Source organism: Larus michahellis, chromosome 4 (genome assembly GCF_964199755.1).
Source record: "Larus michahellis chromosome 4, bLarMic1.1, whole genome shotgun sequence".
In the NCBI taxonomy this organism is placed as follows: Eukaryota; Metazoa; Chordata; class Aves; order Charadriiformes; family Laridae; genus Larus; species Larus michahellis.
The window spans coordinates 87,495,910-87,567,998 of NC_133899.1; the positions used below are offsets into that span (position 1 = coordinate 87,495,910).

At 41.0% G+C, this 72,089-nt stretch overlaps 1 protein-coding gene across 3 annotated transcripts; it reads left to right on the top strand.

The window, feature by feature from the left end:
* Positions 1-294: 294 nt before the first annotated feature.
* CCDC34 (coiled-coil domain containing 34) lies at positions 295-21,064 on the top strand. Of its 3 annotated transcripts, none has more exons than XM_074582468.1 (6): positions 295-338; positions 4,367-4,499; positions 6,926-7,033; positions 17,313-17,471; positions 18,837-18,978; positions 20,590-21,064. In XM_074582468.1, exons 3-6 carry the CDS (start codon positions 6,929-6,931, stop codon positions 20,796-20,798), a joined length of 615 nt encoding a protein of 204 aa, XP_074438569.1. In that variant the 5' UTR covers positions 295-338; positions 4,367-4,499; positions 6,926-6,928; the 3' UTR covers positions 20,799-21,064. The 3 variants fall into 3 exon arrangements, with proteins under 3 accessions (XP_074438569.1, XP_074438568.1, XP_074438570.1); XM_074582467.1 differs by having other exon boundaries at positions 297-583; XM_074582469.1 differs by lacking the exon at positions 295-338 and adding an exon at positions 369-579.
* Positions 21,065-72,089: the final 51,025 nt, after the last annotated feature.

Below are 72,089 nucleotides of genomic sequence, written 5' to 3' on the forward strand. Positions count from 1 at the left end.
ATAAATTAGGACTCAAGCGTTTGTGGTGTCGGTGGAGATGACGAGGGCCAGGCAGGCGGCTGCAGGGCCTGCTGCCGTCCCTCCCCTCCTTCCCCCTCACGGGAGGCCTTCACCGCTCACCACAAAACCGGGACCCACCGGGTCCGACGCAATACGTTCCCGGAGCCTCCTCCCGATGTTCGCCTCAGGAAGGCGGCGGGGCATATGCCCGGCGAGGCCCCGCTCCTCCCTCAGCGGGACGCAGGCGCGGTGTCCCGGTTGCCATGGCGGCGGCGGCGGCGGGGGGAAGCCGCAGGGGCCGCCGGGAGCGCGGGCCGGGCCGCGCCGCCTGCGCTGTGGTGAGTGAGGGGCGGGCGGCGGCCGTTAACCGCCGGTAACCGCCGCACTCTCCCTCAGGTGCCATGAGCAGCGGCGCCCGCACCCGCCGCAGGAGGAGGAGGGTCGCTCGCCTCAGCTCGCCGTCCTCCGCCAGCTCGGAGGGCGAGGAGCCCCTCAGCCCCTCCGGCAGCTCCCCGCTCTCCCCGAGCGAGGAGGAGCAGGAGCAGGAGCGGGCGGCGGGCTCCCGGAGCCGGCGAGGCCGTAGGTAACCCCTGGGTCTGGGCCCGGGTTGGAGCAGGGAGCTCGGGGCCGCCCCTTGCGTGAGGAGCCGGGCGCCTCTACTCGCCTCCCTCCGCTGGAGGCCTCTATTGGGGACGGAAGATCGTTTCACATAAATACGAACCGGTTTGCATAGATAAGCGCTTTAGGCACCTCGCTCCCTTTTTATGATCTCTTGGGAAGTGGCAGGTTACGGCAGTCTTTTCTACGGGCAGTTGAGTATTTTCATGGGTTTTGTAAAAATTCTATAAACTGTTGAGCAGGGCCTCCGTGTCTTTGCAAGCTGAAAAGGTGCAGCCATTCCTGTCATCCTTTTAAATGTTCTCAAACACTAAACGGCTGTTCTGCCTAGTGTATATAGCTGTATCCAGAGTCAGTTTTCGTGTGTGTGCATTGCTCAGTTCTTGTTTCCTTAATTTCATTCCCTTTTAATTATATGCAAACATAATAGGTCCTCTTTCCCTCGGGATCTCCTCTGCTTGACAGGAGAATAAATAATCCTTATTCCTCCCTTTAAAATAGAAAGGGGAAGAGCAGGGAGTGCCTTTCGCCTTCTGTAATACAACCTTTGCAATGGAAACTACAGATCTGTGCAGTAGCTGATGGTGGACGTAGTTAGCAAGGCTGAATGGAGATAAAAGTGCCAGTGGGGTAAGGGAAGGACAGCTGAGCTCCACGGGGCTCAAACTGCCATGGAGAGCAGGGAAGGGATATGGACCACGCTGGTCCTACAAGCATTTATTGAGAAAGGTGCTGAAAGTCCAGCAAAAGTATTCAAACGTAGTCAGAAGTGGAAGCTTCGGAGTCAAAAGGGTGTATTAGCCTGTTTAGGGTCCCTCATGTTTCAGGTCTTTCGTTACCTCTTCTTTTATTCCTTCCCAATAAGCAATTTTGTTCACATACCTTGAAGTTCTGTAGCGCTCAGTTCAAACTACTACATGTCTTTGCAGCTTGAGATGCTACTTGAAACGGCTCACAATTTTGGGTCCTGTTGCTGCAGTATTCCCTAGCAGTGGTAAGATGCAACTGAAGACGACCTCTCTTAGGGCCTGAGTTAGAACAATCTCATTAAACTCTGCAAGCATTAATTTATGCTTCACTCATGCAGACACTGCATCTGAATAAATGCTGCTGCCGTGTTGTAATAAGTGTCTGCCGAATGTTCATATAGCAGCTTCCGTGTATAACTGCCAAGATCTCAAATGTATAATAATAAAAAACACTTCTTACGCAGCCACTATCCCCGCCGCTTATGCGCACACTCTCTCAAAGAGTCTTTTTGTTGTTGTTGTCCTCTTAAAACTACACAGAAAATTAGCCGGAGGCAGACATTTAACGTGGGAAATACAATATTTACAAAAGAGAAAAGCTGAAAACAAGGCCTTGTGAAATGGTGTTAGGCATTTTCATACTTTCATTATGGATCAGTGTTATGTTTGATGGCGTGACTTAAGTGAATATATGATAAATGATAATCACAGTGTTTTCTGTTAATCAGACTTCAGTTCCAATGCCAAGTGTACCTAATTCAAGATACTTATTTAAAAACAAATGTGCTTTTGAGAATATAGTCTTTTAAGAAGCCTGTTACTGTAATTATTCCAAGGAAGGTCATAGCTGTGAACATGCTAGCATTTCAGAAAATGGTGTCATGAAATTCAAGGTCTGCGTGTCTCAAAATACATCATCAGCGTGCCAGGGAGAGTGCGACCAGTGGCTGGGATGCACGCTCAGAAGGGCTGGGTTCCTGTCTGTGCTCGGTGCAATCTGAGAGTTTTAGACACAGTACTTGCAGAAGAGGGGAAATGTTTCTCCTAACAGCTCTCCGTATTCAGCTTGTGTTTTCCTCTGTTTAAACTTCATTTTTTGTTATTTTTCACTTCTATACAGTGTTTTTAATTTATCACTGTGAATTATTTTTTTGAGAAGTTAACAGCTTGAACTTCATAATTACTGATAGAAGAAAACACACAGTAAATATTATTTTCCTTAATTCGTTCCTTCCACGAGTACTTTTTCTCAGGTTGGTCTAATATGTCAGCATTATTCTAGTATAAAGTGCCATAATGCAAATCACGCAGAAGCAAAAGAATGTATTGAGGAAGTATCCCTCCCAAAATGTCAAGTCTGGACAAAGTTGTGTTGGTTTCCTCAATTTGAACGCATAATGCTTTTATCCTTATCTTTAATAAACTTTCAGAGAGTTATTTTCTAACAAAATGTGCTATTATGCATTCTTAAGTTGCATCCCTTATTATACATACCTGTTTAAAAACTGACTCTTAAATTTTTGCTCTGTGTTAGTGCTGTAGCATAGAAGCCCTCGGGTGCAGCAGGATGTGTTCGACAATGCTGGGCTTGGGCGTGCTTGGCCTGTGCTGCTTCTGTCCACGTGTTCTCTGTGTCAGGGTGTCCTCTCGGTTCTGTTGTACTACGTCTCTCCTGCAGCATGGTATAAAGAGGGCTGGGGGCTGATTCTGTGTGGGGAAAACAACCCTTTTCCAGTTTAGTTTCAGCGTGAATCGATTCCCCTGGACATGTCATGACCTGACCAGCAAACGGTCATGTTTGCGTACACACATGTGGGTAACAACAATGGAGAAGAGTAGGACAAAACTCCTGAGCACTGACATTGTCTCCAAATGCTTTGTATCACAGAAATACATTCTAAAGATTACTGGGACATAAAATGTTTTGTAACAGTATTGCTGCTCCCTGTGAACATGTAATACTTTTATATGGATGCTTAAAAGATTATTTCTTTTAAGAATTCTTTTAAAGATTTTTTTTCTTTGTTTGGATGCCTCTTCTGTAGCTTGGTTTCAGCAAACGGAATTACTGTAGTGAAGTGTGTATTTCCAGAGCCCATACACCCATATAAAATAGTAAAGTGAAGTCTAGTTTCACTGTTGTATTGTTAAGAAAAAATTCTGTATAGGATAGAAGAAATCTTGTAAAGAAATCTATTGGCATGTTTTCAATTTTCGTTGACTTAGAGCCTAATATATTGTCTTACTTATGAGGTAGTACATGTATAGAATCTTATAAAAGATATTTCTGGCCTGGGGCTAGGATTGCTGTATTATTCATGAGTAAAGAAGTTATGAGTGAGTTATGCAAGGTATCCTATTAAAAGTTTAATACAACCTTTTATAATATCATCAAGTATTGTATGCAAGCCATATTTCTTAAGTATGTTTCCTGTGAAAGCTTTTTAGGGTGGAAAACTTTACCTATTGGCGTGAATGGGTTTAGTGTGTTGAGGTTGCTTGATATCATGAATCCAGTTCTGTAGGACTTGAAAGAAGAAAAAAAGTATTCTTGATAATCCTTTGCTCATGCTAAAGGCCACTTGATACATGGAGCCTCTCTGTGACCAAGGACAGGATGTTAACGTTAAATCTCTGATTTCCCTTGGTTTCCATATGTGAGAAAGAAGGTGACACTTTGATGTTTCTGATATTAGTTTTTGTTTAGTTCGTAGAAGGTAATGCCTGAATCTGTTCCACAGTTTGGAACCAGGGAGGAAGCGGGGGGTGGGGAATCACTAACAAGCTATTATTTAATAAGTAGAACGTAGAGGGGATGTTCAGAGGTGCACTATAAATGCCATGACATTTATCCAGAGATTACTCATCAAGTAGAAAAATAATGTCGTCATTGTCACAGCATACCCTAAATGTCATTTTTCAAGGTGGTAGCACTGCTTAATTTTTCAATCAAATATATTACAGCTAATATTCTTCTACATTTCTCATTTTTAATTCAGGAAGGCTGAAGACTCTGAAATAGCAGGGGGAAAAAAAGAGTCACCTTTGAAAGATAATCTTTCACCGTGGGAAGAATGGTTCATTGGCAAAGAGAAGGAGCTACGTGCCCGCTTACAAGCTAGAGCTGCAGAGGTGAATACATCCCATTAGCTTGACGTTAAGTCTAATAGAAGATAGCAAGCGCCAAAATACAGTATTTTTTTTTCTTTTGATTGCAGAAACACAAGCAGTTTTATCCATTATTTTTTGGTGTATTGGGCCTCCACAGTGTTTGTGTTTGACAGTGCTGAAATGATTCATGCTACATGCATCCTCTTTTGCTAAATGTTATGTTTCATTGAAATGGTGCTGTATAATATTTTGCTTATCCAACTGTCAGATAATGGTTTGAGTTGAAAGGGTTAAAACATATTTATATAATTGGTACCTTGATTTTCATCATGAGTACATAGCCTGCATGTAGGTAGTAAACACGACAGGGCGTGTGCTGGGTGCAAGTATGCCAAGCTGCCTGGTTAGATATGAGGGACAGTGTTGTTACCGTCTCAGTGTGTAATTATACAACAGTTTGGAGTCCTTTCCCAGGATAGGTTTTCCTGTCCCAGCATTTTTTTCCCTCCTTCCATCTTTTGCTCCCTTGTAAATGAACAGTTCTCGAATGCTGGGGCAGAATTAAGTGAGAGCGCTGTATCTGTCCTTGATTAATATGTTTGTAGTTGAAGTTGATTAAATGATACTGTTGTTTAAAATCAAATTGGAGGTATTGGGTAGTGGCTAGAAAAATGGCATCAAAGTTAGATCATTTCTCACTTTAGCTGCTGATTTAATATTTGACCATGAGCAATGTCCTAACCTTTCTGTGATTCACTTTATCTGTAAAGTGAATATAACATATGGCTGGTTTATGTGGGCTACCTCATGCTGTTTATAAAACATGCACCACTGGAAGGTTCTGGAACAGTCTTCTAGAGGTCAGCATAACACCAAAATAGTTTGTTAAACTTGAGGAATATGTTCTGATCCATTAATATTCACCACACATTTCATGACTTCCTCTTTAGATTCCAGTTTGGTAATTGTCTCTCCCTGTTTTGATTTTTAAGAACAAAAAATGAGCCAAAGTAATTTCTGGTGTCGTGTAGAAAATGTGGTTTGTGTCTGGACTTCTCATGTGGTTTTGATGAGGAACCAAAGCAATTTACTGTGTATCACACAATAGCATTTATACAGTACTAAATGTAATCTAGAAGATGTCTCTCAAATATATATTAGGAGCAGTCATAGGACAAGCATTACTTAAAGCTGTGTAGAAATCGGTGGAATAGGTAAATAGGTTTTGAAAACATTAGATGTTAAACTGCAACGTAGGCAACTCAAGTAGCTTATATGAGGGGAAAAAACACAATCAACCTTTTTGTAAGATGCCAGAAGAGAACAAAGTATGTGATTGTGATTTAAAAATGGATTACTACATTTGCATATAAGAAGTATTCTAAACTGGTATCCTAAGAAACAACTGTGAAGTCCCAGATCTTTTGCTGACAGCAGCACCAAGTCTGCCCTGAATGTGGGAAATGTGGATAAACATTTGGAGTGGACAGCGGATGGGGGTCTTCTAAGGTACTTACAGTGCCATCACCTTTTACAGAAACCAGGATCCTTGCAATACAGATGTCTCAGAACTCAAAGGAGGTGTTAGTTGCTGTAACTTTGCCTCAATACAGCAACAACTATATTTTCAAACTGTGTTGTGTTTTCTTTGAACTCTCTGTAGGCTCCTATTTTTTGTGATGCCTTACTAAATTCAGTGTAGGGACCAAAAAATCAGTTTGGTGGAAGTAATTCCGTCTATGTTTGAAGGTATGAGTTTTCATTGAAAAATAGCACTCTGTGCTAATATTACTGTTAGAGAAGCTAGGCATCTCAAATTGTCATCTTAGTCATGTTTTTTCTTTATCGATTAATTTGCTTGGAGAGATATAAGTGATTGCATGTATACTGTATGTCCTATAAAGGTAAAATACTTCAGAATGTCTTCTCTCATCTTCAAAAGAAAGCTCTTGTTTCAAAGTTCGCTAAAATCTGGAATAATTTTGGCTTTAAATAAACTTTCGCTTAAGCCCTAAGGTTCTTTTAGTTCTGGTACTAAACATCACAGGTGGGTAATATTTCATTTAGCTTTTGATGCCTTCCTGAATGCAGCAGAGTACACCATGTAAATTTTAAGAATTGTAGAAAAATACTGCTGCAAATTAAGATTCTACTGACTGAAAGGGCTTTTAAATAAGCTGAGGAGTGATTTGTTATGTTGAATTGTTTCCAAAGCCTAATTAAAATACATATTTCCAGTTCATATGCTAAAAATTATACATTTGCATTGATTATATTTCATAATATTTCTGTGTTCACTGTCATCTCTCTTTTTGAAAATCTTAATGAAGGAAAAATTTCAAAATGTAATGCTTACATTGCTTTAACTTCAGCACTATTTCCATTATTGAGTGTACTGATGTAGATGGTCACCACAGATTTAAGATGTATACTTTTTCTTTAATTAGGAAATGAATAAACAGCTTGAGAAGATGAAGCAGAAGCAAGAATGTGAAAGGAGGAAAAGGATAGCTGAAGAGAAGCACAAGGAATGGGTCCAAAAAAAAAGAGAAGAGGTAAATATTGCTTTGGTTGCAAATATTTAGCACATACCATGCTTAAGTAAACCTATGTAAAATTTACTTAGACTGTTTGGACAACCATGTTTTTAGTTTGTTGAATGAATGGCTTTTTTCAGTTGAAAATTATAAAACCACGCCAGCACAGTTAAATATTTTTCCAAGACTGATTTCTTTTTTTTTTTTCCATAAGATATAGAGAGATTTGCTTTCTGAGTAGCCAGACAACTGACAATTGGCCTACATCTTGTGCAGTAGCCTTCTGCTAATTATAGCTGGGGTTCTGGTCTTCAGTATACCCTACTCTTTCTGACTTCCTAGGTTCAGTGCCCAAACATTTTGGGTAGAGTGTACATCTTAACTGTCTGCAGTGTCTTGTACCCCAAGTAGAGCCAGAAGAAGGAATTAGTTAAGTACCATTGTGGACAGGCAAATAGTATGGTAGAATTTAGAGGGATAATTGAGGTGTGAGGCCAGATTCAGGAAATTCTCAGTAGACCACAGTTAGCAGTTGGGAATTCCTTCATCCAAAAAGCCATTTCTGAGAGGGATCAAAAAATTTTTGAAGTTTTTGAGAGGGTGCCTAAGTCGAGGGTCAGAAGCAGACAGAATCCTGATCTCAATGGGGCGCTGTACAGCTCTGTGTCACACGAAGCAAGCATGTGTACTGGGTGCAAAAATGGGAATGTTTAGGAGGCTTGGGCTTGTTCAGCCCCTGGTAGTTTGTGGGCATACGCGTTCATTGTTTTACAGTCTGTAGTTGCTTACCGTCCTGTACTTCTGATTCTGATTGAAATCAGATGAAAACTGATTAAAAATGTCACAATGGCACTAGCTGGGCTAGGTATCTAGACCTCATACATTTGTCTTCACCATTTCAGAATTCCTTCTTCAGATTCAGTCTAGAACCACTAGAATAACCTGTGTTTGGATCTAACCTAATTACTCTCAGTCTCAATGCTGACTGGAAGATTGGCATAAACCTGCCTCAAAACCAATCCTGCTCTAGGCATTTATTATGGTGTAGAAAGGGTCCTCCCTTATTAAAGTACACAGCAAAAAGCAGAAGATTTATTGTTCAGCACAAACAATGCCATTTTCCTCTTCTAAAATGCAAATTAAATTATAGGTGTCTGTAACTATTCATTGGCATGAAAGAGTTTGGGCTGCCTGTTAAAATTGTTCACAGTTCAAAACAGTGAAAGTTCTCATTCTCTCTCCTCCTCCCTCTGTCCTCCCTGCCCCCCCTGCCTTCAGCTTCTGTAAACTTCTGTCTGTTTGGGTCTTCCAAAGATCTTTGTCTTTGTGGATTTACTGATTAACAACTTCTTTTCTGTTGTCAATGGGAATGGGAGGTCTCTTTTATGGTAATCACAGCAGCCCAGAGGACAGGGGAAAAAACATATTTGTGTCTGGACTTTATCATATTTTGGAAGGATAAGGTCATCCTTAGGCCATGTCCCAAGCTTTTACCAAAAGTAATCTGATTTTCCTTTAAATCAGATGATTCATTGGCTAGTCTTTTCTGTAAACCACACTCAAATCAAGAACAAACTGAACTTAAAAGCCTAGCTGTCTTTAGGATATTAACATTTGTGCTGCATAGACCTTGCCACTTCAAGTTTGTACAAGATTATCTGTGGATCTGGACGCAGACTGAAGGATAAATATGTCAATTCAGTAACTAAGTAAGAAGGTGTTTAAAACTGAGTGAAGATTTCAGATGAAGTTTGGGGTTAGATTTGTGAGCACTGACATTTGCTATGACGTCTCATATTTGTGAAAACCCACTTCATTTCCTCCTAGAAGCATCAAAAGGTGCTCCTTGAGGCAAAACTCAGAGTACTCTTCACTGAAATATGTATTAAGTGCTTACCTTTTTCACATCCGGTTACTGATTCTGAGCCCCTGTGTGTAGGCTGCAGAAAATGCTTTCCTTGAGAGGAGGCAGTACTTTCAGGGATGTTACCTCTGTGATCTCCACAAGTCTGTATCCTTTCTCATTGCTCAATACTGGACTGATGAAGGGCGTTAAGGGATGGTTGAGCGTACATGAAACTTCTTCCTTCATCTTGAGCATCCAGCACCAGGAGACACTGCTGGAAAAATCTTCATACTGTGAATGTGAGGTACATGTATATCAGAAGTAGAATGGTTGTATATGTATATAGAAGAATTCTGCTGCTGTTCTGTATGCCAAGCCAGTTATCTAGCATTTTGTTGCATAGCAATGTCAGTTGTGATGCTGTGACTGTTAAATAAAGTCCTTAAGGGTCAGGTTAGGAAGAAAAGCTTGAACACTATTTTTGTTCATGGCAGTTTCATTTTTTTATTGTTTAATATATATGTAAAACTACATGCTGTGAAGTTTTTTTTTTTTATGCTTCCAATCATTTTGCATAAACTATTTTTGAAAATAAAGGAATCATAACCATTTAATATTCTTCTGTGTAAATAGCTTTTGTGATTTTAAAGGTTGTAAATGAACTAGAAGTAATATATTGAAATACAAGCTATCAAAGAACATCCTAAGCTGTGAAATATGCTTATGCAAATATGGCAAAATTTTGCAGCTCATTAGGAATTAAAAGCTTTATAAAACCAACTGTCAGGCACTATGCTGGTTCTACTAATGTCTTTACAATTTTCAGTAAGATACAAGATCCCTGCTGGACAAAATTAGTCTTACTTTCTCTCTCTCCTAATGTTGAGTCATTTGTGGGCAAACAGTAACTTGTCTATTTGATTTGTTTTGTTTTAGTTGTAACAGAGCTCTATTTTTAACAAGTCACAAGAATATCAATCAAAATATTTTAACTCTAAAATATCTCCAAACATGCTTTTGATTCCAGAAGAAAATCAATTGAACCCAATGTGATTTTTCTGTTTGTACATATAAATATTTATATTGTATATTGTTGTGGGTTAGCCCCGGTAGTCAGCTGAGCCCCGTGCAGCCACTCACCCGCTCCCCCGCAGTGGGATGGGGGAGAGAATTGGAAGGTTAAAAGTGAGAAAACTTGTGAGCTGAGATAAAGACAGTTCAATAGGTAAAGTGAAAGCTGCCTGCACAAGGAAAGCAAAATAAGGAATTAATTCACTACTTCCCACCGGCAGACAGGTGTTTAGCCTTTTCCAGGAAAGCAATTTCCCGTAACGGTTACTTGGGAAGACAGACTCCCCAACTCCTAATGTCTCCCCGCTCCCTCTTCCTTCCCCCAGCTTTTATTGCTGCGCAGTGCGTCGTATGGCAGGGGTTATCCCTTTGGTCAGTGGGGGCCAGCTCTCCCGGCTGTGTCCCCTCCCAGCTTCTTGTGCAGCCCTCACCCACTTGCTGTCAGGGCAGAGTGAGAAGCAGAAAAGGCCTTGAAGCTCTGTGAGCGCTGCTCAGCAATAACTAAACCACTGTTGTGTTATCAACGCTATTTTGGTTACAAATGCAAAGGAGAGCACCACAGGAGCTGCTATGAAGAAAATTAACTCCATCCCAAGCAAAAAGCAGTACATATATGTAATACGTATATTTGCAACAATAACTGAAATCTCAAAAACAGAATGCTTGAATGGAAGAATAACTGTAATTCTGAAACTCATGTTGTTAACATCCTTTTCTTATAAAGCATATAATACTTTATGCTATATTAATTAATATATGCTATATTAATGTGATATCTAGCAAAGCTGTAAGCATACTTTACATTGGAAAAACTATTCTAATACCAATGTTAATTTGACTGGAGCATTTCAAATACTTTCTGCATTGTTGAATAGAGAATAAGGCATTACTTTTTATTTTTTCCTAAAAGTATGAGCAAAGCATGCGTCAGTCATAGGACTTTGCTCAGCTTTTTTTTGTTGTTCGTTTTTTCTTTCAGTAAGCCCCTGTTACTTACCAAAAAATATAATTTTAATGGAAAACAGGTACAGGATGGGGAAATTCGGTTTTGATGCTTTTTCATTGAAAATTTTGTTCCTATTTACTTTGTTATTGGCTGATACCTTTTATAAGAAGCAAAAAGCAGTAAGAAATATGAAAGCCTAGAACCAACACACTGTAAGATAATGAATGACGTTGTTCTTGGAGCAGACTTCCTTTTCTTGGTGTGCCGCATGGGGCTTTCGAGAGAGATGGGGAGGGACTCTTAACGAGGGAGTGCAGCGATAGGGTGAGGGGTAATGGTTTTAAACTGAAAGAGGGGAGATTTAGATTAGATATCAGGAAGAAATTCTTTCCTGTGAGGGTGGTGAGCCCCTGGCCCAGGTTGCCCAGAGAAGCTGTGGATGCCCCATCCCTGGAGGTGTTCAAGGCCAGACTGGATGGGGCCTTGAGTGACCTGGTCTGGTGGGAGGTGTCCCTGCCCAGGGCAGGGGGGTTGGAACTGGATGATCTTCAAGGTCCCTTCCAACCCAAACCATTCTATGATTCCTCCAGAAGAAAGACTTAGACTCCAACTCTCACTCCAAAGACTTTGTTTAATGCATATTTTATCCCACCATTGCTAATATAGAACACAGATTGTTTGGCAGCGTGAGCACGACTTTCAAGTTAAAAAGTCATGCTCACTCATGCTCTCTTTCTTTCATCCAACAAATTGTTAATTATTTTGTGAGGAGTGGTACTGCTTCAGCAGAAGGGGTGGAGAATCCTGTCATCCCAGCCTGCAGTCTGGTTAGATGGAGTCTTCTCCCCACAGTGGGACATTTTAGTTTGAATCCCCTCAGGCAGAGAGGTAATGAAATCCGGATCTTCCCTGTCCTAGGTTAATGTTCTAACAGCTGAACTATTGTTCTGAGTCAAAGCTGTGGTTGCAGCTATGTTTTGTGTAGAGCCTGATGTGCTATGGTTTTTGCTGACAGTTTAGACTTGAAAGAGATGCTGAGATGTTCACCTTTTTCAAGACCAAACCCTTTCAAGAAATGTATTTATGAGGGAAGCTTAAATATCTAGCACAAATACCTTCCAACTTTGAGAACCAACATCATTTAAGAATTAAAATTTTACGTTTAGATGCCCAAGTCTGTCTTTACATATCTACAACACAGTGTTGACGTGTCTTTACGCAAAACTCTTCTGTGAGGTCATGCACGGACAGTGCCCTGTGTATAATTTTTGGTTGTACCTGAATCTCAATTGTGTCCAGAGTTACCTTTAGATTTCTGTAAGTAGAATGAACTGATTTCTCATGGTTAGTGTTAGAATGAGTTTTAGATAGACTTGTGGAGGAGGAGTTCAAGGTGGCAGATGATTTAAAATATGAGTGCTCGTGTATTTCAGCAGCATTTGGGAGTCTGCGTTCTTCTGAAGAGCCCAAGAGTGTTCAGGGACCAAGTACACTAAGATTTTCTGCTTTGTCACATATATTGAGTATCTACACGAAAAGAACACAATTTGGGAGGAAGATCCATGTATGTAACTATTTTACAATTCTTCAGTTCCTAGACTGCAGCGGGGTCTGCGTTGACTTTGTGTGAGCTTGAGCAGTAAATCCTCGTAAACCTGCCTGTCAGTAAACAACTGCATCTCAGTGTTGATTCACTGACCTTTTTTCTAGCCTCTTCTTCTTTTCACATGCCAATTCTGCAGAGATTAAAGAAGTAGCTCTGTGGGCTAGGCCTTGGTGACTGAGCTGTGTAATAGGGCTAAATTGAAAAGATAATAACAATTGGCCAAAAACCCCAGATTTCTGAGGCTGTTAAATGCAATTGATGTTCAGGATTATTAGGAGGATAAGTGAGGAAATCTGGATGTATGTTCTGATGTTGGCAATTGTGGACTTTTGCTATATTTCTCCATCGGTCAGCGTAAAACAATGCTAGAATATGGTAGCTAAGATGTTAGAGCGAACAGCTGTGAAATAGAACCATCAGTTATCTGTGAAAAGAAAAATGTCACATTGTGCAGACCAGAAAATGGTGATTGCTGGGAGAAGTATCTTAAAGATATAAACCACAACAGTAATTTCTGGAAATATTTCTATTTGGTGACACTCTACATAGAAAATGCAGAACAGAAAGCAGCTCTGCATTTTACCCTTTCCAGCTTCTCATTTAATAATTGATATGAAAATGCAGAAATACATATTTTGTTAATTTTCTTCCAGGTGGATATTATGTCTCTGTTTCGATGGGAATTGGGCTGTGTTCTGCCTGGAAAATTATTTAATATTTCTACCTTCTGTCAGGAAGAAAGCGGGATCCTTCTTCAAATTTTGAATTCCTTTGACGATTCTTCTTGTAGACGTAGGTCTGATTTTTCTTGAAAAGTTCATAGTTCTGCTGCTGAGACATTGGTTGGGTAGTGATTCAGTGAGACACATGCTGCCTACTGAGTCACCATCGCTGCTCTGTGGGACGTCTGGATTTGTTTTGGGTGGGGGATTTCCAAGTACTGACCTAGCCCAGGCTTCATTATGTTCCGAGGCTTGATAGGATCACAGCCCAGAGCAGTGATCCCGCAGGGCAGATTTGTATCCTTTCTCCTTAATAATGTGCTTGGGTGGGGTGGCGGGAGAACAAGCCTTTCTTGCAATGAGTAATTGGATGTTTTACAATCAATACCTTAATTTATGTAATACCTGTAATCATATTTTAAAGTGTATGTAAATTTACTAGTGGTTTAGTGAATAGATCATGTCTGTTTTGAACACAAGATCAAAGAGAATTCTTAAAACCCAATCTGACAACACCAAGCATAAACAAATTATATCATTTCCCTCCCCCCATATGTACATGGAAGGAGAGTGAAAGGAGAATTGAAGAGCATGTACATTAATATGCACGTTCCTAGCATTTTTGATAGACTTGTATAAGGGAGAGTAAGGAGGATGGGGGGAAGCTGGGAAGGCCAGGGTGACAGGAGCTTGACATGAAACGGGTTATGAAAGCAGCTGGGAATGTGGTGTACACTAACTTTATGAACGAAAAGCTGTTCTGTGCGTGAGAGAAAGAGGAAGCGTTTCTGATTTGTCTGCAGAATAATTTCTAGGCAGCTGCAAAGTCTGTAATTCTGCAGGGACTCTCCCCATCTTAAGGATGTCTCACTGGAAGTAAAACTTAGTAATAGTTGTGGCTTTCCTGGTAGTGTGCATGGCATGTTATTGTTTACATAGGACCTAATTTAACTTTGGGTTGGTCTGAATAGTAGCTAAACTCATCTGAAGTATTGTGATCAAAGATACATAATTTAAGAAGCTTCCCTGCCATTTAATTGCAGTCTTTAAAAAGATTTTTAGTCTTATTTTCTGCTTCTAATTGTTGTCCCTTATTGAACAATTCCACTAGGTGTGGACGGGGCCCATTTTTTCATTTTTGTCCTATATTTATTTTCTTGATTTTCTGTATGGTAAGATCCTTAGCTAAAGACTGTAGCTTTGAAAGATCCCTAGTTTTGTAACTTACTTTCATGTACAATACAGATAAGCCAGCAAACAACAAGACATTTGAAATCTTTGTAAGGCTTCTTCACTAATGGTTTCAACTCACAGTTTTAGCATGTATCTCTCTTCTACGTTAATGCTTTTTATGTGTACCAGACTACCATTGTCTGGAAACAGGAGCTGTCGAGAGATGCAGGTGGGGAATATTTGGTAATGAAGGGACGGAGGAACCCTGAATAAAAGAGTTTAAGATGAATTTGAGACAAGGAAGGAGAAGAAGCTTAGACAATTGGTTATTTGTTTTTCAGGCAGGTGGTACTTAGGATCTGCATAATTTGCCAAAAAATAGATTCTTTTTCCTTTTTAACATATTTAAGCATGGAAGGGTTTGTTTCATGTTAAGAAAGATCTTGTTTCCATTCTTCACTAGAATAAAAACATTTCAGAATATCAACTCTTTTTTTTTCCAGAATTAAATTCTTTTGTTGTTGTAAATAATAATTTTGTCACATGAACAGACCTCACAAACAGTGTTGTGAAATCATATTGATAAGACTTCCATTATTTTGTAGTTCTATGGAGTTTTACATTGCAGAATACACGTTGAAATTGGAGTGTATTCCTATCTGACCACTTCCCCTACACTGCAGAACGGATTCAGCTGATGTTTGCTAGAATGTATTAGAAGTGAAATTAAAAAAAAAACCAAACAACAAAAACAAACCAAGGAGAAAATATAGATAATAGTTAATTATTTTGTGAAATTTTGATCAGTTTGTACACAAATAACTTTTTATCTTCATATTAGAGTAATGGACAAGAGTATAACAAAACAGCGGTACTGAAAGAGTATCATCATGGTTTAGGTGAAGAAACATCCACCTCAAGAGATTATGGTAAATACAGTTAATTAGGCATAGCTTGTAAAAGGGGGGGAAAAAACCCACAGCTAATGCATAATTTAGCTGACGATGTTAAAATTGTAGTAATGCTTCTAGTGTTGGCAAACACAGAACGGGGCACGCTAGCTCAAGCAATTCTGTAAACTGGCTGCGTCTGATAAGAAGTCTGCAGTTTAGTATTATGACATGCTCAGAAAAAAATGAGTGCCTGGAGTAAGCTAAGGTTATGCTTAGAATGTTTTCTTTACTGAGACGATTTCATGTGGTCTGGATGAGGGTTCATTTATTATCCGGTACTGTGTCTTACCAAAAAAACGGCAAATATTTTAACCTGAAAGTAATGCATTTTCTCTTCATTGGCCCTGGTTTTGCACCTTGTCATCTCATCCAATAAATGACAGAAATGAATTAGTGTTTTGCAAGGCAATATAAGCTAAAGTTTTTATTCTGTATCATGCTACTATATTGGATTACTGGTAAATTTTGGTATGGAGGGCAAGGATTGAACTAGTTTAGACCAGACTGAGAGAATTGTGCTGGTCCCCAGCTCCAGTATTATGGCTTCTGCTTCTTTAGGCATAACTGGATTTTCCAAAAGTGCAATAAATCTGGAAAAAAGGCAGGGGAGGGGCCCGTGGCAGGGAGCAGGGCAGAGCTTTATCTTTCTGACTTTTTTGTGCTTATAAGAGGTAAAACGGGAAGGGAAGTGTATTCCTACTTTTCTTGTGTGTTTTTCCTCTTTTCCATAAAGAAGACAGACCCTGTTCATTATACTTTGCAGTTGTAGTTGTAGGCCTTCAGCATCCATACTGCCAACTGTAGTAATTCTGAGTCAGCATAAATTCCTGCTAAACTACACATCTCCTTTGTTCAAGAGGAGCATGCAGGGGAGCATGCAAGAAAGAGATTTCTTAAAAGAAAAACAGCATTTTTATTCAGCAGTTCTTTTCTATGAAGTGAAAACTGTTTGATCTCAAGTCTTCTGCCTCTCCTCCAAGTCACGTGCACAGCTTGTCTGATAAAGATTTTTGCCTCTCTGGGTGTATGCAGGTCCTTCACAGCTAAGCAGAAGTAGTCCTGAATCAGCAGAATGCCAGACGTTTCATAAAGGTTACAGGGAAGCAAAGTGAAGAGCTATTGTTAGTCTTCAAATGAAAATACCTCCCTCTCTCCAGATCAAGGAAAGGCCATCAATATGTGCTTGTTAGCTTATAGTCCCCAAAATATTGTTGTGTACTGTTAGATACACACACACCCCAAAAAGACGTAGAAGTGAATGACACCTCTGTGTAGTGTATCTTCCAAATTACATAGGTTAGCAATTTCAATTCGCACTCAATTACCACTTTTTGTCTACCCTAGAATGTTTTCCTGTCTTCCCTTTCATCGTTTGAAGAGAAGTATGTAGATTGATTCACAGAAGAATTCCATATGCGAATAAACTAAAGAATATAAAAAACATAGAGAATATAACAAAACATGAAGTGGATTCTCACGTGAACTTCTTGTTTTCATATCAAATTATGCTTAAATGTGTTGAACAATCTGCATATCTCAGTGACTCTCCGAAGGGGAGAGTTTTCTTGACTTCCATGTGGAACTGGAGCTTGCTCTGTATTCACTGAAAAGTAAAACTAGCACACCGTTGTCAAGAATTGCAACATACCAACATTTCCCAGAAATATTGAGAAGTATCTGAAAGTTTTTTAAAAAATTACTGAAGAAATAAAACAGAGTAGTAAACATAATAGCATAAGGAGTGATGAAAGTAAATTTTTATCATGTTTTCTGACAAGTTTATGTGTTTAAAACTATTTTGTCTGGAACCTAGCAATGAACGGGTTCTGGTTGCAAAGAGCTTGTAATGTGATATTTTTTTTCAGGGTTATGATAATTGTATTTGTAATTATGTAATAAAGTTAACTATCCCTTGAAAGAATTGCCCATTGAAATATACTGAAAAGTTTCTATTGTGTTTCTCTGATCTGTTTCATGTAGGAAAGAAGGGAAAGGGAACGAAAGCTGAGTAAAGAAATGGCAGAAAAAGCCACACGGGAACTAGAAAAAATGCAGTTACAAGAAAAGGCCGAAGTAAAGTATAAAGAATGGTTAAAGAAGAAGAGGGCTGAAGAGGCAGAAAAGAAGAAGAAAGAGAAGGTATTAATCAACTAATTGTTTATTTGGATGGGGTTACCTAACCTGTAACTTATATTAAATACATTGGTCGATTAAATTGATTAGAATTTATCAAATGGCAATGTTGTACATGAAAAGAAACTCTCAGAAGTTGTAATGTCAGTGCATTGAAGACATTGAGGTATGGTCAGCAAAGGAAGATGCATATTCATGCATTTTTGTTAACAGCCTTTGCAAACCCACTGCAATTGCGATGTGATAAGGGAAAGAGAAATACAAACCACACAGTGTACCTTTGTGACTCAGTCTGTTGCAGGGTGACCCAGACAGAAAACAGGGGAGCATTATGCACATTTTTCTCCCAGCACCACTATTATATTACTATTATACTTGCACATATTTGTAATTAAAAACATTTTTATTAAAATCTGTCTGTACCAATCTGATGCTAGGAGTTCTAATTTTAATGTTATTTCATCTTAATTAATCACCTCTGTATTTTTATAGTAAGCTTCAAAAGACCTCTTACATATTGTAAGCTTCCTAAAGTATGGGCTTTGAGGTCCTCTGCTTCACTAGAACAAATGCTCTAATAAGGCTACGCTTGCAGGAATCATCCAGAATTCCTTTGAAATAGCACATATTGGCAATGATGATGCCTGAAAACTATGCAGTGTGTGACCAGATGTCTTACCTGTAAAGCTGATGGTTGTATTGTAATTTAATAAACATTACAGTATAATTTTTCACTATAATATGTAATATTATAGGAGTACTACACTACTGCTGTAGCTAAGTGTGGGGGAGGATTGTGGTGAGAAGAATTTATCTATATTCCCCCTGTAATTACAGCAGTTGTTCTTAAAGTAAAGAACACATTTGTAAGAATTTCATAAGTACGTATAATAATTTTTCTGGATTAACTTTAAAATACCGTAAGCTGTACCAGATCAATTTGCAGGCCTTAATGACCTTAATTTTGCAGTCTTTCAAAATTTCCCATATAATTAAAACATGCTTAAATATTCTGTACTGGTGGGTTTTTGTTCCTGCTTAACAGACTGATTCCATGTCTCTGCTCAGCCTCTAAGGTCCACAAGAACCTTGAAACCAAGAAAATAAAACTCATCAGACAGATTTAAACCACATGCATTCTTTAGTTTCTGAGAGCTTTTTCTCAGAGAAACACTGGATTAGTGCGAAGGTTGATTTTTTTTTAAATTTTTTTTTCAGACAAAAAAAAATGCAACTTTTCTATTGTAATGTGTTTGTATTTAAAAACATATTTGAAATGCATTCATCAGTCCGGGAATCTGCAAAAGACTTATTTACCATTTTGTACATATTGTACAGGGCTTTGTCTATAGCTATCTTTTTTATTTTTAGGAAAAAGAAAAAGAAAGGGAAGCTGAGCTACAGGAGAAGAAAGCAAGATCGGAGAAGATCTTTAAGGAATGGCTACATAATGCTAGAAATAAACCACGCCCTGTTTTGAATGGTTATGGCTTCCCACGTGGGAAGTCTGCAGGTTTGTACTTCTACCACACATATGTAGTGACTTGGGTTCGTGGTTCCTTCCCTCTAATCCTTTAATGTAAAACGTAACCTGTTTAGGATTTTCATCCAGTATCTAATTTTGGCACATGGGAACGAATATCTCCTTTGGTATAAGTCAGAGAAGCTTTTACTCTGAGACCCTTTGTGCGTGTTTTGTAGCCCTTCGTGTTTTTTGGGAGGAAAATTGTATTATTTGAGAGAATAATGTAGCATACCAAATTATAATTGATTTTGATCTCATTTTCCTTACCAGGCATGGGAATCACTGGAGCAAGTTAGTGATTCCTGTGAAGCAAATCAGTTACATTAGCATGCTCGTAAAGTTAGTATTTGTGTCACAGAAGGTGTGTGCCACCTTATGGCCCCTGAATCCCCTTTAGAAAAGAGGTGGTTTTTTGAGATGTGAAGATTAAGAAGAGGCTGACAGAAGTCCTGCCTGAAAAAGGAGACATGGGAATCAACCTGAGCTAAGGTTTCCTTTTCATGTAGCTTTACAACTGCATTACACCTTATTGGCTTCTGTAATCCTATTCCCTTTTTGTTTTAAAGGGAAGTGTTAAAGAGAATGCTGTTGACAGTGTGGTGTTTTGTGAGTCTTATTTTATTTTTGTATTTTTTTGTCATCTCACATGGTACAAAAACAGAAGAGCAGTAAGAAAAAGTATTGCATTTTACATTCGAGTGCTTAATTAAATTTTCTTTAAAAACATATGTATATACTTTTGCCTTTATTTTTTCATAGAATTAAAATCATTGCTATTATTTGAATTCACAACAGAAAATATTTTAGGACCTAAATTCTGAAGGTTTAAGAAAATGTGGAAAGCACGGGAGCACCCTTTGCTCTTTAGCTTACAACTGTTTATAGATGGTGATCCATTTTGCTTTTTGTGTTTTGTTTTGGACCTTCGTTACTTCCCCACAGCTGCAATCACTTGTTTAAGTGGTTTTTGAAAAATATTTCTCTACTTAGTTGTGTTCATGCATTAGAATGTATTGCAGACTTTGTGTTACTCAACCGCATGATGTATGCACTGAAATTTCACTACAGGCAAATGACTGATAGGGCAACGTGTTCCTTCTGTTGCATTTTAGATTTTCTTATATTGCTTTATGGGCCCTAGGTTATTAATTGCAGGTTATTAATATGTGGATAGTTAGTGTATTTTTCTTCTCAATAAAATGAAGAATAACAGTTAAGCAAAGACTGAAAAATATGTGAGCTTTGCATATGTGGTGACAGGAAGATTTATTTATAAATGCTTTGAAATAATGCAGAGTAGCCGATTCATTGACATTTACACCTTTGAAGTATACAAAGGATAGAGCATTCTGAATGTTACACAGCATTTGACCTGATTGGTATTTTAAATAGAGATTAAGAATATGCCAGTTATTGGTAAAAAAAAATAAATGGAAGTTTTATTACTTATGAATCATTTAAATTATGTGATGTGCCTATGCTGTCTTCCTCTGAAGACAGTGTTGTGTCTCTGTTATCAGATGATTATTATAAATGTTTGCATTGTAGAGCTTGTGTAAATATTCCTTTTTAGTTATGTGTATTTTCTAAATGTTTTAGGGTATGCTGATGGAAATTCATATCCAGCTCCAGCATATTGTAACCCCATTCCTTGGAAACCTGTACTTGTGCCTCCTCCAAAGGAAGACAATGTTCTTACCGTGAAGAAGAGTAAGAGACCTGTATCTTGTCAGTCACATGCATCTTTGCCTATGGTAATTTATAAGCCCAAGAGCAACCCTTGTGTTGGATCCTGGTGCAGAAAGTAGCTATAATACAGAAACCAAAACTATTCTTATGATCTTCAGTGAACTGGGCCATAAATATGAAGTTATACGTAGTTACATGTCCAAAACAAGCTGCCTTGTTTTTTTAGAATTTTTGTGAATAGGTTTTGTATTTACAGCCAACGGACCAATCAGCTTTTTTATATGGCTTTTTATATGTTGCATTTTGGTTTAAAAAAAGAAAAAAGGTCATATTTAGCCAGCTGTAACGGTACTGTACCTTGATACCAATAAAACACACAGGACTGTTTCTTCCTTTCCTCCTCTTTTGTTGTTGAAGGAGTTCTTTTGTGTATGCGATTATTCTTTTGGGCAGGAGTGTTGCTGGGTTATTTTAAAAATGCTAATTAAACAGACTTTAAAACAATTCTTGGCTTAGCGTGGAAGGAATTCAAGACCTGCATGCAGTTGCAGGGCTATGTCATTGGAGTCATGGAGATGTAGTGGGATATCTTACATCACTGGAGTGCTTCAATGGGTGGATGCAGGCCCTTTAGGAAGCACAGGCTGGGATGGTGAGAAGGGGAGAGCAGGAAGAACACATGAAGTTTTGGGTGAGGACTGGAGATTAGCCAGCTGAGACCTAATGAGCTAAGATTAAAAAGGGGGACCAAGGCGGGCAATGTTGTGATGGGTATCAACTACAGACCACCTGATCGGGAAGAAGCGCGCAACATTCTTCAGGCAGTTGGAAGAAGCCTTATGCTTGCGGGCCCTGGTCTCACAGGGAGACTTGAACCACCCTGAAATGTGCTGGAAGGGCAACACAGCAGAGTGCAAGCAGGCAAGGGAGTTTCTGGAGAGCATCGGTAACCCCTTGACACAGCTGGTAGAGGAGCTGACAAGGGGGAAGGCTTGTTGCTGGACCTGATACGTACAAACAAAGGAGAACTGGTCAGAAACATGAAGGCTGGGGGCAGCTTTGCCTGCAGTGACCATGGGGCAGTGAAATTCAGGATCCTGAGTGGAGGGAACAAATAGGAGGATCACAATCCTGAACTTCAGGAGAGCAGATTTTGTCCTGTTCAGGAACTCGCTTGGAAAAATCCCATGGAATATGGTCATGGAGAGGAGAGGGTTCTGGGAGGGGTGGTGATTTTCAAGGATGGTCCATCCCATTGAGCAGGAAGTCAAGCAGGAGCGACAGAAAGCCTGCATAGGTGAACAAGGAACCCCTGACTGAAATACAAAAAGGAAGCATACAAGAGGGGGCAGCGGGAACAAGTGACCCTGGTGGCATATAGAAACACTGTCCAAGTGTGCAGGGATGGGATGAGAAAAGCCATAGCCTATCTGGAGCTGAAACTAGCGAGAGATGTGAAGGGGCAACAAGAAGGGCTTCTGTAGGTGTATCATCAGCAAAAGGGAAGTTAGGACAAATGTGGGCCCACTGCCACATGGGGCAGGGGCTTGGTGACAATGGACACAGAAAAGGCCAACATACTCAATGCTTTCTTCACTACTTTTTTTTTTTTTTTTTTCTTTTTTCCCCCTGGCAATCTACTGATTGACCTCATCAATCACAGATCCCAGAGTCCAGTGGGAAAATCTGGAGCAAGGAAGACAACCTTGGTGGAGGAGGATCTCACCTCAGTCACCTAGAAAGGTGATGGATGTGGCAAAACTGGCCATCAGCCTCCTGGGATACATGAGAAAGAACTCTGGCCAGCACATCTTTCCCCAGCACCAGTTGAGACCGCATCTGCAATGCTGTGCCCAGTCATGGGCATCCCAGTAAAAGAGTGACATGGACGTACTGAAGCAAGCTCAGTGAAGGGCCACAAAGATGATTAAGGGATTGGAGCATCTGACAGAGGAAGAGAAGCTGAGAGAGCTGGGACACTTAAGCGTGGAGGAGAGAAAGCTCAGGAGAGATCTTACGAACGTCTGTAAATACCTGATGGGCGGAGAGAGAAAGGCAGAGCAAACCCTCCTCAGTAGTGCCCAGTGACAGGAGAAGAGGCAAGGGGCACAAACTAGAATACACGAAATTCCATTTAAACATGAGACAGAATTTTTTAAAGTGAGAGTGATCAAACCCTGGAACAGGTTGCCCAGAGATGTGGAGTCTCCATCCTCGGAGATACTCAAAAACCAACTGGCCACAGCCCTGAGCAACCTGCTCTAGTTGGCCCTGGTTTGAACCAGGGAGTTAGGACTAGACGATATCCAGAAGTCCCTTCCAACCTCAACAATTCTGTGATTAATAGTGAAAAGGAGAAAGCAGAAAGAGATAAGACCTTTTTTTCCTGTTAAAATAGTTGTAGCACTTTAAGAAATATATCGTTATCCTTTAAAAATTACAGAATATTTAAAAGTACATTACGTACTATAAAATTTAATTGGTAAAAAGCCCACTAAGGCACATTCTGGCATCTAAGCATTCTAATATATTGATTTCTGCTTCTGATCTTAATAATCAATTTACATTTCTTCACAGCAAATCGTGAAAAATACTAAACTATCAGCGTCAAGTTTATACTTAAAACATTACTTCTACCCTAACTTTGAGTGAATCAGTTTATACAATCTGCCTTTGGCGGTTCTTTCTAGATAATGCCAAATGCTAAAAAGACTGCAACGTCTTACAGGAGTTAATGGATTATTTGGTTTGTGTTTGTCAGTAATTTATGATATGAATTAGTGTGAAGTCTCACAGACTTTCACAAAGTTCTTCACATTCACCTAGCGTTAAAGCAGCGCAAAGGGCATTATGCAATCGTGTTTCATTTTTCAGTTTACGCTTTAAAATCATGAACATAAAACTATTCTTCATCAGAACGAAAAGAAAGAAAACATGCTTTAAAGAGCAATGTATGAATCTTCTGTGAGTCAATTCTGTCATTTTATTGTAGTAGTGGCTAAAAATAACTGAAATTAGGACTGCTGTGTACTACAGATGTAAATGCAAGTGGAAGCCCGTTTTAATACTTGAAAGTGCATCACTTAAGCTGACAAAATAGACACAAGCTAGTACGAGTGTACGAGTATGTTCCTTGGTTTATCGCATACGGTGGGTGCACAGGCTGATCTGATGCATTTCACTTCTTCTGTCGCTAAGATAGCTGGGCTCCGCAGTGTCCGGGAGGGGTCTGTTCTTGTTACTTCTCCAACAGTGTGTAACTCAAGGGCCAGACATTTATGAATATGTAATTTATAACGTGGGTTATTGTTACATTAGTTAATGAATGTCTGTTGAGAGTACCTGACTTTCTGCAGTCTAATATTTGGCCATACATAGTAAAAGCTGTTAATTTTTAATGCTGGATTTATTTAATAGTTTATTTTCTTATTTATTCTAATACGTAAATAAAGACACTTAAGGCAGCTCTCATGAAAGACAATAAAAACTCCCAGCAAGGCCACTACCGTGACTTACTAGAATGTTCTATTAATGCTGTTTCTAGGTTATTTCCATATTCTAAAATATGTAAGGCTTTTGGTTATTGCGGGTTGGTTTTTTTTTAAAGGCAGAAAATAATTTTAACGATTCATGCACTATTCTCTTCTGTCTGTTTATTTTGATATTAACTTTACACATTTAGGAAAAGTCTGGACTCCATAAAATATGTGGAGTGTTGAACTGTGTTTCTGTTAAGTAGGAGAACATGGGCTTCAGAGAAGGAGTCTGCACATTAACCTCAGGATGTAGAACTTTGTGCCTGGCTTTTTCTATAAGGACCTCCGCGACGGATTGGTATGAAACTAGTGGATTAATGGATTAGATGTTAATCTCTCCAGCTGACCTTGCCATGTGGAGATGTCTTACGAGAGTCAGAAGTCTGACAATTATGCAAGCTACCAGAAGCTCATTAGTGTTTAGATGAAGGGACAGCATTTTACTGTAATGTAAATGATTACTTTTGGAATAGTTTACAGAGGTTTCTTGGGACTCTGATTTAGTTGAAGAGCCATATACTGTCATGTTAGTATTTTCTCTAATAGTTTTTCTGAAATAGCATGTGGCCACCAGTAAGGTGTGTTGACGCAATTACCTGAGTGTGTATTTATGACTTGGTATTTGTTTTAGCGTTTATTTGCTTGTAGTGACATAAAATGGCCTATTGTATGAAGACAGGCATTGATAGCATTTATGTTAACAGAATATGAAAGAATCTACGGCTTGATTCTGCTGTAGCACATCATTGGCAAGATTTCTGTTGGCTTGAACAGTGACAAATGGCAATTTAACAGAGGTTCCAATGCTAACCCAAATAGAGTTGTCCTTCAGGATTGAATGCCTGCACCCAAGGGGAAGGGCTAAATAAATCTTAAATGTGTGTTTGGTTCAGAAATGGGAATATAGCAGTAAATGCTGAAGTCTAGTAGTTTTCTTTCAGATGCCTCAGCCAGAGTAATCAAACTGAGTACTTACTGGAATTCTAGTTTAGAGATTTTAGAAAATACTAATAAATATCTAAAGCCATTATCCTTTTTTTCTCCCAACCAAAGATAGTGTTATTTTTCCTCCACCAAATTTTCTGTGGAAAGCTTTATCCCGTCTTCAGAATCAGAGCAATGTTTCATTTGGAGACAGCCAGCTTTAAGTGGACTTACAACCCCTAAAATAGCAGCTTTAAGATGAGGCCCTTGCTGTAGCTTATCTATAGCATTATAAATGCAGTTCTGTCCTAACTAAATTATGAGTAAGGTTAAAGCAAGATAGCTCGTGAGTGTACATATTGGCTCCGATTCAATCAACATAATGGTTTCGCTGAGCAAAGAAGAGAAATATTGTTTGGATTCTTTCCAACAGGATATCAATCACTCAATGAAATGCTCTGGCCTTGCAGCATAATTTAAGATCGTGTGCTACAGAAAGCTATAATTTCATGCTGTTGCGGCAAATAATTAATTTACACTATTACTTCTCAGATGGTAGAAAGATAAAATCTTAACACTTTGTTGTAACTTAAGCAGCATTCTGTAGTCTCTTATTAAGTTCTCTCCCGGATTTCTCTGCTTGTGAAATTTCACAGTAGATCAGGTTGCTGAATCTCAAATTACTCACCAGAAACAACCCAAGATCTTGCATCTCGATGTCTATGCTGCTAAAATAGTACGAGACTCAACCTCAGCTTGTTATCATCCCCTTGTTTTTGCAGAACTTCTGGTTGTAAGAATTCACAGACCACTTCAAAATCCTGGCTGCTGCATCCTTGTAGGATTCGCAGCCTTTCCTCCTCTCCGTCTGTCAGTCACAAACGGAGCGCCACGCTCAGCCTTGCTGTGAAGGATTACGTCTCCTGTGAGCCTTTACTGGTTTTGAAAACTACTGTGTAGGCGCTCCATAAAGTAGCATGACAGCAATGGACAGTGGATCTTCACGCAGGTGTTTCAGAGTTGAAAGTCTACAAGCAGTGAAGTGGATCAAAAGAAGTCACAGAAGAGCATATGATGAGTAAGAAGTCACTATTACTGCAAGCAGCCTTGCCTTCTTAGGACGTTGTCCGGTTAATGCAATATAATGCAGCTTCACTGTTGGAAGTTTTGTTACTGGTTCTGGTGTGCCAAGCCAAGCCTTCACCTGAACCCAATAGTTGCATCATATTCTAATAACGTCCTTGCCACTGTCACGTCTCAATGTAAAATTAATTTCTTAATTTACCATTTTCAAAACTAGATTGAAGAGCAGCCATTAGTCCCGATATAATTTTCACTGTGAGATTTTTGTGAGTAAATATGGAAGATATCACACGTTATTGCTGTGGTCGAAAGCTGAGTGTTCCAGACTGCTCTCCCCTGGCCAATGTCATGAGCCGTGTTTAAACTCAGTGACGGAAGGGAAATCTGAGCACCCTGATCTAGTAAAGTGTATAAACACTTGATTAGCTTGAAATGTGTTAGGGAGATCATTGATAAAGCAGGGCTAAAGCGGTCGCGCTCTCCTGGATTTGAGGACCTAAAGCCTATTCAGTTAGCATAGCCCGTGTTTCATACATGAGGTTATTTCCATGTTTTCACATGTGGAACTCATTTTGTAATGACCTATTAGACAATTCCCTAAAGCTGTAGTTAAGTGAGAGTAACTTTTTGCAAAATGTGAAGGCCTATTCTTAATATGTGGACTTAAATGTTTCCTCGGTCTAATTTAGTGACTCGATCAGGGATTGCAAATATTTAATTCACAGATTTAATTCACAAATTTGAATTTACAGAAAATTGGCAGGGTGGGGGATTTGAAAAGTGAGATACTTGCAGGTCTTGATACCAGAATCTCTTGAACTATGGTGTTGCCAGGTGCAAGGGTAGATTCAATTATGTTAATGATATTGTTACAAAGGACTCAGACTTTGGTTTCTTTTACTGCAGTCACAACTGAAATGATTTCAGTGTTATTAGCTCTAAACAATGATAAGTGGTTAATGCAGTTAGATAAAGATCATAACAGGTGCTTTTGTGTATAGGTTCTGTGGAAGACGAGTCTCTGACCTTTACAGGTAATTTGTTTAAACAATGCAAGGTTATGTGTTTTGGGATTAAGGCAACAAGTTAATAAGTAAGCCAGCAATGCCAAAATGGTAATAGATGCTAGAATGTTTTCTCCGTAACTGCAGTCTGACTAAAACCAAAAAACCCTGCAAGTTTTATTATGTAAAGACACCATATGCAGTTGTACTGCTATGAAATCCATAATGTAAAAGTCCTTTTTGTTAAGATGTTGATCAGGGTAAGAAGAAAGCTCTTCAATTTCCCCTTTACATTGACACATGTGCGTCCATCTTTAAATAACAGTTACCGAAAGCTATGTAGAATATTTATCAATACCCGGGAGGAAAGCGAGATGACTGTGGTATGCCTGAGTTCAAAGAGCCCTTCAAAGATGCCAATACAAATCCACGCTTCAGCCTTCGCTAACAAAATTGTGATCAAGTTATAGAGGATGGGTCCCAGGAATTCCTGTGTTGTTCTTGCTAAGCAAGTGCAGTAGTTGAAAGGGCCAACACCAATGGCTTTATTTCCGCCGTTCAGAAGGGATTTCTCTCTCTGTGAGGATGGCTGTTCCAGTTGAGCGAAGCTCACAGCGTGTTGAGTTGGGCAATGACAAGTCTATAAAAGGACATGTGAAATTTGCAAAAAACAATTTCCATACTAGATAGAACGGCCAGGGATACAGGGAACAAAGATGAAAGGCAGGTGGCAACTGAGGCTGCAGCTGGGGGTGGGCAGAATACGGTACCGATGTTACATTATTTATTTCACGTGATGTAGAAATGTACGCAATGTTGAATGGGAACAAGCGAGTTACGGTGCTCATCCAGCACTTTTTTGTATGCCACCCTATGCACGGTTTGTCAGAGGTATGTCAAAATCCTCCCAAGCCAAGTGCGAGTGACAACAGCTTGAAGTACCTTCATCAGTAGAATCGAGACAGTGTGATATTTATTAAGCGAAGTGCCAAAACTGCTGCGGGGATATAGGGTGGAACATGAAAGCTTTTGGCTGGCACTTGTTTACAATGTTCCAGGCTATTGCGACTGACACAAACCATACGAAACTTCCTTGTTTCCTTGTGTGTACTTCAACCTCAAATGGCTTTCCAGAACTTAGTACTGTTTCATATCCAAATTCTTGTACTCCTCAGGAAGGAAAATGGGAGGGTAAGTCTGTTTAACTGTTCCAAGATTCTTGGTGTAGGGGAAGCGAGTAATATGACCCAAATGAATTTAGCAAGGAAAGTATTCTCTTACGGGTTTAATCTGCTAGTAATACAAAATGTTACAGGAACTATAATTTGAAGAAACTCTAGGATCCAGGTGCTGCTGATGGTTTTTTCTTTTTTCTTTTTTTTTTTTCCTTGTTTTTTAGGCTAAAGTTGTTATTGAACTATTTGTAAAATCCGTGCTTCGTGGAACTGTTTTCCCTTCCGTATTGGTTAAGCTGAACAGCTTTGAAAATTGGTAAGATTACATAAAATCTCTTGAATGCAGTGGATGTGCTGGTCGTGTTTCATGAGATTCCAACACAAACAAATCTTTGAAAAAAACCTCCCTACTTTTTTGTTATTTCAGGTGGTCTGGGTGTGTTGCTCATACATAAAATTGTTAGGGTTCTTCTAAGACTGCTTCAGAGGTATAATATTTCAGGATTAAAACGCTGAAACAGGAGTAAGGCAACTAAGCTTCAGCATTATGCCTTTTAAAACTATTGAAAAGTGGCATTGCACCTTCCAACTTGCCCGTAAGCCTTTGATACTTTTAAAGCGTAATCTTCTTGTAAAGCAGTTCAGATGTTTGCTAGTCACTTAAAATATTGATCTACTTCATGTCTAGTTCAGTGTTTTGAATGGTGATTTATCGTTAATTTACTGTCCTTGCCAGTAAATTTATAGAATTTGACCTTCCTTAGACATTGCTGTTGAAACTGTTGTGGTTTTTTATAGAAAAACTTACAAGTAATAATGATTGCAGAGCCACTGGCCTAGAAAATAAGATATGTGCGTTTCAGTCTCTGATCCATGAACTTTTACGTGTATATGCAAAGTAAATACTTCCAGCAGAAGGGATTAAACATCTCCAGGTAATATGTTCTCATTTGGCCACTAGGTCACTCATCTGAATACCCATGGGAGAGATGCATGGAAATCACTGGTAAGTGTTGACTATTGGGAAATAAAGTGTTTTGATTTTTTTTCCAGAAGTTTTGTAAAAAAAATCTGTCTTCCTCATTTGATAAAAATTGCATCATGTCAAAAGTTTAATGGTGGGTGAACAATATTTTAAGCTTTTAATCTTGATAGGGACAGTTTTAGCTTGGGTTTGGATGCAGTTTGAATGATATTTTGGGGAAAGGATTGAGGTGGGAAAATGTAGTTCCTCTACTGATGCTAAAACCCTAATTATTTTTACAACTGTGTCCCTTAGCATCTAAGTTACAGTTAAGGTTTTGCTGGACACAGCTGGTTTGCAGGACACATAGGCATGGATGGTGACTTATATTTGCGCACTGCAACTGATGTTTCCTGGTGTGGTCAGGAGAGAGGCTAGCTAGGAAGAGAAATCGGATTAATTAGCATTTGACTTTATTTGTAATACAACTATCGCAATACTGTGCTACTCTTTCCTTTTAATTTTGCAGATGTTCAATCGTAAGTTATGCTTAGGTCCTATATAAAAAGAGTTTGCAATCTAGACTTTCTAGACCAAATCACGGGTAAACAAAAGACACACCTCACAAGTTGATACGATCTACAAAGTGCATCCAGGGGTTTGTTTGTTTTCTTCTTCCTTCTAATGCTATGAAGCATTTTCATTCTGTTTTATCTTGGGACTTTTTCAAGGGTAGAAACGTGTGAAATTATATTTTTATTTGCATAAAGATTTCAAATGCACTTCTCTTGGAGTCTTAATATATGTAATATGTGTATTTTTATATATATGAAAAGCATTTGGCTAAGTTTTAGTGTTGCTTCAGTTTCTTAACACAAAAGGGATGTAAAATGAATAATCATAAGCTTTTGAATCATGATCTCAGAAATAATTCTTGTCTAGCTGCGTATAGTTTGTAGAGTTACACAGTATGCTCTTTAATTAACATTGAGACAATATATAGTGGGTAAAGAATGCTGTCTTGTGATGAAATCAAAGAACTTGATTTAAAACTCCCGAGTTATGTATCTAACTCTGTTGCTGCCTCTTTGTTAGATCTAAGACAAGCCAAGTAACTTCTCTCTGACAAAGTTAGAGCATGTCTGAAAGCTACTAGCTTTCATAAATTAGCACTTTTGATTGCCAGGTAAAAAGACAGGTATGAAACAGGGTGTAGGAGACTCGGTTACACCGAATAGCCGGGTGATAAGGGAGACTTTGAATTGTCTGGCTTTTTTGTAATGGCTAGCAAGTACAGTGTTACGTTAACTGCGCTGATCTTCCACTGCTATAAAAGGCACTGCCTCAAACAGATGCAATTAAATATTATCTAGAAACCAGATCACTACATGTTTTCCGCGACTTCGTTTTAATTTTGTTTCTATCTTTGCTGCCACGTTGTTGTTCTTGATCGTGAGTTAAAAGGCATGCTCTGCTGGGCAGCTGAATGCACTTTGGCAATGTGAACTTTTTAAAAAGCTAAAAGATATAATAAAAGCTTACTGGTAGAGCATAAACCAAGCTCAAAGAATGTCTGGAACTAACAGTGTAAGCCAGAAGTGCTTGCCCTTTCGAAAAAAAAGAAAAGAAAAGAAAAAAAGGGAAAAAAAGGAAAAAAAAAAAGCTTTGGCAATAAAGGAAATTATAACCAATTGTAATGGTTATAACGCTGCACAAATAAGTACTATGTACAGAGCAACTATTACTTAGTAAAAGTTTTGCTCTCTCTTACCAGTTATAGAACATGGTAACTTTTCTACACTTTAAGTCCACCCTGAATCCCTTTGGTAGTTTTTTAGGGGAAGAAAAAACAAAAACCACAAGGCAAAAAAAGAAACAACCGCTCAACCAATCCCATATGAAACCTTGACTCACTGCAGCCTGAGGCACGGTTTAGAATCCAGCTTTTTGGAAAGACGAGTTCTTCCTGTTGCTGGAGAAGGGAGGGGAGGGATGAAAGTCTGTGTCATGGATTTCAAATGCAACTTGATTCACAACATCGAGGACTGGTCGCAGTGCTGTGTGCTTTCAAGAGTGGTTTTAAGGGCTTGTTTTTTCCTTAGGTGATGAACTGTTGATATGCCTCAAACTGGGTGAATTTTGAGAAACTCATCATCAGCTTAAATCCGATTTGCCTTTCCTAAAATTTGTCCCAAATAAGTGGAGACAAAGGAAAAGCAAAAGTCACTTGGGCTCAGTTTCATCTCACCTAACTTTTGGCACCTACATTGTAAACTACTCCCACTATCTTCTTTAAATCAATGAGTAGATATTGGCATGCTCCGGGTACAGCAGCGCTCTTTGAGAAAGGGAAACAGAATCACAGATTCTGTTTCCCTTTCTCAAAGAGCGCTGCTGTACCCGGAGCATGCCAATGCCTTTGAGAAAGGGAAATAAAACTCTAGAAGCATGTGTTTCTTCCCATTGTATATAACTACTACCTTGGAGGATATCTACCAATGCAGGTCACTGCTGCGCGGTCAGGTTTACCCTACCTGGGCCATTTCTGTTCACAGCTTTTGTAGCGTTAGCTGTGTCTCGAGATAAACAGTGTCGATATTGTTGCTGTCACAGCTTTATTCTGTGCCTTGTATTTGTTATTTTTTCATTAAAATCTTGGATTGAATGATAATCTCACTTTCATTGAAAAAAAACCAAATCCTCAAAATACTGTGAAAACAGAGAAAGCTTAGTGTTGTGATTTGCAGGCTGATGTCCCAATAGTTTACTGAGAATCAACTCATGCTTTTTGCACTTTTTGATGAGCAACACTGCTGTCAATCCAAACTAAATTTCTATTTCTTTGGGTTCCAGTTCCTCCCAGCCATGAGTTGTGCCTGCCCATCAGATTTTAGCTGTTACTGTGTCTCATAGCTAACTTCATTTGCACTGTCAGATGGAGAAAACCAAAAAGCAGGTCTTAGAAGTATAGAGACGTAATTTGCCTATACGGTTGTGTAGGTTTCTGGTAGGACAGAAGAGTTGCCACCCTTCTGTATATCCTCAGTCCTTATGGAGTTTCCAGCATCGCTTTGGGCAGGACCCAAATGGATCACAAATAAATGAGCAGTATGGGTTGTGCGTCTGGTGCCTAGCAGCATTAGATGTTGCAAGAAAAGCAACGTAACAAAGAAAAGGAGAAAATAATGCTCCTATTTACTCTGTAAAATTGAACATGCCGCAAATTGTTTAGTTTTGTGAAGAAACCCGTGTGAGACTTCTGAAGCTTGTGCGGTTGTTGCAATGACGAGGTAGTCAGGTGATGATAAATTCTCATAAATTCTCGGTGTCCAGTTTAGTAATGATATTGCAGTATTGGGAATTGCGATATGTGAAAAACATCAAAGGTTTTATGAAACCTAAATAACCTACTTTTAAAAAGAAATTCTTTTACAGCAACAGTAAGATATCCAGCCTATAACCCTTAATTTTGTGTTTGCTGTCACTAGGCCTGTTACTCACCAGTCCTTCTAGATTGATGCCTAATTAGATACCTAATTATCCATTTCCTACTGCTTTCCAGCAGCTCAGTGAACACCTCTAAAAACCCGGACATGCTGCAAGTAGTGAAATGCTTGGAAATTTCTGAGAAACCCTGGGTGGATTGTGATACAAGAGATTTGTCAAAAGTAATTTGATATGTGGCCATAACTAATGATGGAATCCCAATCAATGCGAAGGAGGAAACTCTCATAGATAACTGAAGTCGGTCTGAACTCAAGATTTATGGCATTCCCTTTTCTTTCCATCCAAAACTTTCTCACAACAAAAAGCAAAGTTCACATACCAAAAAATCTGAAAATACCAGGTCAAACGTAAGCAATTAAACCCAAGCAATTAAAACCTAAGCAGTTTAGTAGGTCAAGGATGTGTGACCCAGCAAAAAGGCCAGCCAATGGGTAATACAAGGGCTGTCTCCATCTCCGCAGACCACTGCATAAAATATAGGAGTAAGACTGAGCGGTGTGTTTTCAAGGGGTTCTGAGAAACAGAAATTCCCACTGAGCCTTTCCTGCCCTGCTCACATAGTCTCTAACAGGGATTGTAATAGTGTGGTTGGAAAATGTTTTTATTTTTTTTCCTCCCTCAAGTTCTTGAGGAGGAAAAAATAGAAAACCAATCCTGTCCTAGTGCTCCTTTTTGAAATAGTGTGTTTTGCTTTATGGTAGATACAGAGGGGAAATGATCACAGATGCGGTGTATATATAATATATGCTATTTATTGAGTATAAAGGTGTATATGAATTTGCTTACATTAAAGAAAAAAAAAGGAATTGATGAAGAAAATGGTGTGAATAAGGGAACATGACCTGATTTCCAATTTCAAGGAATCTGAACATTTCTCATAATTTCCGACCCTTGCAATTTATAGTGAACATTACAATACATTGATTTTTTTTTTAATTATTTTTTTTAACCTCCATTTTTGATTGTGATTATTTGATAATTTCAACTTGAATTTGAAAGACTGTGTTTCTGTTTCTCAGATGTGATTCATGTGTCAGCATTACATCACTCCTACATGTTCTTCCACAGGTGGTTTCCTGGCAGAATGTCGGGGGTTCTGCTCTCTGGACTTATTTGCTTGCTCTTCGTCTTATGAGCCCCCAAGAAGCAGTTCTGATCTGTTTGAAGCCAATGACAGTAGATTGCTTGAACTGTGTTTGCCAGGCCCATAGGGAAAATAATCAGCTTGATCCTTTTATTGATTCGGGAATTAAGTCATTCCAGGTTTTTGTCATACTTCTTTATGTCAGTCCAGTTGTGGAAAACTCATGTTTCCTTTAGAAAGAAAGGAGAGTTCAGGCCTTCTATGCCATGTGCTTCATCACAGTTTCTGGATTTTAATTTAAATAAATCTGGTCTATAGTGATAAATACGCTTTGTATCTTTAATGGGTAGGATTTAATGCCAAACCTGCACTATGGGCAAAACCAGTGAACATTGTTTCTCTGAGCTCTTATGGTACCAGGTCTTTACGAAAGCAAGAACCTGATAAAAGACCAGCGCGTTGCAATGCTAAAAGCCCCCAAGATAAGAAAAATTATTGAATAAAGCTTTAAACAACATCCAGAGACACAGATTAAAGGATTTGCCTCGGCCATTTTAGGGGAAGTGGGAAATGGCAGTTGCAGAAGCACCAGCTGAGGTATGCCTTGCCTAGTGGAACTTGAGTTTCTCCTTTTGTTGTGGAGAGTGGAATTCAATCTATGACTACAGTTGAGTGTCAGAGATCCCACGCAGGTGGGTTTTGATGTAGCATCTTTCCACTCATTTCTTTTCCTGGGAACTTTAAGAATTGTAAGTGTACAGTAAAAAATAATACAGTAATGATACTTCTCTAACAGTGCTCCTATAGACTTCTTAAATCTAATAACTAAACCCAACACTGTTTAGTTTACATAATGTAAAGTAATTTTGCTTGCAATATACTTTTCACTCGCTAGATGTCTTGGTGATCTGTGATGTTCTGGACATGGTATGATTCTTGGTAAACTGAGTCTTGGAAAAAAAACCTGAGACATAACTGGATTCTTGAAGTTTTTTTGAACCATCCTTGTTAGCACAAGTCCTATCATTTTGAGAACCTCTTCTGGATTTTAGTATCTAGAATGTATGTTCCTCGGTGCCTGCTATGTGATGAGGATATGATTACACAATTGGACCATATAGCGCTAATTTTGCTTTTTAAGGAGGAATGGGTACTTTTTGAATCTGAAAATAGTTCTGGATTTTTCTTTCATGTAGTTGAACTCTGGGTCCTAATGGATCTCTAGGTTCTCTTGTCATTGTTGGAAGCTCATTCTCCTCAACTGCTTTGGAAAGCAAATGTTTCATCTTCGGGACGCAGCACATTGCATGCCTTCCAGGCCTGCTCTCGTGGAGTTGACTTCTTAACCCCCCCAATCATATTTTCTTTCTCTCTTATTTCTCCTCCTCCAAGTCTTGATAGCACAGGCGGGTTACAGGAAGGTAAGGGAATATGAGGACTTACCTTTTCTCCTTGTATCACCAGATCAGTATAAGGGAGGGGTGCAACAATTAATGTACAGTCAATAATGAGATATGAACTAGTTTGACATGGTCTTAACTACGTATGTTACTAATACAGTTATGATTTCCTTTTGATTTATTCAGGAAGGTGGTATGCTTCTCGGAGACATTACATATCAAGTTTTGTGTTGGTATATGTGCTTTCAAGAAAACTTTTCCGGACTTCTTCAGACAGCGGAGGCAGCTCTTCCATATTGCACGAGTTCCCTTTCATCACTTGCCTAAATCTCAAATCTGTGTGTTTTAATCTGAAAAAAAAAGAAAAAAAAGGCAGACAAAGAGTTGATATTTAATTAGGTTGTCAGATGCTTGATTTTCACAAAATACTTCATAAAGTGTTGCGGAAAGAGTAAACTTCTGTGGAAAGCAAGAATTTGACCTTACTGTTCTTTATAATGCTAAATATTTATGACTGGCTAAAGTATTTACAGAAGAGCTAATCTGCACATTTTAAAGAGGTTCCAAAAATTAAAAGCAGCTGAGGAGAGCAGTCCAATATCTGGCAAAGGATCTGGCTGTATTTTCCAAAGTATATCTCTCGTGTATGATATACATGTGAAAAACAAGAACTTATATTCTGTGTATTAGGTCTATGTGGTGAAGATAAAATGTCAAATTCCATGTCTGAATTTTTAGAGTTATCATTAGATTACAAATATTCAAGCTCCAGCTTTGTAAAAACTTGAACACGTTAGCACAGGCAGTAATCGTTCGTCCTGTTTTTAAAGATGTAAATCCTCATCTTGCGTTGGCATCACTTGGAAGGATGCACAGTGTCTCTAGGGATGAAAACCGTGCTGTGGAGTTAAGTCTCTAAGCTCTGGCACACAGAGTCGGGTGAGAGAGGGCAGGAGACTGTTCTGCCGCTTGGCTTTTTTGGGTTGGCCGATGCTCTGTGGCATCCTCTGCCAGCACAGCTCTATGTTGTAGCCGCCTGGAAGAGCTCAATGGTTACGAAGCTCAGAAAACCCAGGTTAATGGAAGCTCTTGAAAATGATCTCTAGGTGTTTGCGCAGCTGGTAGAACAAGCAAGAGGAAGCTCCAAACATGCAGCCCTTTATTGTGCTCCCCAAATTCCTGGGACTCTGTCAGGCATCAGCATTTTTTGTGGCTTGCTATGTGCGTTTCTCACGCTGTTTTCCAGCTGTTGCCATGAACCAGGTACAAAAATCCGTAAAAGACCATGCTATTTCTAAAAAGATTAATTGCCTGAAGGATTTTTGTCTTTGACGTCTATGCTGTCAGCACATCTTCATATTCAGCGTCTGTAGGAAGAATTCACATGCATGATTTCTGAGATCCAAGTACCTCAGCAAAAGAGAGATTCATGTAAGAGACTGCAGGATTCGGGTCTGACATTTTGCGGTTTTGGGGAACCCGACGCTCTGCCACGGGCGCTGTCATGGCAGTTCTGTGTTGCCGGTTCCCACTTGGGCCTGTTCTTGACAAGCTCATTAAGACACTACAGGGGAAAAAAAAAAATCTCATTGCAGGTGATTTGGGTCTGAAGAGCCAGACAATTCTACCAATCCACGTAAAACCAGGCGTGCTAGTAGGGCAAGAGAGAGCCTGCTGTGAGAGGGCCGAGATCCTGTTGTGCGTATGAGCCAGTACTGCTCCAGGAGAGTTTCTGTAATCACCAACCTGTCTTTGAATGCAGTTAACAAGGCCAAATGTTAACACGATATCACGTGTTTCTGCTCTGAGGAGTATCTCTTAGGAAAAAGCATAACTGTGCCCAATTTTAATAAGTGTTGCTTGACCAGGCTAAATCCAAGTTGTCCTTCCTTACCCGGCCCATCTTGTTTAGCCACATCCCATCCTGGATATGTATGAAGGTGGCATGCTTTGTTTGTTAATAGGGTAGAGTGTACAACTCTGATCTGCATTACTATTAATTTTTAGTTCATAGGACACTGGTATAATCAAAATTAATATGAAGAGGGGCACTATTATTTGTTGTGCTCTCACACTTGTGAAAGTATCAGATGAATAGAGGAAAAAAATTCAAAATCATCCTCTTTCTGTGACTGAAGACGGACAGGTTTTTAAGACAGGAAACTAAGATTATTTTTTAGAAAGAGGGCACAGTAAACAGAAGAACTAAAATGTTTTGCTGAAATCGGAAATTACAGCTTTTAAAATCTTGTGTGGACAACGACTGAAAGTTCTGGAGTAAGACCTCTTTGCTCGAGCTACTTTGAAGCAAGCTATGAATTAAAGCTGAAGGTTAAGAATTACGGTTAAGCAGAGCTTTTGTGTGTTGTTTTGTACTTCATCGGGACTCAAAAGGGAGCAAATGGTAGAGCACATGGAGATGAGGATGTTAGTGTCAGCTCAGTTTCCTCTTCCTGTTTGTACAAGCGTTTGGGAATAGCTGGGTGGTTTGATGGGATGGGAGAGGAGGCAAATGAAGAGATGTTTTTGGAAAAATCAGGATCATCCTTCATGTCATAGGACTGGGCAGATGTCAGAGCTGAAGGATTTCTGTCCTCCTCATATTAAATAATTGGACTTTCCATTATAATTACTGACTTTAGGAGAAAGATATTTCCCCTGCAGAGTCATATTTCTGCAAAATAACATTTTGCAACGTTGTACTGGAAGCATTATGAACGCTGCCAGCAGAAGACGCGGTACAAGGTGGTGGAACAGTGTATCGGTGCTGACTGTCGTCATGTGGAGTCAGGCTGCTCTGAGTCCTGCGCCACTGTCAGCTCTGCGTGTTCATCTTCTCTCTTGAGGTTGTGAACAACAGAGAAGAAAGAAATCAGCGTTCTGGATGGGTGATACCAAAACACAGCGGTATCCCTGTTAACAGTTAGAAGCACGCAGTTTACTGACTTGTGTGGATTTTAAATAAATTCCTATAAAGAAGGTATGTCTTTATGGTGTAATCTTGTTTTCTGTGGGAAGTGGGGGTTTATATTTTTAACCCCTTCTCTACAGTTTGAACGGTCCCTGCTTGTGCTCAGTGATTCTGGTCAGATGAAAGTTTGGATTCTGCCCAGCAATATTTCTGGCAGGAGTTCACCTGAAGGAAGTAGTAGAGCGAAGTGTGATCCTGTGCCAAAATCAACTGTTGTAACAGTTCATCCTCTGGCCACTCTGCCCTATCTGTGTGCAAATGCTTCCATTTTTATTCTTGAATTCATCATGAATTGAGAGACGTTTTGCTGCTGTTCTTTCCTCTGTGGTCTGGCTGCCACATCTCGTCTTCCTTGTTGTCAAAACTGTTTATTTCAGATAATGACCTCTCAAGCAAAGCATGGAAAACTGCGCACCATTTTGGTATGTTTCACCCACCTCTGGCAGGATCTTTGGTAGCTTCTGCTGCAGGAGACCTGCAGGCGTGGGTACGTGGGTGTGGATGTGCTCGAGACCTAGAAGCAGGGAAAGACAAATCTGTCCTCCGCAGTTCTTGTAATGCTTTTCTTTTTGTCCATATGAAACTTTTTAATGACGTGAATATATGGTTAAAGAGAGAATCTTTCATCAAGAACGGGATGAGGATTTCATTGTACGTGTGTAGCATAAAGGCTGTTGGTGGCACGGCCGGTGTTAGTCGACGTTACTCTTCTGACCGTGCTTATGTGGAGGGGCAAGGGCATTGTCTGTTCTTCATGCAGGGAGGAAAGCATGGCTGTGCACCGAGGAGTCTCTAAAGTGATCCTGTTCATTTACAAAGAAAGTAGAACAATCAGTTTCCCTGCAATTATTCCAGGATAGGAATAATAGGAGAAGGTTTCCTCGCTTTCAGCTGTCACCCTCGTTCAGCTAGCACCAGACCCAGCAGCTTTCTCAAAGTTTTTCCCTTTTATTCACGCTGCCAGGACTTCAGCAGCTGTCTAGATGTCATCTTTCTTTGATGCATCTGTCCTTTCCCCCGTGCTTTTTCCTTTCCTGGTGTCACAGTTGCACATCCTGTTAAAAATATTTCCTGGGAAACACCTCTATTAATTCCTGGGCAAACCTGAATAAGCTTTCTTTGGAGTGTAGGTGACGCACCTGCGGTTTGGTTTTGTCTTTGGCCATCTTGAACATTTTAGCTGGATAGAGGGTCATGTTTATAGTCCTAGTTTGTGCAGAGATTTATCTCGGCTCATAACAACAACAGCTACTGAGCATCCTGACTGACTGTATATGTAACTGGGATAGCCATCGCCATTATCCCCACACTGCCATAGCCTTTTTTTTTTACTGTGTATTGATGTATCAGGGCTTCTTTGTGTTCGCAAGGATTACCATTTCTTGTCAGTACGTATCCCGGTATTATGGCCTGCCGATGGATATATATACGAAGGGCTCTGGTCATCATTGTCAGCAGCAACGTAAGCTGCGTTTTAGGCTACTGGGATTACACACACTCAGTTTCTACAGGGATGATCTGTGTGTAATTGATAACCATTATCACGTACGGGCTGGGTGCACATCTGAACAGGCGCATAACATCCCTATAGGAAACTTCTTGCAGAAGCTGTGTTGCCTGTATACTTTAAATAAAAGTTTTCAAGCTGCTAGTTTCAGGCCAACCGGAATAACTGCGTATTTCAAAGATTTTTAGAACACAAAATCCAATAGAGCACCTTCCTTTTTGAGGTGGAGACACAATAGGAGAAAGAGGGAATGTCTGCAGCCATTGAAACTGCCTGCTGAGCTGATTTTGACCATATAAGCTAATAAAGTTCAACTGTGACCTTGTTTAAGCTTATTCCAAAAGTGAAGTCATTTCTGGCATCCAAAGCGAGTCCTTGAAGCTTTAAAATCGTGGCTCTGTAAACTGGGTTCTTCTGCGTTACAAATAAACTATTAGTATGCACCATTTAAGACGTGAATACGGGCTGTTTTGCTTCAACCCATATGCACAGTTCAGGAGGTCAGGCATTACCGCAGTATCTCTCCTGTTATTTTAGGGCTCTCGCGTGTTATGGTTGGCCCTGATCACATGGCGTTTGGTTTCACTTATTTTTCCATGGGTTTGGCTTTTAAGAATAGACACATTTCAAGAAAAATCCAACGAGTTGTAAAGTTCACAAAGGCTGAGGACTGTGATGGCTTTTAGACTGGAGCGGTTGAAAGGAGATAAGCATCTTGTTCTAAGGGCTGTGGCTGTTTAATCTAAATATAGCGTATCTAAGTTATGGGTAACGGAGAGAGCAAAACTTGGTGCGGGTTATGGGGTAGGGGAGAGGCAAAAAGAAAACAGAGGCAGTTAGTGTCGGAGTAGCCCTTAACGACTTTCTTACTTAGACCAACTGTTGCTAAATTACTTGAAATTTAGAGGCAAACAGAGCCAAAAGTGGAGAAAGAGCGCTCTTTGTTGAAGTAAAGTCCAGTAATTAGTTTGATAAATAATACCAGGAGTGGAAGAGGGATTCCCTTCTGGTGAAAATGCTGACCCTTTGATCCCCCGCTGCGGCTCATCATTTAAACTGGTGTTTTTCTTGTTTCTGTGGTTTTTACTGTAAGAAGTTTCTCCTAACCTCTGTGTAAAGACCTGTACAGCAAATGTAGGCACCCTTTGTTTAAAGAGTGCCTGGGGGGTAGAGTACAAATTCCAAAGCCTGCATTTCAAAATGTATGTGGCTGTTTAAATGATCAAATACTAGTAGTATTAAAAGGAGTGTGTGTCTCCTCTGTTGTCTCACTCCTGAAAATTTGCCTCGGGGCTTATAGACTGGCCATCTAAACGATGTGGTAAGATTTTCAAAACCAGGAACTGCTTAATACTTTAGAAAATTTGTTTGCCTCAGACTCGTTCCTAAAAATGCTTTTGGAAATGGAATGAAATGCATTAATGCCAGCATGAAAGAAGTGCGTTTTGTGTAGCTGTGGACTGGTGGAGACTGTAGCTGCCGATGTAGAAATATTAGAAGGCAAGGGAGACCTGAAGGAATGTGTGCGTAGGTCTTTCAGTCATAAAGAACGGTGTTACAGACACATAAATCCAGAGAACACGCAATTGTGTGAGGAACTGTGGATGTGGAGTCCTGAAAGACGGGTGAATGTGGCAGAGGTTGTTCAAGCTGTTCAGACTCTGCCAACAAACCACTCAAGGGAAGCTTGATGCTGCAGTCCTAACGCTCGTGGTTGGTTTCTGTCTCCCAGGAACCTGCACGAAGGTCGGTGAAAGACCAAAACGCTTCATGAGAAGCTACGGAATAAGACGATAGGCAGGGTCTGTCTCTCCACTGTCTCCTGCACCTCCTAGAGTACTGGTTACTCATGCTACAGGAAAGGAGTGGGTTTAACTTTGACTGTTTTGGCGTAACGAATTTTGTTTAAATACCCATGACAATACCAAGAGCTGAGATTTGGGCTTGTTGCAAAATTCGCCTCTTTTGTCACTGTTACTCTAATCCACATTAAAACTTGATTCAAGAATGCACTATTTTGGTAATGTAGATTTATCACACTTGCAGGAGTTTGGATGTGTGAAGATCGAGTTTTATGATGCTAATAAGCTTTTGAAGACATCTGACACCTTCTGTATTTTTTTCTACACACTTGTCTTAAAATTGCTGGAGTGGTCATACAGTTAAACATAAGATAACTTCTGCTCCAGAGAAGAGCACAATAGAAATAAAGCAATACATCTACAGGAATATCTCTGGCTTCTGACATTGCAGCATCGGACTGAAATGAGAGATTAAAAAGTTGATGTTCTGGTGGAATACAGAGACATATTCTTACTTTATTTTTACATTAAACCCAACTTTGATGTGTTCTTTACCAGTTCTCAGTTCTAACTGTTGCTTACTGGACTTGTGTCACCCTCAGAGGGAATTATTGAGTGAAAATCAGAAGCGTGTGGTGAATAGTTTAGTGGGGCCACAGGAGTAGTGTTCACCACTATTTAATGAACAGTAGCTGCGCTATGTGAACAGTGCTGGTTAGCTCTACAGTGAGGCGAGGATTAAAACTGGGAACATAAGTATTTCCTTGCTCTCTCAGGAAAGGAAAGTAAGAACCAAGACTCCAAAAAGAAACAAGAATGTCTTTTTCTAATTTTTTTTTAATTTTATTTATTTCTGCGTAGCGTTGCCTAGTTCAACAAGGACTCAGTTGACTGATTTAACCGAGGCCCCATTAAAATGGATTTTACTCTGGGTCACCTAGAGTTTAAGAAGTTCAGGAAGAGAGCAGAAGAAATATTTTTCAATGCACTTTCAGCATGCCGCAGCGGGGGCTCTGCAGCAGGCGAGCTGTTGTGTGCCACGGGCCAGATCTCTTGGACGGACCCAGTTAACCTGGGAGGGGAACCTTGTCCTTAGTGGCAGGAAACCTATTATTTATTATCAGTCAAAACTCAAAAGTATGCACAGGTCTCCAGAGAAGAACAGGGATGCAAAAGTAGCGTCACGTTCGTTAAAAGGTATCTGTCCTCTGCTTCTTTCCTGCTTAACGGTGCGAAAGTACTAAGACCCTTTCTCATGTGTTCTCCGGTGTATTTTGCTAACCCATGCAGCTTCCGAATGATTTTTTTTTTCCTGTCTCCTCATGGTTCTTCTTCTCCTTAAGAAAACTCCACCAAAAATCAAACACAAAAAGACAAGAGGAGAAAAGAAATATCATCCTATCTTTTCACAGCCTTCTTCAATTTCTGGAAGAATATGTAGCTAGTTTCCTTAAACAGAAGGGAACTTTTAATTGTTTAGAGTATATTTGCAGGGGATGAAGAGTCCGTGGCTAAGGGTCTCCAGAATGAAATATTGAGGAATAAAAGCAACTTAAATTCATAGAAGTCATTGAGTTCTAGACTTCATTCTTGACCGGGATCTATTCTCAGCTCTGGTCTCCTTCAAGATGGTGGTTGCAGAAATTGCTGTAGAGACAGGGGGTTTGAAATATTTCGATAGTGGGGATTTTAAAGGTCAATTTTGCCATAGGTATTGAATCTCTATCTAAAGATTCAGATTTTTAAATATTTAAGATTGTAGCTATTTAAAGATTTAGTGTGAGATGCTCTATAGACAGAATTATCTTCTGATTTGTGTTCAAAAAAGAAGTGTATTTTCACTTTTCTCCGTACGGGAGAGAAAACATTAGGGCTAAATATAATTGGCCAGGTTATGAATTAGGTCTAAACTTCTGGTATGTTGGGATTCTTGGGTCAAGAAGAGACCAGAAGGCACCAGCGCATTTCACAGCTGTCATCAGGTGTCTCTGAAATATGCTGGGAAAAGCACAAATTCAGTGTTAAAATTTGGAATGATTCGTTTAATTTCTAGAAATTGTGTCGTGTGGCTGTTCAGGCGGCATGACTTTAAGGGTTTGTCTAACATGGGAGCCGGTGCTCAGAGCGAGTATCTTCCGCGACTCGGGCTTTTTTAGGTGTGGTACGGCAAGGGACGTAGAAATGCTGCCACGGAGCACGGTCCCTGCCGGGCCAGGCCTGAACAGAGTGCCCTGTGCTGGAAACAGTCATGGGAATGGCACTGTTGTTTTATTCTTTTGTCTTGTATGAACCACCGACTGTTGCTGGTCAGAAATTTTCTGACAGAATGAGTCAATTCACTGAAGTTGGAATTGATGCCAAGAAAGATTCAGCTAGCCGAGTCTCCTGCTTAGAGGCTTTTTTTAGGTTTAAAAAAAAAAAAAAAAAAGGCTCTTCGACATTCTCATTCGGACGTTTTCTCTTTTTTCTATTCCAGTGTTGAAATGCTGCTTTTGCTGAGATGAAGGAGGTCGAAGCCTGAAGGAAACGTTTCAAAAGCGTGGAAAGCAAAGCCAATGCGTTCTTCTGCATACGCGTAGTCTGTGGACATTCTTTCCCTCCAAATTTTCAACTCCTTTTGTGGTAAGGAAAAATGTTTGAGTTCTTAAACGCTGACAGGTTAGGAAAACTGTTTCCCTTGCTGCTCCCCCCCCTCAGTAACTGTGCAGCCCTTGTTGGAGGGCTTGATAGCGCTGGGAGCCCAGCCAGGACCCGGGCGGTTCGGTGAGGCTCCGGCTGCTCTGAGATGCCTTTGTTTTGCTGTCATCAATGTCCCATTGTTTGCCAGGATAATTGCCCAGTTAATCCTAACTGGTAGGATAATTATATAAAGCTCATGTCCAGTGTAAACAGGAAACAATATACTTGCCTTATCTCTGCCAGGCATGAAGTTCCCTCTACTCCTATCAGCCTTCCAGGATTGGCCCTTAATTGTTTACTGCCAGGCAATATGGGGTGACAAATTAACATCAGGGACCTGGGATCAAAGCCTAATCTCCCTTATTATTCAGGTGAAATCCCTGGTTTTAGGGCTTAATTTTACTGGATCTAAGGATTACTCCTAGTTAGATGATGTCCTATAGTTGTCCAGCTGGTTTTTCTAACTTTGAAACAAATAGTTCCAAAAGTTCACGCTTTAACAAGCCTTTTCTCTGTTCTAATAGTAATTCAGCTACTGTGAAAAGGTAAAGTGTAATTTTTTTATACCCACAATAAAGAGGACAACTAGTGAGTGGTAATACAGCTCCCTGTATAAAAATCTGACTATTACTATAGCAAATTCTTGAACGCTTGGTTTAATAATGATTTTAAACCGATCGCCTGATTACAATTATGAGAAGCAATTCTAAAAGACAAGTGTCTCATAGTAACCGGAAAACCATGTTTAGTTTTTCTCCTATTTTAACGCTTGAGCTTTAGGAACAGGTTTTGCTTTGCATCCTCACGTTGAATATTGGTGCCTTACAGCGTGAGTGGGGCTGTCTGTACTGGTGAGCATACCAACACGTGTCTCATCATAATAACTGTTCCAACAGTCACCGGGTGCAAACTGGTCAAAATCGTGGTGAAAAATCGGACTGGGAAGGCCAAAAAAATCTCACTTTTGATTTCGAAGTCACGAGTGTGAGAAACGCTCCTTATCCAATATCAGCGGCTCAGGCAGCGAACGATACGAAGCACAATTTATTTGAACGTTCTTGCAAGAACGAGTGACCTAGAAAGTAGGCACACTTTTGGTTCTTGAAACACACCTTTTTATTTCCTAATCCCTGGCCGAATTTTCCCTCCCCTCTTTCCCATTGGTTAGGTACTCCAGGGTTTACAGTCCTAAAATCCTTACAGCACCTAAAATCCACCTAAAAGTCTTGCCTCTGTTTACTTCTCCTTATGCTACACCTAAAGGGATTATCTGACTAGTTTCTTTCTTTCCTTTTTGGTAAAATTGCTTCATGTCATTAGCCCTGGTTAAATGTTTGACTACCCTTCTAGTCACTAATCCGGTAAGAATCAGTTTGTCCTTTTGTCTGTGTGATAAGAGATGTTCTACAAGCCTTTGCTGGAGCCTCTTTGTCTCAGTCGTTCCCGTATTGTGTCACCTCTGATGGAAACAGCTTTTCTCCTCTGCAAAAACAATAACTGCCTTTCTTACAACGAGTAGCACGGAACCGCATGAGTGCCTATTGTACGGTCACATATTGGCCTAAATCTTTTGAGCTAAGGGGATGCAGTGGTTGCACCTTTCCTGCTGCCAGTCGCTTTGGTCCATAAAATCTCTTGTATTTCCTAGGCTTGCTAACCTCCAGGTAACTATGCTGGAAGTACTAGTGGTAAATCAGGCTCTGAATAGTCAGTGTCACCGCCGGGCTCTCTCGCCTTGAGCAGCAGACCCCTGCACACTCTGATTTAGGGGCTTGTAGCGTGGACAAGGTTGACGATGCTTTCTTTACTCCGGTTCTCCCACTGCAGGGTTTGTGGTGGGTGGAGTTAGGCCAGTGATGGAAGTGGCAGGAACATTCCCTACAATAGCCCAACGGCGTTATTTTAATTTGCCTGCGTTTCCCACTTATGGTAATGGTAAAGGCATGTCAAAAAACAGCTGAAGAAAAGGCTTTTTGAAGGCGTATGTGAAGCTTACGGAACGACCTGGTATGTTAGGAAAGGCGTTTGCAAGTAGTATAGAAATGTATCCTTCTGTCCCCAGACACCCTTTCCTTTCCCTTCCAGACAACATCTTGCAGGGCCACAGAGAGAAGTCCACTATTTTGACATTTATTAGTTTTGACTTTTGTTAACTATGTTATCCGCTGGTCCATCTGAACTTCTAGCTGGAAGCTCTGTATGGTGCTCCATACAGTGCAGCTTGTTTGTTCCTTAACCTTTCTGCCACCTTTTAACCATCAAAATTTTGATTTCACGAGTCACCTTACAAAATTCCAAGAGCACGTCCAGGAAAATCAGTGAATCCATGTTCCTCTCATCCATCTTTTTGAGGATTTTACTTTAAATGACAAACAGCTTTTGAAATTTGTGGTACTGGGCAGGCCAACCAATCAGATCAACACCTTTTGTCATTTGGCTCATTCCCAATCACTGTTGAGAAAACAAGGGTGTGGACTGCTACCTGTATGGTAACTTTCTGGAATAAGATGGATTTTGGAAGAAAGGAAGGTTTTTGGGTTTTTTTTTTAACTGGCAGCACAACACCAGTGAAACACCGCCTATCAGGCAGGTTTCTGGTGGTCTCTGGCCTCGTTATCTTTATCTGGTTGGCTTCTCCATGACCAGGTCGTTCAGAAGAATGACCTTCCCTGAACTGCAGAAGCTGCATCTCCAAGGATGTCCAGGAGACAAGACCTTAGAAGCCCATGGCCTGGGCTGGGCCAAGGGTCACAGCTGACACAGTAAAGGGGAGGTCTAGAAACTTCTAATGACCACCGAGCTGCTCTGAAATGCCATTTTATTAAAGTATCTGGGTTCCTAGGCCAGCAGGCAACAAAGCTGCGTGTGCAATAACCATTTTGTTTCAGAAAACAAATGCAATTGCACCATACATTTTTACTTCATCAGATTTCTAGAAAATTCTAAAAAGTGGTGTAAATTCAGAATTTCAGAGACACGCAGCAATAACTAAGTGGGGAAAAATAGTGGAAGATGCACTTTAACTTAAATTTCTGAAGTAGGATTTGCTGTGCTAGTTTACGGTTAATACTAGGATTTGTCCTATTAGTGAGCCAACGTACTTTTTCTTGTTCCAATATGTGAATAAATTAAATTAAATGTTCTGTTACCATAAATTCTGAGAAGAATACACAGTAAATTAAGGCTATCAGTTTCACGGTATCTGCCGCTATCAGTTTCCTTGCTTTTCCCTTTCTGTTCTTTGTCTTTCCAGTTACTGTGCTCGTTCTGTGAACTGGGGACTTGCTCTGTGCAAGCTCAACATCAGTCGAAAGACATCAGCTCTGATAACGCTATATCTGCAAACCTTCCCCCAAAGGAATGCGACTGTCATGGCCTTCTGGGAAAGAACAAATAATTTCTGAAGACCTTATTTAGGGCTCCTCGATGAAAACAAAGATATTAGCAGTGACCAGGGAACAAGTGGAGATGTTGAACAATGTCCTGAGGTATGTCCAGCTCTTCCTGGCGGTAGGGGTAGGTCTGAATTTGCATCCCCTGGCACTGTGTTCACACCTCCACAGCGCGATGATACAGCAGGAGAGCAAGCTCTGCTGCTTTGCCTCGTGGATGGCTTTCAAAACTTGGCTTGGAAAGATGCCTCCTAGAACATGCCTGGTAGAGCCTTATAAATAGAGCTAGTGTCTGACTGCAGTCGCCGGTGGAACAACTGCTCTGTCCTGATCTGCAGGCGTAGTTGGAATTTTCGACTGCTGATGGAGTTGCTTTCTCGATGCGACCGTTTAAGGCTTGTTTTCCATGCTGATGTTCTCGGGTTCAAGCCCTCAGCTAGAAGTCAGACAACAAGTGTCTGAGAGGAAGGAAGGACCTGTTGCGCTAGTGCTGTAATTGCATGCAGAAGGTTCAAATTCTGGTTTTGCTACGGGTTTCCTACGTGACCCTGCACAAACATCCCGGTGCATCAGTTGCCATAGCAAAACAGAGATATTGTTTCCTTCCTTCCACTGCCTGTCTCACATGCAAGCTTTTGAGGACAAACCTTTTTACTTGCGATTTGACAGAAGAGCACTTGATACAGTGCGGTCCTGACTTTTGGCTGGGGCCACTAGCTGCCTCCATGTTACCAATAATAAATAAAAACAAAGCAGCCGTGTTCTGCAGCAGTGACAGCCCTGGACTGCTGTCCAGGCAAGCCTGATCAGAAGCATATGCACTGTCTAAAAAGTATTTTATCTCTTATTACCAATTCCCTGGTCCATCCAGCCTTCCAGTTATTCTCCTGTAAAGAAACAGCCGGTGCCAAAAGGCAACGGGTGAAGTTGTAGCTTCGTCCCTTCGCTTCTTGCAAGGGACGTGGAGAAGTAGCAGCTGCTCCTTGTGTTCTGGCGTCATGTCGATGCCTAAGTCCCCCTAGTGAGAGTGGTCCCCAAGGGGTGGGAATGGGGGAAGTGGGACCGGCAGCCAGGCCAGTGTCTCTTCCTTCAGCGTGTGCTAACAGACGGGACGGGAGGTCCGTCCTGACCCACGTCTCCAGTGGAGGATGCATGGAATCAACCATGTGCTGGGGGTCATCGGCGAGGGCGGGAGCTAGGAATGGGATCATGTCTTTGGGTGTAGCCGTGCGTGCGTTTCCCATGAGGTAGGTGTCAGAGCCTGTGACGTTTTACACTGCTACAGAAAAACAGCCTTTAAAATATGATCACATATTTATCCAGAAAAAAGCTTTAAAAACAGGGCGTTACGGGCAAGACTTTCCAGCCACCAGCCTCTGAGGGTGGAAAATGGCAACTGACCCATTAGTCCACATGAGTAGCTCTGGCCTGGAAGTGGATGAAAACACCCTGCGCTCCGAGGAAACTGTGTAGGAAGAACTTAGCTGAAGAAACCCGTTAGCAATGTCTATAGTGGGCAAGGGAGCTCTTGTTAAACTGCTCACTTCTACGGAAGATTACAGGGGTCTCTGGGGCTTTTGTGGTGCGTAATGCAAAGCTTTGAGAGATTTATAGTAGTTGGGGAGTCGAAAGGGAGTAGTTACGTTGGTGTGGTGATGCCTTAGCAAATACGCTTCGTTGTAAACAAGCCCTAGGACAGCTACCGCTAGTATCGGAGCGGTGTCTCCTAATGGCATGGTGGGATGCTAACAGAACAGTAATTCACAGGGAGGAGTGCCCTCTACAAAATTACAATGTCTCCCTTTTAAGTATGTTTCTGGAGGTTTTGATCAGCCAAACATTGGCACAACGTTGTTTATCTTAACTGAGGAGACCACAGCTTGAAGTGATTGTAGGCCATTAGAGTTATAGCAAAGGGGAATATTTTAGGCACATCTGGGGACTTTAGGAAATATATTGACTAAGGAGGCAACACTTAGGTTCCAAGGATTAGGATTAGGTTCCAAGAAGGGCATATAAAAAACCCTTTTTGGTTAAAACGAATTTCAATTCCACAGTAAGGTGAGAGAAAAATGCTTGCTAAGGTCATTCCTGGGAGATACTTCTGCTTCCTTTCCGACCTGCCCATTTCCTTGTGTTTTCCAATGGGTAAAAGATCTCTTGCCCCTGCCGCCTGCCTGTCAGCTCATCACATCAGTCACATTCCCTCTCAATGTTCATCCGTTTTCCTCCATTTTCAGTCCTTGTCCTCCTTTTTCTTTCCGGTCGCTCTGTGTCTCGTCCCTTCCTGTCTCACTCTCTATATCCACCATCACGTTGTTTATTTTTGGTTCTCCCTCCTCAAATGCAGCGGAATTCTTTCCACTTTGGTCATTTTGAATCTACCTATGAATGAGTGTGCTCTCATAAAGGAGGAGCGTTCTGAAGTGTTTGGTGTGCTGTCGCTGTTCCTGTTAATTAGGATTTCTGCAAAGGTTGGTGAAGGTCAGTTCAGTGCCTGAACATTTGTGGCTTGGGTATAAAAGGTTTTCAGTTGGTAAAGCTCATATGACTCTCAAAATCGGATTGTTAAAGGTCTTTGCAGGATCCCTGTGGACTCCGTGCCAAACGTATACTTGCAGCGGTCAAATCCTTTTGCTCTTAGAGCCGCGGTTGTCAAAAGTGCCAAAGAGCAAGTGCTCAAGGCCAGATTTCTGAAGGTCTATTTAGCTGTCTGACCGCCTCCGAAGCGTGAGTTTGCCCTTGGCGCGAGCTGAGTTTGGTTACCTGGTTTTTCCAAGCTCTGTTGAGAACCTCTGCTTGCAGAAACCAAGCTTCACGCTGCGTTAGCGTGCGGGCCAGAAACTGTAGGAAAAGCAGATAAGAACGTAGTCGCATGAGAGCAAAGCAGGAAGGCAGCGTGTGCAACTTGGTTCTTAGCTGATTTTGACAACCAGCCAACCATGCAGGTTGTCTGGGGCCATTCCTTCATCTTTCACAAGCAGAAACTAAGTTTGTGTTTAAATGTTGGATAAATACTTGCAGGAGAGTATGTGCGTTTGTCTTGAAAAGTACTAACCAGCTTCCTGAGGAAGAGCTCTTACTCCCAAACACGCACCAAGGACAACTTTCCTTATTCCCGAAGAGAGACATTTAACAATAACTTAATATTTACAAGCGGGGAATCACTCTGAAGTGAGAAAAACTAAATTTGTTGCCCGTCCATGGGAGGATACTTTTCAGTTCTGGTAGTGTTTTGCTAGAAGATGAAATATACGACTTTTTTATAAGGCAAGTTGTCAGTTAACACGGGATCAGTGGTAATTTTATTAGCCTCAGAACCATCCAGTGTTATTTGGAAGAATCTGCTTCATTTTCTGTCCGCACATCTGCGTAGCAGCTGCAGGCACATACTTCCCAGGGGCTCAGTCTAATTTGTAGAATTACAGGGGTTGTGCCTGGCTATAGAAAAGGTCTATTAGTGTTGCTCATGTTGAAAATTTAGGCTTGATGCCTTCCACATGTTTTTTTGTTTTGTTTTGTTCGTCTTTTTCTGGGTCCGTCGTTAACCCTTTGGAGAAGTTGCTCTTAAAGCAAGGTAACTATTGTATTGTCTAATTCCTGATTGACCCTTTTCAGGAGGCCACAGTTTCATACCGTGTCCTCTCTGAGATTGTAAAAACAGGGTCAGATGAGCTGTGAACTCAGTTTAATTTTATTTTTTTTTTCTCTCTCCCTCTTTCTCTCTCTTTTAATTGCATACAGAAATCAATTTCTCCGTTCCTGGAAAGCAGCCACTCTCTCAGAAATAGCAGCTGACAGAAGAAGTGTGCACGAAGCACACAGAGAAGAACCGATGAGCCAAATTAAACCCTGAAGATACTTTAGGATGGCAGAGTGACGTTGACCGGATTTGAATTTGGTCAAAGCACCAAGCAAGAGGCTTCACTACAATATTTTCCAGGCTGCTGCGGCGGCGAGGCACAAGGCTGTGTTCTTCCACTGCAGCAAATCCATAGCGGCAGGGTCAGTCCCACAGGCAGCTCCGCGCAGATGGACTCCTCGCCTCTCTATTTTAGTCCAGCTGAAATCTACCATATGTTTATGTTCTGCAAGTGAAAAGCATCGGGGGGAAAAAAGAAAAAGAAAAAAAAAAAGAACAACCCCAAAACATTTTTCCATTTCTGAACCTTTGGACAATATATCTGTTGTCTGGGGTCCGACTGACCGCGGCTTCTTGCCAGACTGGAACCTCATAGGGAAAAGTGCCACCTACTGAATAACCGCACCACGTCCTGCCCTCCTCCTCTGCTCTCTGAACGCTGCCGTAGCTCGGCTCATCCACTCCAGCAGCAGCTTGGGGTCAGACCCGTTCTGCGCTTGGAGGAGCCCTCAAGCTGAACGTTCAAGCGGGAAAAACGTCGCCCTTTTGTGCGAGCTGGGAGGTGTTGCTCGGTCGTCTTGTGGGAAGCGGAACAAAGTGCTTTTAAAACTATTTTGCCGAAGTTCTGGATTTCCTACTGGAAAAGAAATCGTAGCTGAGAAGAAAGCACTCACTTTTTTGTCAGGTTAGCTTTAAAAACATCACTTTGCAAACCTAAGCCAATCCTTTTCCTTTAAGATCTGCTTCTTATTAGACTGTGTTGATCTGGGTTGTTATGATACCTTCCCAGTGCTTTATTTCACTCCCGCTGCAGGGCCTGGGTTCACTGGCAGAGCCACCTCTTCCGTGCTGGATTATGGCCACACAACACACAGTTTGCATCACAGAAATCCTGTCACAGGGATTGGAAAGTGCAGTCCATGGAGAAGTTTGGCACAAAGCACAGAAACGGGACGCAGGCGGACTTCGTGAGATGCTGAGAAAGCTCAGCGGAAAACAGTCCGAAGAAAAGATTTTAACATTTCCCAGTATTTCACGTGGTAAACATCATTGCAGGGAAAAATATCAGTGCTTTAATTATTCCTCCTTTATTTTAAAAGTTAAAAGACTATATCTTCTTTACCCATGAGATCAGATTTATAGCTTCCGAAGGCTGTCTTTGTGGACAGGTTTTTGGGTGGAACATTGTAAGGAGGCTGTTTAAAGAGACAATATATTGTCCATAAGTGTTATGCAGTTGAAAGGGAAAGGTGTTAAGACATTTTCTATACGATCAGCAGCTACGCTTCATTGAACTTAGTATTATATCCAGACCTTCTGTGACCATTCCCCATATAGAATAACTTCCTGTAAGGAATATAGAGAAGTTTTGTATTTTGTAGTTAAAAGGGGCTTCGTGGTCTCTATATCTATCTAACCCCACTCTTTCTCTGTATCTTCATATCCTCTGTATTACTTTCTCTTCCATTCTTGAACCACACAGACATATATAAAAGAATTAATAATTTTCTTTTTTATTTCATTGATCTTACGGTAACCATTTGAAGAGATAACCACTCAATCACGGCAGTTTGTTTCTGGAAGGGTCGTCTAAACTTCTAATGAAGGAAGGAGCAAAATAGTTTATTCGTTTTTATCACAAAGTTCATTATTTCCAGTCAGCTTTCCACTCAGTGTGCAATAGCTAGTGAATCATTCAAGAGCTTATTAAGGAGATGATTTACCTACTTTTTTTATGGGAACAGAGTTTATAATTTGATAATCTAAGCAATTTGATAATGAGTTTCAAGCACAAAGGCAATTTGAAGAACATACTGTTCATTAACTGTGTGTGGACTAATGATACCTGACATTTATCTGAAATTTGTTGCACAAGATCCAAGTGCACTTTAGCCACCATTACCATACTGATCCTGCTGAAATAATTGATTAAACTCCCATAATCTTCAGTGGAGCCAAGAATTCATCCTCACTTGACGTTTTTTAAGCCCTCTCGCTCTTTCTCTCCTTAACATATGCCCTCTCCTTTCTCCCTCTCGGCCTAAATTCCCCAATCCCTGTTCATGGGCTTAATGAATGTTCATTCACCATTAAAATGCAGCTATTCCTGTTCGGCAGCTTGCAGCAGTGTCACATAAACAAATGAAGAGAAACATAGGAACGGGGTATCAAATATCGTAGGTGGCCTTAAAATTTTGTTTTTAACATTTAAAATATCATTAAGCCATATTTTGACATTTAAAATGGCACCGCCTTGTCTTTGCATGGGCTCTTTCTTCAAACCCATAGTTTTGTTTCCGACAAACTGAGCTAATTCTGTGAGAACTGCTCAAGCGCTTGAAAGCAGATGTTGGCAGGTGCAGCTCGAAGCTGCCCACATCATAAGCAGACACACACAAGGGATTCAAGACTTTCGCCTGCAGTTAAGGGTAATTTTGTCATTGATTTAGATAACGAAAATATCAGGCCCAGTGAAATAAACGATAAATGACTAATCACGTTTTCCTGTTCATTGTTTACCTTTCATTCATCATCTGTTCTTTAACTATGAGCTCATTATTTTATATTCCTTCAGCTGAATTTGTGCAAAAGAAATACATTCTCACATGCTGTGTAACCATCTGTTTGCTCTGGCAAGTTAGATGGTTTTGCCTTTCAGGAGGCTGCCATGATATTATGCAAACATGTCTGCTCATTTGCTACACCATCTTGGTTACCACTCCAGCCACGATCTCTCTTCCAGCTTTCACATCTGTATTCCTAACTGTGTCGTGTCCAGACTTCAGCCAACTCCGTAGCTATTTGGAGAACTTCAAAACGAAAGGAAAAGATTAATGGTCATTTAATAACCTGTGAGCAAAACTCTCCGCTTTGGTTGTCTTCATTGTTTAACGTTAGTTGATGTATGTGCAAGAGAAAAAATGAAGTATTGGGAACAGACTCGACTAAGGCAGGAGATGTTTGGAAGTCAGATGCATTTTTTGGTTTAGCGAGAGCCTGAAAAAGTAGCAGATCTGTGGGAAACATGAAAATATGTGCATTAAAGCAAAGGGAGTCTGCATTGGTCAGCTTTACTAAAATACATTGGTAGACTGTGCAGTACTACTTCTGTGGTCTGAAAAACAAATAAACGTTTGGTCACATCCTCAGTGCACGCATAGGTCCTTGAAGTCAATGAGGGTACGCCAGTATATTTTAGCTAAAATCTGTCCCTGCGTACAAATAAAAATGGTGATGATAGGCCATTTTTTATGACCACACAGGTCAAATTCCGGTTTCTGCAAAGCCGTGCTGTCGCTAGTAAGTACCTACTGCCATTCAGCAGAACGAATAAAGGAATAGAGGTTGCATATATTATTATGCGAAGGATATTTTTTTCCTTCTATTATATTGATAGTCATATTTCTTGGCTTTTACTTTCCTTTTTTTTTTTCTTCCCCCCCCTTTTCTTTTTCTGCTAACGGCAAACTGGATAAATGGATGGATTCTGCTAACCTGGGATTCCTACAAGACTCAGCTGCTGGAACGGACTCCCCCAAGCCCCGCGCGCTGGCGGAGCTCGAGTGCTGCTCCTAGAGACCTCCCCGGGGATGGGCGCCTCTAAAATTGCTGGTTAGGAAAAGTAACCTCGCTCTTAGGTGTACGAGAAATACAGAAATAGGAGAAAAGGTTGCTGTTTGGCTTTGTGCCAAGGCACCGCTAAGTGCTGTAGTGCTTCAAGACGTTTTTAAGGAAGTATCTTTTTCCAGCTGATTTTGTGAAAGAGAAAGTTCGAAGGAGCTTAAGGCTTGTCGGGGCAAATTTTGATATTGGCGACACAGCACGGTGTAAATCAGGAATAACTAAGCTGAGGAAAATAAGGGTATAATAGGATGTACCTCGCGTTTTGTTTTTGCAGTATCATATTTGTTAGTATAAACCACAAGCTTAAAAATAAATTTTACAGTAGCCTTATTTCCATTAAGAAGTATTGGAACCCGAAATTTCCGGATTTTATTTTAAATTTTTGAGTACTTCACTGCCAGGCAATCCATGAAATTTCTCAAAGTGAAAAAGCGCTGAGGGAATTCTAACAAGCCCCACTGGACGGCTGCACCAGTGTGCCGGGGACGGGGGAAGGAGCGTTTGCATTCAAGGTAAACATTTATGACATCAGGAAACATTAGTTGAAAATTTAGTCAAATTATTTAAGCTGCGTGACCTCACGAACTAAAAGTTGTAGGAGAAATGAGAATTTTAGAACTAAATAGAAGAAGATAGCGTTCTGGGGAAATAACGTACACATTTGGTTTGTTTTAATATTGGATGGAGAGATTTTTTTTTTTTTTTTGGTCACTGCTGAGTCCAGATCTGGAATGCTGTTGTCACATCAGTGGGCTTCAGAAAAATGCTAGTAATTTGAAGGAAATACAGGCAGAAGCAATATGTTTTATTTAGAGGCAGGGAAAACTCCTCCTTTTTTTAATAGAAAGTCCGGATAAATAGTTTGGCTAAAACACAGTTAATACTCTCCAGGTATCCATGCCCGTGAATATACACCAGGGAGAGTGACTGTTTATTTTTGTCTTGTTGGGAATTATGTCCCTTTACGCTCTCCCAGACAGAGGACAATTTTTGCAAGCTATCACGAAACCGATATTAAAAGTTTCCTTCTTACGGTGGTCTTTCTCTTCAGGGAGTTCGCTGTGGTCAGTCTTGTGCTCCTTGCAGTTGTACCGAGACAGCTGTTAGGCAAGCGTTGCCCTCCGCTGGGAGAGGGACAGATGACTTCGGCAAACTCCCTCCAGATCTCCGCTCCCTGTGTCCTAAAGCAGTTCCTCTCTTATGAGGCATTTTGGGCAGCTGAGGGCTCTTCACACCCCTCAGAGGGCATCTCCAAGCTGTCCCTGGGAGGTTTTGTCCTCGTCGGGTCTAAAAGGGGCCACGGGTCTGTTCCTAAAAACAAAGCAGGCTCTCAACTGCTGCGCGCAATGTGTTGCCAAATTGCTTTGCCACCAGCACAAATCCGCTGGAATCGGTGTGCAAATGTCCATGGCAAATCTCCAGACTTACTGAAACTTTCCTTCTCATGTAATTCACAGCAATTCTTGAAAGCTTCCCAACTTTTTTCTATGTTGCTATTTTTATTTTGAATGGGAAAGGGGGAAAGAGCCCATGAACAGTACCAGATGTAGACACCTTTTATGTAAATTTATACTCTGCTCGTCTAATAGCACACAGAGATGAATTCATGATATACGTTGGCATCCATGTATGGTCCACATTCACAAGCACGTTGTGAAATTGATTCCAAACCGAACGTTGGTATTTCATCTGGGAGAAAATGCCTTGGTTGGCTGCCTATGTACAGACTGCACATTTAGAATAATGATGGTAATGCCTCGTCTGCCGTGCTCACTTCCAAAAACCAAAATCGGTTCCAATTTTTCCTAAGCCTATTTCGGGAAACAGCAGTTCTTGGCTCTTCAAGAATTCGTGCTAGCAAGGAACTTAATTGGCTCATTAGGAAGACTAATTTGGCAAATCAAATCATAATGTTTTATCCAAGCTTTACAGTTTAATTTAATTTTGAGTAATTTTCAAGACGCTTGGGAAGCCAGCTGCAATCAAGGATGTTGTGAATGGCAGCTCCAGAGGAGGTGGGCAGCTGGTGCACCCCAAGCAGGGTTTGGGGATGGTTCCTCCCCAGCGTGTGTGGAACGGCAAGTGGGGTCCAGAGCTTAAACCCCGGCCCTCTCCGCCGGCTGGTGGATAAATCCTCCTCTAGAGAAAGACCCTTCAGCGGCAAAAAGCGTAGTGGAACTCCTTTGTGACGTCTGTATACCAGGGCTCTCCAAACAGTACAGTGACACCTGAAACAAAGGAAGGCTTGATAGTTCCTCTGTTGACAAAAACTCTCTCCTTTCCCTTTACAGCTCACCCTGAGTTGAGACTGGGTGTTTTGTAATGCAAATTGCAGGTATTTACTGAACTGTAACCACAGCATGTTTTGAGGACTCTACAGTGAACCCAGTTGTTTCAGGCATTTACGACATCAGTTTCTAAACCACTTAAAATCACTTGATTGAGACCTCGGTATTCCTAACGGGCAGTGGAGTTGCGTTTGATGAATATGACTGGTTTGAGTGGTTTCCGAATATGCCATTTAACTTATATATCACGGTGTTCGTCACTTCTCATCTCTTCCTTAAATTGTAACTACCTTTGTACCTGCTACATTTACACATGCGCATAATCACCGTGGGAGCGATTCTCTGGAGGGGATATCGTTTTGTAAGCCAACAGCTTGCGGGTTTCTATCTGTTCAAAACTCTTAGGAGTCTAAAGCACTTTTTAGCTAAAAGATATGTAGAAAATCTTGGCTCTCAGTAACTATGTCTCGTTCTCTCTCCCTCCATTTTCTAAGCGGGATATTTCTACATTGCCAGTTGTGTTGGCCCACGGGTGCTCCAGTGATCTATATGATCTGCAAAATCTATTTCTAGGTAAATCTATTATAGTTTATTTAATGTTGGAGTTTTAGTAACAGGCAAGCTAATGAAAGAAAGGTGGGCACACAGATCAAAAGAAGTAATGATTATTTTTTTTTTTTTGAGGAAGAAGTTCCTAAACCAGAACTGGCAGCTTTGGAGCTTGGAAGACTCTTGGTGTCCTCTATGGGCACACATACCAGCTCCAGAAGACTATACTGTGAACAATTGTTTCCCTCTCCTTATGGAGATGGGAGGAGGAAGATACACTCCACCTCAACTTTCCAGGACCTAGGAACACGTGGTGTAGGTGTGTGTCATTTTTGCACTCCTAGTTTCTCACTTGATGGTGACAGTGGTATGCTACTATGGGGTCAAGGCTTTTGCTGTATTTGCAAAACATGAGAAGCGATTCCCAAGCATAGGCTAATTTCCTAATTAGAAGTCATACGTCCACATGCACGTGGCTTTTCAGCTAGTTCCTCCTCAGTCATGCTGTTCTTAAGAGCTTTTCTTTGCTTACTATGTGATATCTCCCACGTGAGCAAGCTCAGTCAGCCGTGGTACAATATGGTATCACAATGACCCTCTCATATTGTCAAAACCAACCGTAGGCATGGGCAATTACATTGCCACTTATTGAACAAAGGAGCTAGACACACAAAACCACATCATTCAGGTTTATGAGGGGCAGAGCCAGACAAGGGGAACGTAGCAGGCTCCGTTTAGTACCTGGCCATTGTAATGCATCTAGCACAGGCTGTACAACATGACATATTTGCACTAATCAGCGTAGGATTTTGTGGGAGTATAGGTCTACATGCACTCAAGGCATTTGGCATCCTTCTATAAGCCAGATAATATCTCTGACAGGGAGGGCATCAGGCTACAGGGAAAAAAAGAGGCTATTTGAGATGCAGGGAGGGAGATGGAGCGCGGGCACTACAGCGCTCCGGGCAGGTTTCATCAATCAGAAGAGTTTACACCAACACGCAGAAGGAGACGTTCACACGTGAAGTTCTGCAGTCTGTGTATTAGAAAGAACAACACAGTAAGATCTCACTGAGGCAAATGGCAAGTGTTTTCCCTGAACGTGGCAAGTTCATGGCTTGATATTTGTTCCTACCTAAGGTCGATATTTAATCAGCTGAATGGAGCATTTGTATAAATGCATCTTCTTGAGCATCCCAAATGCTATGTCTATTTGTAAAGTACTGGCAAAGGATATCTAAAGTACTTACAATTATTCAGTGATACCAGTCCCTGCAATAACAAGTTGTTTGCATCTACAATCACCATGTGGAGTTGCACCATCTACAATCACCATGTGGAGTTGAACTAAAGACTAAGCAAGGCTTTCCGTGCCTGTAAAGATTTATGACTGTACTTCTTTCTTATTTTAAGAGAATTTTATACAGTTGATGATGTGTGCGCTGTGTGTTTTGGGAAACGAAAGCAATTACTGCTTTAACAAACATTCAGCAGAATGTCATTAGTTCAGCCCGCCTGCAGGTGATTTTTTTAATCCATAATGCAAGCAGTTACAAAGATGGTCTAATCACCTGCAGGAAAAGCAAAACAAACAAAAACACAGGAGGAAAAGCCTATTTCTGGTTAAGCCCGTGGAACTGAGACTGGCCAAAGCAAGCTGTGTGATATAACAGGAATGGAAAGGCCTGATGCTAAGGTTGGCCTCGGGAAAGTTACTGGAGTTTGCAAGGTAAGTTGGATCCAGTATGCTCTTTGTTAACAACCGGTTCCAGGATTCTCAGAGGTAAGAAACTAAGCTAATTACAGGTGGGATTAGATGCCGTGCTATCTGTTTTAACCTTGACTTGATGGTAGTCAGGATTTCATCCTTTTAACAATATCCAGCTCCCAGAAGTGTAGCTGTTTCGACCTTACCAGGTCTTCTCTTCCGTTGTATTTTCCGTAGAATTGCAACTTTGAAACGTCTTATGTAAGTCTATAAAGCAATGGCTTTTACAGCACCCTCTGAAATAGGTAGCTGTATGGCCTCATACAAATTGAGAAAACTTGCAATTTACCTGTTCTGTAACATTTCCTGGTCTCTTTTCCCAAGTAACAGGCAATAGGACAAGAGGAAACGGCCTCAAGTTGCGCCAGGGGAGATTTAGACTGGATATTAGGAAAAATTTTCACACAGAAAGGGTTATCAAGCATTGGAACAGGCTGCCCAGGGAAGCGGTTGAGGCACCATCCCTGGAGGTATTTAAAAGATGGGCAGACATAATGGTTAGAGATGTGGTTTAGTGGTGGGTTTTGTCAGAGTTGGGTTGATGGTTGGACTAGATGATCTGAAAGGTCCCTTCCAAACTAGGCGATTCTGTGATTCTAAAGAAGAAACACCATAAATGTTGTCTCTGGGAAGGAAGTCTGTATTGGTTTTGCCAATTTCTGATCTAGTTGAAGATGTCCCTGCTTACTCCAGGGGGGTTGGACTAGGTGACCTTTAAAGGTCTCTTCCAATCCAGCACATTCTGTGATTCTATGATCTACATGTTTCTTCAGAATGTACATTTGCATCTCGCTGCCTCGATCTACAATGGTACCCACCGTACTGCTAATGATGGCGTTCACATTAGGGACCATGTGATTAACTTGTGTCATAAAATAGTATCCCCAGGGCACTCTGAGCCATACTCGTAGCTAACAAAAGCCTTATTTTACTCTTCCGCTGTGGTTTTGTTTCTTCTTTAAATCATATGTTGCAATTTCCATATCTATTTCACAGAATAGGTGTTTATGCACCGATTGAGCCTGTTCTCACAAAAGGTCTGCGATTCATTTTGATTCGGCATTTTTAAAATTTTATGCAGGCTGTTGCCTAAACATCCCTGAAGTGTAAATAATTTTAAATTAAAAAATAATTTTACACAACGTGCCCGGTTTGTACAAAATAGGAGCTGGATATGATCCACCATTTCTTATTAAAAAATATCTAGCTTGAATATGATTTTTAAGTCATAAACCACAGTTTGTTCACCTCATCCTGGATGGTAGTTGCCTACCCGAACAATGTCTTTGCTTGCTTGTAGTCTTTTACCTGGGAACACAGGTTGCTATCTTGCTCATGAAGATTCTAGAGAGCACCTCCTCAAGCTTCATCACCTAACGAGCGGCGTTGCCCTGTTTTCCGTGGAGTTTGTCTGCTGTTTTGTTGCACTGTTAGACGTGTGGGAAGCTGTCATGCTGCTTCCTTTTCAGGCTGCCCAGATGTGCTGCAATGGAACGTCCCTTAGCACCTCCGTCCTAGCCACAGCCGTAAAAGTGAGACCCCTGGCACATCCAGTGCCCGATCGCCTGAACCTGTGAACCGCCAAACAACACGTAACCTGACACGGCAGCGTGAGGCGACCTGTTCCTCCTTTTCTTTTTTTTTTTTCTTTTTTCTTTTTTTATGTATGTAAAAATAATGTCAGATGAAAGAAAAAAAATATATTCTCTGCCTTGGAACGAAGAAATGGTGACTTCTCACCCGTTAAATATTAGAAATGCAAGGCTGGACAGGATCATCTGAACACCGGCTCCAAAATACCATGATTACGGGCAGGGACAAAAGGGATGTCCAGTCGCAGAGGTTATATCAAACTTTTTTTCCCTGTCTCCCAGTGCCCCACACACCACAGAAAACTCGCTGATCGCTTTATCACTAAAGCGAGGGTTGCAGCAAAAGATAGGAAGCCGCAACTGCAAAGTGTCCCAAGAAGAGTGCAAGAGAGACTGAAAACCATGTTTTTTGTCTGAGACTGAAAGCACCTTAGGTCCACAGATATTTGTTCAGCAGATCTGATGGTGGGAGCTGGAGCTCGCCTCATGCCCTCTCTGATAGGGAGGAAAACTTTTACATGAGCCCAGATTTGGTGCTCCATAAAGCTTGGTACCACTCGGTGAAACACACTCGCCATTTAAGTGCTTCAGGATGACACTGGTTGTGTGTGTTTTAAGCAAAAAAACCCCAAAAACAAAAAACCAAAAAAACCTGATCTTAGTTAACAAGCCAGAAGGGGTTAAAACTTAGTGGCACACATTCTTTGGGGTAAAAAAAAAAAAAAAATATGTAGGGAGGAGGGTTGTGGTACCTGATTTGTTTATTTTTGCAGCTGAGGTTTTTTCCTCTTAGGACGCCAGCTTGCCAGAGCAGCGCTCCGTCCACAGAAGGTTCATTTACAGTGGCAGGCAGGCAGCTGCGCCCTGAGCTCTGTTTAGTTTGTGTTGTGATGGATGACTTGAGGGGGAGACGTGAAGAGCGAATTAACAGCTTTAGTAAAAACACATTGTTTGTCTTTCCATTGACTTTCCACTTCGCCTTACCTTGCTGTCCTACCTCCCTCGGGTCGCCCTTCTCTGGCTTGCTCTCTCCTTGTTTCTCCTGTCTTTCAGGACTGCTTCCCTGCCTTCCCTTGGTTTTGTTGCTGGGTTTCTTTCTTTTTCTTTTCTCCTTTTTTTTTTTTTTTTTTTTTCTTTTTTCCCCATGTTAGTTCACTGAAAACATTAGAAATCATTTCTTCCTGCTTGTGGTCTGGGTGGAGGCCCACTTCCCGGCCAGGACACTGTTCTCAGTGTGAAGACCTCATGAATCCAGTAATGCCCCTGTTGGCGAATAATTCATATCTGGACGTAAAGATGCCTTCAAACACCTTTTCCAGCTGTGTTTGTCCTAAAAGGCGGCTGAAGGAGATTGCCAATACCTTCCCCTTGCTTCCCAGTGGTAGCTGGTTTAGCTCACGAGTCACAGAAATGGTTTAGGTTGCCCCTTGGCAAGCCCGGTTCTGGCTTACAGCCAGCCACCAAAACACGCCGATGGAGTTAAGGCAAGCCAGATCTCTCTCTGCAGAAGATAGTTCTGTAGCAGAATCGAGGTAGGGCATATTCAAAGGGTAATCAACCTGCTAGGAGAGTCGCCAGGAATCTGGGAGGCTGATGTGCAGGTTTTTTATTCTTCTGTAAGCTTTTTGTGGTGCCTTACCACTTGTCACAGTAAAACGTCACTGTGCTGCAGAGAAATGTCCTAGTGGTTTTGTTTCATCCTTTTTCTTTACTTGTAGCACTTAGACATGCACTATATAAGATGACTAACTCCGAGTCTAAAAAAACTGAATAACATCAGCCCTAGCTTGAGATTTATAGAACTGGAAGTTTTGAGGTCTTGTCTTTATTTCTTGTGTTTAAAAGTCGAATGACACAGGAACATGGGGCTAAACGGGACCTCGACAGATCCTCTAATTTCTTCCCCAACACAAGGTCAGACAGTGCATATTTATGAGGGTCCTCACAGATGTTTTCCTGCTTATTCTTACACATCTGCAATGACGAGCACACTGTAGTCTCTCCAGGCAACGCATTCTTCACTTCTGCTACCCCAAACATGACAGTTTGTTTTCTTAATTTTCTTAATTCTTGCATCTTCGTGATGAAATGTAATCCCCATTACTTTTATTCATCACACATCTTGAGAATAGATTTCCTTTCCTTTCTGCAACATCCTTTTATTTAGTGTTCTGCCTACCTGCCGCACTCTCATCTACAGGCTAAGCAGCCCAGGTTACGTCCTGGTTTTCATCCAACTTTCATCCAGTTCTGATAGCTCCTCTTCTTTCCTGAAATGCAGCGCCCCAGAATTAGGCATTGAGCTGGAAGTGACACTTCCCACCTGAGCCCAACAGAGAGGATGCTGGCTGTACAACCCCTTGTGACATTCACTTCTTCCAGGAGATGACCTGCTGACTCAGGCCGACCACGTTACTGCATCCCTTTGTCCAGCCCATAGTTCCCTGCTTGGCATTCGTGAGGCTGTTTATCGCTGTGTACTCGTGGAACCTTGCACTTGTCCTTATGGAACAGCATCCTCTTCTTTGCAGTCTGCCCTCCAGCTTCTTGGTTGCCCCTCCTTATCTTCATGCCATTCATCAATTAACACCCTCATTCTTCCACTCCCCTGACTATTACCTACCTGCTCCTTGTCATATAGTCATAGTAAAAATCCCATGGCAATCCCTGGCAGGATCCTTTCACACCAAACATTGATAAGTAATCTCTTTTCCTACCAGATTTTTACCTGGCCTATTACATTTTAATTAGGACATGGTTGTTTGGTGCGGTTGTAAGACAATATGAAAAGCTTTACTAAAGTAAAACTTTGTGATATATTCTCTTCTGCATAGCCGCAAGACCTGATACGATATCATAGATGGAAACTAGAACAGTTTGACATTTTTTGTCCTGAGCATAGCTTCACGCCGACTGCCCCTCACGGAGCTCTTTTCTTTTCAGTGCTTACAAATAGATTGTTTAATTATATGTGCCGGTTTGTTTTGATAAATGAAGTATGCTGTCAGGCCCGCAGATTCCCAGCTGCTGTGTTTTTTTGCTCCTTTGTAAGAATAATCACCATTTTCACTCTTCTGCAGTTTTCTGGTATGTTATTAATCCTCCATAGATTTCCAAAGATAAGCAATTGCCAGGGGGCTCTGGGATTTTGCCAGCCTCCCTCAGGTTTTTGTGTATCTTAGTCTGAGCTGAAACTACTTAACTTACCTAAGTGCTTTCTAGCCTGTTCTTTCCATGTTCTTGCCTCTTAGTGCTACCTAAAATTGCTGTTTCATTGTGATTTACCTTCTGAATTTTAGTGTATAAAAAAGCCTTAAATACTTTGGGCTTCTCAATACTATCTGTCAATGAATCCTTATTGACTTGTTGGACAAACCTTTCCCTTATAATGTCTCAGGTTGCTACTGCACTTACTGTGAGATGCTGCTTTATAGGGACTGCTTTGCATCCTTTAGGATAGGAAAAAACAGAATTTTTTTTCTTAATGAAAGCTGAACTAATGATGTATATAGGAGTCAAACCTTAAAATACCAAATATGTCAATACTGATGAAAAAAATGGGAGAATTTGTAACATTTTCTACATGATGTAGGAATGTAGCTAAATACATGTAAACCAACTTAATATCTGGGAAACAATTTTGTAGCTGGCACGCTAGTTGCTTATTGTTCTTCATCCAGTGGCGGTGGATCACTGTGTCTGATTGCATTGTGTAGAAAATGTGTGTGGTGTGTCAATTTTGAAATCTGACGGGATTCAATTCCCCGAAGTCAGATTCACACTGAAGCCAAGGTGGGCTCTGATATTTTTAATTCATCAGGCATACATGGACATGCAGTACAGCATCCTAAAAGACGAGAATTGAAGTGAATCACATCCTTTGCTGCCAGGCATAATGGTGTATCTGAGACTACAACAAATGAAACACTGGTTAAATTTTGTTATTGCCCAGTGGGGCTTTGGTGTCAATTTAATAATGAAGTGCCGAACTAAATTGAAACTACCAGTAATATCTGTGAGGGGAAAGTAACATGGCCATTAAATTTTCCCCTTAGCGACGTGACTACTCTTCAGTTTTATTGAATCATTTTTGCCCCAGTTAGGGGGTTTGCCTCTACATGCACATACGTTAGGCTGGAAAGAAAGCAAATACAGCATTAACAGCCCTGAACAGAGAAGACAGCTTTCGGCAGTAACTTGTGAAGTGACCAATTGTGATGATGGTGTCATCTGCATGTATAAGATGGGTCTAAATAGTAGCTGAAATATATATGTATGTATGGAATGAATTGGTTTTCTTTTCATTTTTTTTTATGATAAATCTCACATGAGACAACAGTCACATTAATTGAGAGTTACAGTCCTATCATTTTCACATTAATTGAGGTTAAGGCAAAAAGATATTAAAGGATGAAATTTTGTGTCGTGCTTTTTCTTTTTGGTTTTTAAGAAGCAGAATAGATACATGGTTTATATTTTTGTTTTTCTTTTTTACAGCACAGGAGAGCGTATGAAAATGAAGAGGTCCTTATCTTCAAAGCAGTAGTGATCTCTCTTCCCACTGTGGGTGAAAGCTGTGTAAATCGATTTTGTAAATGTGGCATTGAAAAATAAAGAGTTGCTCCTAACAGATGGTCTAGTTCAGTGGAGAAATTAGTGAACACATCTCTTTTTTTGAAATTTAAGTTATAGTTTGGATAAGACGTATGTGGCATAAACCCATGTGTGTTGAAATGCAATGATTATAAAACTAGTTATAGTTACTAATTACTGTTTGTCTTTCAGGACGAAAGAAAAGGGCTCTGACGGGCAAGGTGCTGTGCAAACACACGGCAACTGCGCAGATATTATCACAGAACCACAGGCTGAATGGATTGCAAGAGATCAGAGTTTATCGTGCTGCCCCAAGGCAAGATTAACTATCCCCATGTTAATCCTGAAAGATGTTTGCCTAAGTCATTCTTGAAGGCCTCCGCGGATGGACACTCCACAGCTTCCAGGGCAATTTATTCGGGTGCTTTACTACCCTTCCTGTTAGAGAACTTTTTTCCATCATGTTTAACGCAAATTTCTCTTATTGCAGTTTAAGGCTCTTTATTTCTTTTCCTAGCCACCGCAGATATTGGAAAAGAGATTATTTGTTCCGTCTTGCAGCAGCATTGAACACTCTTATTTTAGTCCTCCCTTCCTCAGTCTCCTTTTCCTTTTTGGCTAGATGACAGCAATTAATTCGGGCTCTTCTTGTGTCTTGGCCACTCTTGGCCTCTGCTCACCCTCTCTTGTCTTTCTCAGAAGTCTTCCTAGGGGTTTCTCTTCCCTGACGCGCACCCAAAATGGGACGCCGCTCTTCAGCTGGGGCACTACCAGCCGGTGGAGACCAGCACGGTCTCCTGCGTGACCCCTAGGCTCCGCTCCTCTTTGCGTCCCGGCGAGGTGTTTGCTTTTTTCATAACGGATTACATGGTTGATTCGTGCTCAGCTGGTGATCCATTACGACCTCCAAGACCTGTTATGAAAAATAACATGTCTATCCCTGGCTAATCGCTCCCTATTTTGAATTTGTGCAGCCGATTAATCCTACCTAAGTGCAGTACTTCTGTTTTGCCAAGAGAGACCTAGGGTGCGTTTTCCAGCCAGACAGAGGGCTGAGGCAGGGAAGAATAAACTCGCTGAGACAAGATCGCACAGGGAGCTTGGGGAAGAGCCAGGAATCGTTTCTGACTGACCTCCGGAGGCCTCATCTGCGGAGTCTCCTCCCTGGCTTTAGTGGAAAATCATGGAATTGAACACTGAAAATGTGGCAGGCCCTAATACGCTTTCAATCTGACTCATTTTCACTTATTGCTGTTTTTACGTCTCCCACTAATGAGACCCAACGAGACGAGGCTTTGCCAGCTGTCCATCAGAATTTCCTGCGCGTTCACTCCACACACGGCAGTATTTATAACTGCATACTAAAAGCAAAAATTGTTAATATTGCCACACATAAATGTTGTATGAATTAGTAGCTTTCGCAGGCAGACAGACCGCCAGCCTATCGGACAGCAGCGACTTTATATTTCGTCTTCTCCTGAGATTAACAGCCGCTCCTCTACTCATTTTTCTTAATGAGAAAAACAGACAGGCCTGTAGAGCCAGCCATTGGCATTCATCATGCTCCTCTCCAGCTCTATATTGAAGAAAAGAAAGATGGGAATACCACGAAATTGCTAAACTGCCTCTTCTTTAAGAAAGCTGGTTAGGTACAGAGTTTTCAAATTGAATTTCCCCAAACGGTATTTCAGAGGCAGTTGTGTGGCATTAAACTCTCCAGAATAACTGGCTGTTTCACCGAGTTCTCTAATGGGAACAAAATCCTTTAGGAAATCTGAGCAGTTATCTAAATGTGAGTTGCTGAGTGATTTTTAAAAACACAGTGCTTAAAATAAAAGTTGCAAACAAGCTGTTAACAAGTAAGAAAGTTGGCGTGACAACGGATGAGGTGGGCATAAAGCAATAACACAGTCTGCTGGGTAGGACACATCAGCATATACAGTTTTATTGTCTTTGGTGGTGCGGTTTGAAATGTTTAGCTTGACTGTGATGCTTGTGATTAGAAACATGCTGTTTGTTATGAAAAGAGCCAAATGCACTCTATTGTATTCTATTCTGGTTTTTAAACTGCACCCATCATTGTGGTCACCAACTTCTTTAAACATTTGGATATTTTTTCCAGCACAATATTTTTCTAAGTCTTTTCTAGCTTTATCTGTACCGTTACAAGTGGTTTAAGTTATACCTTCTGTCAAGTTGCTGCTGTCTTCTCCCAGAATACACGGATACTGAGTTTACAAGGTTTTATTTTGTTTCTGGTCTGGAAAAGAGCTTTCCTTGCAAGTATACCATTATTTTAAATGCTGCCAGGGTTGCCTATGGCCTTGGGGGTAGTTGTGCTTCCTCAGCTCAGCTGCAGGCAAGGGTCTGCCTTAGGGTTAGAGTGCCAGTGAAAATGGCCACACAGGCACTTTGCAGTTTCGTATCTTCTGTGTTGAGATGAGGATTAGTCTTGGCTTTTTTTATGAGTTCATGTTTCCTTCTGAGGTGCTAAAACCAGTCCCAACACGCAGTTGGGTAAACGAGCAGGTCTACCCCAGAGTTGGATGGATGAATCTTGACATTGCTTCATTCCTTATGAGGAACGACTGAGGGAGCTGGGGTTGTTTAGCCTGGAAAAGAGGAGGCTGAGGGGAGACCTTATCACCCTCTACAACTACCTGTAAGGAGGTTGTAGAGAGATTGGGGCTGACCTCTTCTCCCTGGTGACAAGTGACAGGACAAGAGGAAACAGGTTCAAGTTACGTCAGGGGAGGTTTAGATTGGATATTAGGAGACATTTTTTCACTGAAAGGGTTATTAAACATTGGAACAGGCTGCCCAGGGAGGTGGTGGATTCACCATCCCTGGAGGTGTTTAAAAAAAGGGTAGATGGGGCACTTAGGGACATGGTTTAGAAGTGGTTTTTGTCAGGGTAGGTTAATGGTTGGACTTGATGATCTTAAAGGTCCCTTCCAACCTCAGCGATTCTATGATTCTTCCAGTAAAAAGTAATATACGTTTGTGCTGTATTTATCCTCGCTGACCATCAAAACTCTTGCTAGACATTATTCTCTCCATACTTTCTCAGACAGAAGTCTGGCCAGGTGTAAATTTGTCACTGAAGTTTTAGCTGTAGCGCTTCCATTACTATGTCTGCTCTAGTAACGGGTCGGCCAGTGGTGCGTGTCCTGGTCACCTTCCTGTATTGCTTCTGTGCAACGAACTTCCAAATTGCCCTTTAGACAAGCAAAAGGAAGGAGAAAAGGGACATCCATTTAAATGATTTGTGTGCCACTTAATGATGCTCGCAGCATTCCTGTGTTCTGCAACTTATGTATAGTAATTAAATACCCCAATGTGCTTATGTGATTTATCTTTGGAGTCAATGAGAAAAATCGCCTTGACTTCAGCAATCTCACAATATAGCTCACTGGGTAACAAAAGCAGCTCTTGATGTTCCTGATTCACGGTATGGCTGGAAAACCTGGATAAAAAGGAACCAGAACTGCAACTGCAACATGCCCTTCTAATCAACTTCAAATCCTATTTACATTCCTTTCCAGCTGAGCACTAGACAATAATTGCAGCACTAGAAAATAATTTTAGCACTACAAAATAATCTTTTTTTCAATTAGAGGTCACATTTAGAAAAAAAAAACTACCCTGCAATTTTGTACTTGTAATTTTCTGGAAGGTGCAATACGTGAATTTAGATTTCTTTATACTTGATGACACAGTCATACTCCCTTTTTGATAACTCAAGATTTACCGTTAAAGTAAATGTGGAGATAATGAGAGGCCTGCTTTGGTGACAGTGCTTTTGCCTGTTAATGAGGAGGGAATTAAGCTTTTTGTCAGTTTGCAACTTTCTAGTTTGGCCTTGGCCTTGGCAACTGGCGTGTGTGAAGCAGATAAACCCTCAGCATTCCCTGCGCTGGGGTGCCTCCAGCCTGTGCACACCGTATGCCCTTGGAGCTCCTCGGTCCTTCTTTTCTCCTTTGCTCACTCTCTCCGCAGTTTTCACATCTGCCACAGTCCAAAGGACCTGGGGGATGTTTGTTCTATTTTCGTCTCCCTTCTTCTCTCTCTCTTCATTCCCTCTTCTTCTTTCTCCTCCTGAATACCAAACTATGAGCCTTCATCTTCCACCTCACCTTGACTTCACCTCCCTCTTCCATCAGTACCACTGGCTGTTCTTCCTCTCCCCACGTTAGGGCCCGCTGTAGCCTTCGCTGAAAGGCAGCTGCGTGAACCTCCTCCTCCCTTCCTTGGTCACCTTGGTATTTCTTGCTCTCCGCAAAATAAGTCACTCAGTGTGTCAGGAGGTTACTCTTGAGTTAGAAGGAAGGGGACGAGCACACGTGGTAGATGCGACTAAGATGGAAGTCATCAGTGGCTGACAGTTTTTAGATCCATTGGACAGCAAGTATAGAGCTAGCTGAAAGTATCTGAGGTATGCTTGTTTAGATACACCAAGCTCATTTTTGCCTTAGAGTTTTCTGAATTTCCTTTGAATCCATACCTTTTCGCTGATTGTGAGCACACTGTGATGTTTTGACACGGACCATATGCTGTGTTCAAAAATGAAGACCAGGTTGCTGACTACAAGGCTGGCTACGTTGCTGCTTGTGGAGACTGGGCTGGCAGGTGCATAGACATTAGTAGACTGCTGAATTGCTGTAGAAATCTACCTTTAATAGTGTAATTTTAACCCAAGTCAAGTCTTCTGCACAGTTAGATGTGGGACTAGACCTAGAACTTCCCTGGATTTTTCAGCTTGGTACTTTTGAGAGAGGCAAAGAAAGAGAAATTTTAAATGTTGCCTTGCTTGGCCAGTTTCTAAACCGCAGAGAAAATGTGCACACAAGTTTCATAATAATAATTGAAAAAAAAAAAGTAAAAAACTCCAACAACAAACAAAAAAACCTGCAGTCTTTTCAATGCAAGCTAATCCTGAATGTGTTTTCTATAGAAATACATATAAACTTCTGACCTTTCTAATCTTCTTTTTCCTCCACCACATCCTCACTTTTTGTGAATTTTCCAAATATGATTGAAACTTATACAAGCTTCACAGCAGTTTTATTGCAAGAATGCTCACACTTGGCTCTAAAAGAGTCCAAGCTTAAAATAAATGTTAAAGGTTGATCCAGTGGAAATCAGTAAAACCCTTACATGTGTTTGCAGTTATATGTTGAAGGCATTAGTGTGTGTCTTATTGTTGGGCGTATCTTTCGTCATGCTGATAAAAAAAAGAAGGTATCGCGATAGAACAAGATACGTCAATATAGCAAGATATGCCTGGAGGTGTTCAAGGCCAGGCTGGACGGGGCTTTGAGCCACCTGGTCTAGTGGGAGGTGTCCCTGCCCAGGGCAGGGGGGTTGGAACCAGACGTTCTTTAAGGTCCCTTCCAACCCAAACCATTCTATGATCATTGCGCTAATAAGCACTTGAAAACAGAGTTGTGAGGTCTGCAAATGAGAAGGGGGTTGTCCAATAGAGCACTCTGCAGCTGATCTGGTCTCATGAAGAGGCCAGGATTTGACCTTGGACCTTCTCCTGGGCCCCCCTCTTTCGTAGAGAGCATAAGCACAGCACCTCTGCAAGGCACAGTGCTCTCTGGGTCATGGAGAGAAGTGTGCTCTGTTTCTGACTGCTACTTTACTCCTAAAGCAGAGAGGCTATCCAGTAACCCTGCCCGCTTTTCATGGGGAGAAGGGGCAGAGGAGGTTAGGGGTGAGGCTGCTCAGATGGGATGGGGCACAGGTTGGTACTGCAGATACTGTATTTCCTGGCAGTATTGGAAATGGCTGTTTCAATAGTGCCGTCTTGCACACTTAGAGCCATACTGTCACATCATTGTGCTGCCCATTGATAGAGTGTTTGTGTGTGTAAAGGGCAGAGAGAAAGTTGTTGGGGAACCTGTTAGTGTTAGGGAGCCTCCCAGATTCAGACCTGAGCTGCTGCTGCGATCAGATTCTGCAGTCAGAAGTGTGGAAACTAGCTATATCTGATAAAAATGCTGCTATCTTCACTGAAAGTCCAGTGAGACCACTTAATCTTGAGAGCCTGCCATCACCCTGTGATTATATCTTACAGACTTGGCTGCTCCCGCATGGAAGA

What these genes read in the sequence shown, in the direction of transcription:
- CCDC34 (XM_074582467.1), top strand. Translation starts at nt 402, where the DNA reads ATGAGCAGCGGCGCCCGCACCCGCCGCAGGAGGAGGAGGGTCGCTCGC. An exon ending in AAAAGAAGAAGAAAGAGAAG is followed by an intron (nt 17,472 to 18,836) that starts GTATTAATCAAC and finishes TTTTATTTTTAG; the next exon opens with GAAAAAGAAAAAGAAAGGGA. An exon ending in CCCACGTGGGAAGTCTGCAG is followed by an intron (nt 18,979 to 20,589) that starts GTTTGTACTTCT and finishes TAAATGTTTTAG; the next exon opens with GGTATGCTGATGGAAATTCA.